Source organism: Mesoplodon mirus (assembly GCF_964341445.2).
Source record: "Mesoplodon mirus genome assembly, chromosome: 17".
In the NCBI taxonomy this organism is placed as follows: domain Eukaryota; kingdom Metazoa; phylum Chordata; class Mammalia; order Artiodactyla; family Ziphiidae; genus Mesoplodon; species Mesoplodon mirus.
In genome coordinates this window covers 1,688,159-1,760,247 of record NC_138993.1, presented here as the reverse complement: position 1 = coordinate 1,760,247, position 72,089 = coordinate 1,688,159, and the positions used below count along the sequence as shown (strand labels likewise).

Here is a 72,089-nt window from a genome sequence, read left to right as displayed (position 1 = left end):
GTTTGCTAAATAGAGAAAAAAGAACTAAGTGCCACCACCAGTCACATATCAACTCCAGCCTTTAAGGAAATCAGTAACTAGTTAGGAACATGAGACAAAGGTAAACATAGGTACAAAGAAACGTAACAATTATGACATAAGTATTGGCTTTTGATAGTGACTGTGAGTGAAAATGACTGGATTATTTGCCTAAAAATAGACAATAGTCCACGAAGTCCTTTGAATTGATAAGGTGATGTAATATTTCTACTATCAGTCATAAAAACTAAAGTCATTTTATTCATGGCAATGGTTAGGTTTAAAACTATCATAAAAGGGGAAATCATCATCTTGGAACTTCCAATTCTGGATTCCAAATCTGGGCCAGTATTTTTACTGCTGCATTTTTTTCACCAGATAAAGTTAAGAATGTGAGATTCCCTCTGTGTTTCTGGCCTGCGAGAAACAAATTCCAACTTATGCTATAGTGTCATTAAATGCTAAACGGTGATGAGGGTGTTATATAACAGTTTTCTCACCTTGAACCTTTAAATAAGTGTCAGGTTTGGAGATTCCTCAAGCTAAAAGTTATTAACATCTTTATTTTCTTAAGTTTTTAGTAAAAGTGAAAGTCTATTTTAAGGTATCCATTTTTCCCCAGAGCCCACTATGTCCCTGAAATAGGGCTATATTCCACAAAAAAGAAAGGACTCAATGAAAAAAAATCTGTTCTAGAGGACTTTGCAATCACCCTAGAAAAACAAAACACGCTGATATTCTTGAGACAACCAGAGAATAATATCAGGATTGTATGTAAGGAAGCACCTGGTGGGAGGGTCTTCACTATGGAGAAGAGCCTTACACCAGGTCTCCAGAAGGTCGAGTTTCAGGTAGAGACACACAAAACGTGTACATACAAAATGCCTTTGAAATTAACTTAATGGTTAAGTAAGGAATTGTAATAAATGCTGTAGTGCTGTAAACCAGGAGCAGACTTCACTGAGATGAGACCATCCATCAGAGGCAGGTTAGGGCATTCCCATTGTCTCACACTACAAGGATGACATTTCAGTAAAGGTAAGTCTAACTGTCACTTTTTGTGTGATTTACCTGATGAAAATACTGGTTAATATTCAGATTTTGGAGAGTTGATACATGTTTTTTGATAACGAAAATGAGGAAGTCATTTGTATTTGCTTTTGAGCAATAGCCTTGGACAATGGAATAAAATAAACAGGACGGAAAGCTAGGACCAGGAAATTCAGAGATGAGCCAAAAGCTGGCGGAAGCAGGCTCCCAGACTTTAGACAATACTACAAAACTACAGCCATCAGAACAGCATTGTACTGGCACAAAAACACACATAGATCAATGGACTAGAAGAGAGAACCCAGAAAAAGTCCCACACCCCTATGGTCGATTAATCTACAGCAAAGGAGGCAAGAATATACAGTGGAGAAAAGACAGTCTCTTAAACAAGTGGCGCTGGGAAAACTGGACAGCTACATGTAAAAGAATGAGATTAGAACATTTCCTCACACATGTACAAAAATAAACTCAACATGGTTTAAAGACCTAAATGTAAGATGTAATACCATAAAACTGCTGGAAGAGAACATACACAGAACACTCTTTGACATAAATCATAGCAATGTGTTTTTGGATCTGTTGCCTAAGGCAAAAGAAATAAAAGCAAAAATAAATAAATGGGACCTAATTAAACTTAAAAGCTTTTGCACAGCAAAGGAAACCATCGACAAAATGAAGCCAATCTAATGAATGGGAGAAAATATTTGCAAATGACATGACCAACAAGGGGTTAATATCCAAAATATATAAACAGTTCATACAACTCAACATCAAAAAACAAACAAACCAATTAAAAAATAGGCAAAAGACCTAAATAGACATTTTTCCAGGGAAGACATACAGATGGCCAACAGGTACGTTGAAAAGATATTCAACATTGCTAATTATTAGAGAAATGCAAATCAAAACTACAATGAGATGTCACCTCACATCTGTCAGAATGGCTATCATCAAAAAGAACACAAATTGGGGCTTCCCTGGTGGCGCAGTGGTTGAGAGTCTGCCTGCCGATGCAGGGGACACTGGTTCATGCCCCAGTCCGGGAGGATCCCACATGCCGCGGAGCGGCTGGGCCCGCGAGCCATGGCCACTGAGCCTGCGCGTCCGGAGCCTGTGCTCCACAACGGGAGAGGCCACAACAGTGAGAGGCCCGTGTACCGCAAAAAAAAAAAAAAAAAAACCACAAATGACAAATGTTGGAGTGGATGCAGAGAAAAGGGGACCCTCATACAATGTTGGTGGGAATGTAAATTGATACAGTCACTGTGAAAAAGAGTATGGAGATTCCTCAAAACATGAAAAATAGAAATACCGTGTAATCCAGCAATTCCACTCCTGGGTACATATCCAGAATAAATGAAAAGACTAATTCGAAAAGATAGATGCACCCCAGTGTTCATAGCAGCATAATTTATAATAGACAAGATGTGGAAGTAACCCAAGTGTCCATCAACAGACAATTGGATAAAGAATATGTGGTATATATAGACAATGGAATATTAGCCATAAAAAAACAATGAAATCTGCCATTTGAAGCAGTGTGGGTGAACTAGAAAACACTATACTTAGTGAAATAAGTCAGACAAAGACAAATACTGTATGATATCACTTATATGTGTAATCTAAAAAAATAAAGGTATAGGGCCTCCCTGGTGGCGCAGTGGTTGAGAGTCCGCCTGCCGGTGCAGGGGATACGGGTTCGTGCCCCGGTCTGGGAGGATCCCATGTGCCGCGGAGCGGCTGGGCCCGTGAGCCGTGGCCGCTGGGCCTGCGCGTCCGGAGCCTGTGCTCCGCAACGGGAGAGGCCACAGCAGTGAGAGGCCCGCGTACCGCAAAAAAAAAAAAATAATAAAATAAAGGTATATATATATGTATACACAAACACACACACACACATATACACACACCAAACAGGAACAGGCTCACAGATATAGAAAACGAACTAGTGGTTACCAGTGTGGAGAGGGAAGAGGGGAGGGGCAAGATGGGATACGGTATCAAGAGGTATAAACTACTATGTATAAGATAACCAAAAAGGATATATTGTAGAGCTCAGGGAATTATAGCCATTATTTTGCAATAATTTTACATGGAGTATAATCTATAAAAATACTGAATCACTACGCTGTGCACCAGAAACTAATATTGTAAATCAACTCTACTTCAATTTAAAATAATTAATTAATTAGTTTTTTTAAAATGACCAGGCAGCAGGTCCAGAACCTGGAAAACCCCAGAAGCAAGGGCACAGCAGAGAAAACAGAGCAGCATAAGGACAGGACCAAGAGCCAGGCCTGGTCAGAAGCCACTGCAGCCTGAGGCCCGCATGTGGAAATAGGCAAGGGGCCCAGGAGACTGTGCTGGGGGCAGGACATTTCCCCTGGGGCTTCACACCAAGATTTCCATCAGATATTCTGATTTCAGATAAGGCTCAGAGTCACTTAATTTTTCTGATTTACTTTTTAAAAATGAAATACTTTCTATTATGAAATTGCATACTGATTTTTGATTTTTATCAAAATTAGACATGTGCTTTAGTTCAATGTCAAATTGTTCTACAAGTCTTGTGAAGAAAAAAACCATAAAAGCTCCTGCCCCATTTTTCGCTCCCCAAAGGCAACCACTTTCAAATCTTTTAACTAATTATTTTCACATTTGCATCCATGTCTCTAAATAACTTGCATATATTGCTACTTCAATTTTAGGGATTATCTGTTGACTCTCACCCCAGCCCTACGTACACATACATACATTATCTTTCCAAAAGTTTCCAATTTAGTTTGACCAATATTCAGGGATTACATTATTATATCTCTGTAAATCCTATTCACAGGTTATTCATGTAATACAGTCATTTCTTTTCCTAGCTGACACAATAATTTGCTTATCTGTTTTTCATTTTCTTTCATTTCTCTGTTATTAACTCAGTTCCAAATTCTCCTCTATTTCTGTAAACCTCCTCACAATACATTCAAATGCAAACATGTGCTACCTGCTCTCCTTTTCCTTTTGACCTGGTGGGTTTATGCCTTTTTAACATCGCCGTGTTATTGTCCGTTTAGCAGCGCCACCAGAGGGAGGAGGGGCCATGGCGGGTGTTCACTCTGCCCTGCTCGCCTGGTGCCCAGAATCACTTAGCGCTGCTTGAACCTAATACCTTCACCAGCTGATGGCTTAATTGGGGTTAGGGCCCTTGGGAAACTGAAACACAAGGAGCAGAAGAAGTCGCTGAAAATGGAGCTGAGGGATTCACTTTCAGCGCCCGGTGTTGGATTTCCTGAGCTGTGCTGCAGATTGACCTACAGGGCTGATGGGGGCAAGCCTCAGCCTGAGGGAGGAGATGTGGGCACCGCCGCCCACACAGCACAGCCTGGCCTCTCTGCCTTGGCCACCACCTGTCTCCTCAGGTGACCCTCAGGCAGACTTCCCTGTGCTGTCCTGCTCAGATTATCCCAGCACCTTCTTCTCAAGAGACAAGGGAGTCAGCAAACACAAAGCTAAGGAAGAACCATTTCTCTCTGCCTCTACCTCCCGATCATATTGTGTTTATCACTTGAGGACACATTTTTGGCACCCCAACCCTACAGCCCTGAAATGATTAGGGCTTCAGAACTGGTGCTAGGAAACACAGGAAGCAGGGACAGTGTGCGCTGGCAAGATCCAGCCTTCTTTGCGGCCACTTTCCTCCCACTCAAGGCTGGCTCCCCACCCCAGGCTCCCAGCCCGTATGTATTGGGAAGAACACTGGCTGGAGAAAGACAGGTCTGGACTGCTTTGTTTACCAGCCATGTGGTGATGGGCAAGTCATTAAACCTCTCTTAAGCACTTTATTATTTGCAAACTGGAGATAACCATGCTTGCCTTGCAGAACTGTTATTATGTTTATAGTTAATACATGGAGAACTTCCATTTCCAATAATATTAAAGATTTAATAACCTGGAAACTTTCCCACTATAACACAATTTAAGATACTACATAAACCATGAGATTCCTTTTAAATGCCTAGCTGGGTTCTCAAAAAAAGAAAACAAACAAAAAAAAATTGGAACTCCCCAAAGACCAGAAATGAAACTGAAAACCAGAGTGAGAACTGTGTGAGCCCACACTGACAACTCCAGAGAGAAGGGGGTAACAACCTTAGTTACCCAGAGGGACCAGGAGGTGGAATGGAATCTCCCACATAAAGACACAACTCTTGAAGAATCAAGGAAACAGTGAACTAGGGAAAATTCACCCCCAGCACAGGCAGAGAAAGAGAAAGCCTTTCTATCTCTGATAGTTTTCCCCTCTGAGAATTCAAAACCTCAGGCCAGATCTCAAACAAGTTCGGGAAGATTGTGCTACCCAAAATGAGATCCTGGATCACCTAGAAAACCATGCAGAACCTCTCTGGAGGGACATAATTCTCAAACTCGGGTTCATGTACAGCACAAGAAGCAAGAAACCACCAGCAATGAGAGTTGGCAGATGAAATAAACAGCAGGATTCAATTCTTAAGAACTTCTGATAATAGAACTACTGTTTAGCAACTAAAAAAAAATTGATTTAAGAAAAAATAATAAAAATGTAAGAAATAAGACACTCTTAAAAAAAGAGAGACAGACTTAAAAAGCAAATACAGCTTATGGTAATAAAAATTATAGTCAATGAAATTAAGATATCTCAGTGGATGAGTTTAACACACTATTAGACAAAGTTGAAGAAAGAATTAGTAAACCGAAGATAAACCTGAGGATATTATACAGAATGCAACAGGGAAAGAGAAAAGAGATTTAAATAAATGGAGGTAAAATGAAAATGTCCAATATCTAGCTGGAATTCCAGAAGAAATGGAGACTGGTATTAAAAGAGACATTGTCTAAAAATGAGGTACATAAGGTGCCTAACAATTAATATTAATGATTTTGTCTTTAGTCCTTATATTTATGTAACTCTGAAGCTCAAATACTATTAACCACAAGAGCACAGAGATTGCTGTAGATCTTCTACATCTGTATTCATAGAATATTATAAATGGAAAGAACCTTAGCGGTGACCTAATCATACAACTTAATGGATAAGGCTGAGTTTTGACCCAGCTCTGTCACTTACCAGCATATAACTTAATTCTCTGAGCTTCAACTTCTTCAGCCATAAAATAGGAATAAAAACAGCTAGTCTTCAAAAAGAGTTTCTGTGAAGATCAAAAGTAAAAATGCAGGGAAAACATGTAATACAGAGTCTGGTACAGTGAGCATTCAACAAATGAAAGCTCTCAAGACTTCTCATCATTCATTTTCACTTAAAATGAGAAAATAGAAGCCAAAGAAAGCTAAATAACTCTTGAGGGTCACACAGTGTATTCCCAGTAGCCCAAGAATTAGAATCCAGTTCTCGCAACCATATTCCTGTGCTCTTCCTGTCATGTTTCACCACCTCAGAAACACAGAGATGAGGGAGGTGTAGGCTGCCCTTAAAAGAGCCACATGAAACTTGGGAGACATGGCCCAAATGTTTTCCATCCTGGCGTGAGATGACTTAACATACTGTGTGAAGACACAAGAAGCTTTCAAGACACAAACAAATGAATACTCAATGGTGAAAGAATAGGCCTGTGGGGAAGACATTTCAAGCAGAGGAGTGAGGAGGCAGATCCAACACTTCAAGGCACATCAAGGCAAAATCAATGGCAGCTCTGCTTCTCAGAGTGACGAGGTGTATGCAGGCACCAGTCCCATGCTCTGACTGTCCCAGGGAACAGAAGCACACAGGCATATCAAGGAGATAGGTGCCTCATCATGATCCATTGCAAATAACTTCTGGAGCTCAACTGGAAAAATTAGTCAATATCAATGTGTGTACTTTAGTAGCATCAAAGCAAATTTGAAACTGTCCATTGTCAGAGGTATGGTTTCCTGCTGGCCCCAAGAGAGTCTGAATTGGGCTGTCAATTGTGCAGTCAGGAGACTCAACTATAGGCTGCCTACAAGAGACTCACTTCAGCTTTAGGGACACACACAGACTGAAAGTGAAGGGATGTAAAAACATATTCCATGCAAATGGGAAGCAAAAGAAAGCAGGGTTGGCTATATTTATATCAGATAAAATAGACTTTAAGACAAAGACTATAATAAGAGACAAGGAAGGGCACTATATAATGATAAAGGGGTCGATCCAACAAGAGGATATAACATTTATAAATATTTATGCACCCAACATAGGAGCACTCAGATATATAAAGCAAATAGTAACAGACCTAAAGGAGGAAATAGACAACAATACAATAATAGTAGGAGACTTTAATATCCCACTTTCATCAGTAGATAAATCATCAAGACAAAATCAATATGGAAATATTGGGCTTAAACAACCATGAGATTAGATGGACTTAACAGACATTTATAGAACATTCCTTTAAAAAATAGCAGAATACACATTCTTCTCAAGTGCGTGTTGAATATACTCCAAGGTAGATCATATGTTAGGCCACAAAAAAGTCATAATAAATTTAAGAAGATTGAAATCGTATCAAGCATCATTTCCAACCATAAGGATATGAAATTAGAAATCAATTATAAGAAAAAAACAAAAATTTTAAAATATGTGGAGATTAAAGAACATGCTATTGAACAACCAATGGTTAAGGAAGAAATCAAAATACAAATTTTATTATTTTTTAACAGAAAAAATATTTTAAAATATAAATTTCAAAATATTTTGAGACAAATGAAAACAGAAATACAACATACCAAAACTTATGGATGCAATAAGAAGTTCTAAGAGGGAAGGTTATAGGGATAAACACATACATTAGGAAATAAGAAAGATTGCAAATAAACCACCTAACTTCATACCTGTAGGCACTAGAAAAAGAAGAAAAAAATGAAGTCCAGAATTAGTAGAAGGCATGAAATAAGAAAGATCAGAGTGGAAATAAATGAAATAGAGACTAAAAAGACAGTAGAAAACATCAATGAAACTAAGAGCTGGTTTTATGAAAAGATAAATAAAATTGACAGACCTTTAGCTAGACTCACTAAGAAAAAAACAGAGAAAGCTCAAACAAATAAAATCAGAAATGTAAATATTACAGCTGATAACACAGAAACATTAGGGATAATAGGAAACTACTATAAACATTATATGCAAATAAATCAGATAAACTAGAAGAAATGAATAAAGTCCTAGAAACATACAATCTACCAAGGCTGAATTATGAAGAAATAGAAAATCTGAATAGACCAATTATTAGAAAGGAGCTTGAATCAGTAATCAAAAACCTCCCAAAATACGAAAGTCCAGGACCAGATGGCTTCACTGGTGAGTTCTACCAAACATTTAAAGAGTAATTAACACCAATCTTTGTCAAACTCTTCCAAAAGGTAGAATAGGAGGGACCACTTCCAAAATCATTTTATGAGGCCAGCATTACCCTGATACTGAAGCCAGAGAACATCACAAGAAAAGAAAATTATAGGCTAACATCCCTGACAAACTTAGATGCAAAACTACTCAACCAAATATTAGCAAACCAAACTCTAAAGTGTATTAAAAGAATCATACACCATGATCAAGTGGGATTTATTTCAGGGATGCAAGGATGGTTCAACATATGCAAATCAATGTGATACAACACATTAACAAAATAGAAGGATAAAAATCATATCATCATCTCAATAGATGCAGGAAAAGCATTTGACAAAATTCAACATCCATTTATGAAAAAAATTCATAGCAGCACTATTCACAGTAGCCAAGATGTGGAAGCAGCCCATCCCTTTGGATGTGGAAAGGAGGAGAAGGACAGCGAGGAGTTAGGACATCTGACGGAGGTCCCCTCGGGTGGCCAGGCCTCTCTCAGGTGCGTGATGAGAATGGAACGGGATAGAAGGTTGGCATTGCTGAGTGGGGAACAGCCTCAATGCCCACAATTTTTGAGTCAGAGCAGTGTGAGAAGCACCGAGGTTGGAGTGTGGGGCTGGTGCTGACTTGTCATCACGACCATGTGACTTTCTCAGCACTGCTCACAAACCCTAGTGCAGGAGAAGAGGAAAAGAAGATGCAGGCCTCTGCAGCTGACCATGGGCCAGGAGTGAAGGCTGAGTGGTAGCACTGAGAATGTTTGTTTTACATCCATAAACTCAAAAAACATCCACTGAGCACCTCTTGTGTGTCAGGCAATGTGTCAGGTACTGGGGTAAACACTTTCCCTGTCGTTAGAGAAACCATAGTGTCTTATCAGCTCAGCTGCTACAAATACCACAGATGGGGCAGATTAAGCAACAGACACTTCCCACAGTCCTGGAGTATGAGAAGCCCAGGTCCAGGGTGCTAGCCGGTCCAGTTCTGGTAAGAGGTCTCTTCTGGGCTTGCAGAATGAAGAGAAGCAGCTCTGGTCTGTTTCACTTCTTTAAGGGCACTGATCCCCTCATGGGGGCCCCATCCTCACGACCTTATCTCAACCTCATCACCTCCCTCAGGCCCCACCTCCTAGTACCATCACATCCAGGGATAGGCCTTGTCCCAGTCCATCCGTCTGCTCTAACAAAATACCACAGACTGGGTGGCTTACAAACAACAGGAATTTATTGCTCTAGAGGCTGGAAGTCTGAGATCAGGGTGCCGGCATGGTCAGGTAAGGGCCCTCTTCCAGGTCACAGACTTCTGGCCGTGTCCTCACATGGTGGAAAAGCGAGGGACGTCTATGGGGTCTCTTTCATAACGACACTAATCCGATTCACAAGGGCTCCACTCTCCCACGACCTCCTCACCTCCCAAAGGCCCCACCTCCTAACAGCATCATGGTGGGTGCTAGGATCTCAACATACGAACTTGGAGAGGAAGAGACAGGAGTAAGCCTACAGTGTCCATCCAGCATGACACGTGCTACAGGGACTCTATAGAAGCACATCGCAGGAGCCCTAACCCAGCCTTGGAGGGTTAAGAAGCTTTCCACAGGAAACGACTTCTAAACTGAGGACACCAGAGGAAGAGTAAGCCAGTAAGTTGGCCAGGGTAGAGGATGGGGGGAGAGGGGTATAGAAGATCAAGTGATGAAGTTGGGGACCCTGGCTGCAGAGAAAAATGGGCCCGAGTTGCAAACAGCTCCCCGCCAAGTTAAAAAGCTTGAACTTGGTCTTGAAGAGCGGGTGCTGAGGCAGGGGGCTAAGCAGAGCACGGCAGCATCAGGCTCGGGCTCAGGGAGCTCCCTCTGGCTCTGGTGGATTCCGGGGTCAGAAGGCCAGAAGGCAAGCTTAAAGTTATATAAAAATATTTCCAACGCCACTGGGTTCAAAACAACGTCCACCCACCACCCACCCCCGCCCCACCCCATATTGGGTCAACATTCAAATGTTAAAGATAAAGTAATAAAGATAAGACAGGTGTGAACCCGAACGCTGGCCTCAGAGCCCAGACAGGTGTGCAGATAGCAAGGCCTTATCCGGAACACGTCTCGAGACACTTTCCTTTTACACCCTCTCTTACAAAACCAGCGACAGGCTTTTTTCTTTTTCTTTTTCTTTATTATTTACAGTGACAAACAAGCATCTTTTTGTTCTATGAAATAAACTTACAAAACACTGTAGTTTTGACGGTGACGGTGATGGATGTAAGTCAGTCCAGTGCACCCTCTGGGCCGGGGTTACTCCCCGTGACCCTCCACATCAGCATCAACTGGCTCTTTATTAAAAATCCCCGTAAATGCCCTCAGGAACTGGGGGCAGGGGGGAAAGGAATATGTATTTTAACCAAGGTCCCCATATTACTGTAGTTTGCTCCAGCCACCATGACAAAGTGCCACAAACTGAGCACCTTAGCACAGCAAGGGTGCTTACCTCGTGGTTCCAGGGTCTGGAAACCAGAACACAATGTGTGGGCAGGGCCTGCTCCCCTGAAGGTGCTAGAGAAGGCCCCTCGCCGCCTCTCTCCTGGCTTCTGGTGAGAGGTTGTTCCTCAGCTTTTAGACACAGCACTCCAGTCTCCGTCTCTGTCTCCGTGGGGCTGTGTCCAAATTTCCCTCTTGTTAAAGGACACCAGTCATTGGATTAGGGCCCGCCTGATCCAGTATAACCTCGTTTTAGCTAGATTGCCTCTGCAGAGACACCATTTCCAAATAAGGTCACATCCGTAAGTGCCAGGGATTAGGATTTCAACTCATTTTGGGGGGACACCATTCAACCCATAATCGTTCCTCTGAGTTTCATGGCTCATGAATATCAGAGCATCCAGGACCTTGGATAACAGATTCATTACTGGCCCATTAAGGCACTAGGCCACCATGGACATGTGGCACCCTGACAGGCTGGGTTTCTGCACACCTGGTTTGATCCGAGGGTGCAGGAGGGGGAAGAAGTGGGTGTGGGCAGGCGGTAAGATGCACAGAACTCTCCCTGTGGGACGCACACAGGGCCACAGGCTCCACGCTGCAGGCCAGCCTGCCCAGCTTTCCAGCAGCACAGTGCACTTTCCAGGATGGACACAGGGTCACAAAGAACCCATGGAACAAATAAAGGCATCTCATTTTACCTGAAGATCGAACCCAGAACAGAGGCCTTTCCCCTTGAGGTGCAGTTTGTCTAGACTGTGGACCTGAGTCTGTAGCTCTGCCTGCGCTTGCGATGAGTGTTTTCTCAGGCTCTGGAGTGAAATGACTTGGTTCAAATCCTGGCTCTGTCACTCACCAAGTGATCTTACACAACGTACATAAGCCTCAGTTTCCTCATCTGTAAAATGGACGTGATAACCGGAAGGACCTGGTAGGATTAAATGAGATAATACATGGAAAGCTCTTGTCACATAATCCGAGTTTAAGACATACGAGTTATTCCTCTACAGCATCACCACCACGGTCACTGGTGACAAGCTGATATCTAGTAGAACTGACTTTTGTCATTCCAGTACTTAGTATCACTCCTCCATATGATCGTGTAACTCGAAACCTAATAAGTTTGTGAGCCAGTGATTTCCTCCGATATCAATGAATGAAGGCAAAAAGTCTTGAAACTATGAAGTGCGTTTTGGTCAAGACTTCTTGATAAACCAAAACACTAATACGTCTCCTTGGGGATTACAGAGGAAGGGCTAGGTCTTGGAATATATATTCATTATATTCTCAGTAGCCTACTTAAAATTGCTATTTATTGAAAAGTTTTATTAAATGCCCCATGAAATGTAATATGATTTACTCACACATATAAAACCAAAATAGCAGTGTTCTCCCCAGACTCGGTAGAATCCAAGGAGCACGTTGCCAGGAGAAAACGAAGCTGGCCCAAAACAGGAAGTCTCCAGTTGTGACCAAGAAACACCGAGTTGCAGAGGCCCTCGGTCTGTTTGTTTGCTCATCTAAATGCACAGGGGTCAGCGTTTGTGAAATTGGTGGAGAACGAGAGCAGACAGCCCCTCCGCCCGGCTTCCACGGAGGCTGCCGTGGGCATTATTGTTGTGGATTCATTGCATCTTCAATCACAGAAATCAACACTGACACGTCAGGCAAAGGGCCAAGTTCTCCCAGAAGGCTGCCGCTCATCCTTTTCACATTGCCACCCATGTCAGGGCACTGTGGCCTCTGGTGTCAGAGTGCCGCGGCAGGACTTAAATCATGTCCTTTCCAGGCACAGGCATCATGCAGGCTGTGCTCTGCCCACATGTCAATGACCCACCTTCTGTTGGGGGCAAGATGAAAGCCAGTTACACAACAGCACAGATGTTGGTTTCCCTGGTTGATGCTATGCGGAGTCCTGCCCCTCACGGTACGAGGCTGTCAGGAACTGCGCTCTACAACCAGACAGGCGTACTCGATGCCAGGATGCACCAGACACGCGTGGGCTCCTGGAGGTGTCGGGGGCTGGTCACAATCTTGCCTGTCCACGGCCCGGGCCAGGCTGCTGGCAAAGCCGACTGGGTACCTGTGTGGTCTGCCTTCCATTTAGAGCTGATAGCAGAATGCTGTGCATGCTCATGCATGCAGTCAATTATCAGTGCTTTGGTCCTGGCGGGTAGGAAGGTGGGGCAGAGGTGCCGTGAGCATTCTCCGTGACCCCGTCACACCCACTCCATGATCCTTAAGGAGCGATATTGAGACTGGGTTCTGATTTGCTGTGATTAAAGCAAACATGCAAAAGGTGAATAATCCATTTGAGTCAATTCCCTTAAAACACGTATTTTTGTGTCTGTTGCACGTTGGGCATTCTGTGGAGTCATGGATGTCAGAGTGGACAAGACACGGTCGCCACTGGGTGCTCAGAGGCAAGCGTGAGGGGCTTCAGAGCCCGGGGGAGCTGGGAAGGGGGGCAAGGGGAACGTGTCCAGGAGCAGAACTGAGGCGGGGCTGGTGGGAGCCAGGCTGCCTCCAGGGAAGCGAAGCAGGGTCGTAGGCAGGGCTGGAGCTCGGGGCGGGGTGGGGGGTGTGTGTGGCGGGGGAGGGCGGTGCACGGGGATGGAGACCAACCTAGAGACGACTCCAGCTTCAGGTCAGGGAACTCAGATGCCTCACAGAGTCCAGACTCCAACCTGAAGACAGGGGAGATGTGATTCAAGGCGATGATCAGATTTTCATCAGAGAAAACGTCATACAGGGTGAAGGGCAGATGGGAGGAGCTGAAACCAGGGGCAGGAAGATCCCATGGAGAGCTAATCCCCACAGAGCCCAGGACCGAGAGGCTCCGGCTGGAGGGATGGAGCTGAATTCTGGAGGTCCCCAGGCTCCTAGGGACCAGCCAGCGGGGGAGGGTGAGCACCACGCTGAGCACGGGAGGTTTAAACATCACTAGATCACAGTTAAACAAGAGACGCCACCTCTGCGTGACCAGTGTCCTATTCAAGCAAGCTTGTGGGCACGGCGTGCAGGAGGGAGAAGAGGCTAAATTCCAGCGCGCAGTTCTCGGTTCTTCCACACACTGTACAAACACTGTCCCTGCCGTGAGGCCGCAGCTGCTCCGTCCTGCACCTGGCTCTGCTTGTCACCCACCCCAGACCCACTCGGGCAGAGCCTGGGCCCCAAGAGGCCCATCTGTCTCCGCTCGCTCTGCTGGCCTTGGCTCCACCCCGCCCCCATCTTCACCCCCAGGACCCCCCAGAACTGTGGCTTCAGAGGTGACTCCCAGTGCTCTCAGGCTCACGGTGCCTGCGCTCTGTCCAAGTGTGTAGCTTTAGCTGTTGGCCCAGATGGAGCGGGGCCTGACTCTCAGGTCCATCCCCTCGGGCAGTAGCTACTGAAGACCTCCTGTGTGCAGGTCGTCACCTGGCACCATGTCTGCAAGACACACAGAGGTGCATCAGACCGTCGGCAGGAGTGGGACCAAGGCCACCACAAAGGGGTGTGAGAGACAACACAGGGTGAGACCCCCGGGCAGGGGGGCCAGCGTGGCATGGACACTGGCCCACAGACACCAGGGCTGGTATGCAATTTTCAGTGGTCAGATGTCCCGGAACTTTCAAAGGCAGTTGTTAAGCTGAGGGTAGTTTGAGATCAGCCATGATGAGAGTAGGTACACCATGGAAATCAGCAAACCCTATAAATCAGGCCTCCCCCATCCCATCACCCTGCCTGTCTCCTTGACAACTGCAGTGGTAGCTCTGTGGTGCTGCGCCCTTCTCCCCTCCAGCTCTGCGGTCCATCAGGGAGTGTAGGACACCAGCCCATGTCACCATGGAGTCTGGCAAACCTTGTGCTGAACCTCGGCTTGGAACTGGACTTTGATGCTGTGAACAGCAGAGGATGGGATGCGGAGGTCCCAGCCACAGAAGTGGGGCGGGGGGTGGAGAAGGGGATTCAGCTCTGTGACTACAGATGGTGAATAAGAGGTCAGGCTGCGCGATCAGCCAAAGAGGAAACCGAGGCGGGGGAAGGAGGGGCCAGCCGGGGTCCCTCCCTCCTTCCAGGGCACGGCTGTGTCAGGCCTGACAGCTCCATGCCTGGTTCCCCATTTATAAAGTGGAGGTGCTAACGTCTGCCCAAGGACTGTTAGGACCAAGGGGTGTGGTGCCTGGAGCATCCCAACAACAAGGCACAGAGCAAGTCCCACTCAGCCACTGCTGTCTTGTCCTTGGACGTCCCCGATATCTTCACAGGAGAAGCAGGAGAGAGGTGACATGGACTCATCAGAGGCTTGCCTCCTCTCCTCTGAAAATCCCAGGCATGTGTTCCCACGACTGGACTGGATTTCCAGACGTTCCTAACCAAGAGCTCCCTGACTATCTCGGTCATGGGAATCTTCTGGGAAACCCCTTCCGGCACAGAGTCAGACTCACGGAAGAAGAGCGCCCTGGCAAGCCCAGGTGGAGCCTGTATCAGATGCTCTGGAAGCCCTCCGCCACCCAGGCTGGGGAGCCCCGCCCACCTGTGGGCCCCCAGGTGCGTGCCCCTCCCACTCAGGTGTTTGGCGTCTGGAGATCCCGGATGGGGCTGATCCCATCATTGAGACGGTTTTTAAATCTTAGAATCGGGAGCGCTTCATTGCAATAAACAACGTGTGCCTCCTTACAAAGTAATGTAAACCAATAACAGGCTCCAATAATGCCATTTTTTAAAAGGCTTTAGATCACTTTCTCAATGCAAAACAACCCACTCAAGCAGACTTAAGTCATTTTATGGGCCAGCTGAACCATCGGCGCTCCAAGAGCCGCACTGAGCCCCGAATCAGAGCAGTTTCATCCGCCACCAGTCGGTGCCCAGCGCTGCGGGTTAGATGCATGGGCTCCACGTGGTACCCACCGAGGGATGCTGTCTGTCGGGTCCCTTACTCCCTCCCTTCGGCTGGCACTGTCCTCCTAGACTTCCCTTCACTCTTAACCGCGTCTCTATTATGAACCAAAAAAAAGTTCTTCTGAGCCTCCCCTTCCTGGTGAGCCAGGAGATGCATTCAGTGGCTGTGTTTTCCCTGATCAATTAACCTTCCTAAGGTCCTCACAATGGTGACCTCCAATCCACACTGCGATCAACAGCGGTTCAGCCAACGCCGCCAGCCTGATAGCCCACTCGATGCCTTTTAATTAAAATTCCAAGTTGGTGTTTTTGTTTTCAAAGGAAGGATGGCACGCACCAAGGTCACTCGGTGCCGGCTGCTGGGAAGAACGCCTGGCCGCACACTTACCCTCAGCGGCTCCGGGGAGGGCCGGCTCGCTGCAGCAGGAAGGGTTTCTGACAACTTTCAGCATGTTTTCAGATATAAATAGCCTCTACGACATGATCTATTCGAGCAAGGAAGACTGGAACAAAAGTAGGTTATTGACTGGCAGATGCCTGCCTTCCACTGGGCACCGGAGCATCAGAGATTGGGTGCTTTCCAGCTAAATTTAGCATCGCGTTAATGTGCTGGCGAACAATGCCCTTTAGAAAAGCCATATAAATCAGAGGAGGAAAGATTACTAAAATTTATGAAGCAATCACTGTGAGAAACCCCTGGGCACAATCGCTGTGATAAATACCTTGTTAAGCCCCCTGCCCATCCCCACCTTATGTTTCTTGTTAACACGAGGGGTCCATTACTGAGGTTGCCACTTCCCCAAGGAGAAGCCATCTGCATTTAGGATTGTGCAGCAATCTGGGCCCAGGCCAGCCTGACAAAACCCTTCCTAGAATTACAGAGATGGAAGAGCTCTCTGAGCAGGCAGGCTCCCCAGATTTTCCAGGATGATCTCAATTTTTGTTTTCATTTTGTTCTTTTTAATCGCCAAGTCATTAAACGTGGAAGCAAGTAGATTTTCATGTTCACTCTTGGCAAAATTTTCCATATAAGTAATGACACAAGTCAGAGAACAATCATTTGTCAGACCAGGCAGCCTGGTTCTGGGGTCAGAAATTAGGATCCATCGTTGGTTTGAAGTCCCCCATTTTGCAAGTGGAGGTGAAGGGACATCTTCCCGCGGAGAACAAGCCAGCGCAGGTGAGAAGTGGATCTCTCCAGGGTGCCATCCTGCCTTGGAGGGAAGACTGGTTGATAATCACACTAGTCGATTCTGCCCCATGGCCCCTCCTGGGCCAGCTGATCCTGTGTGGGCACACGGTGACACAGGGAAGAGCCCATCTAATTCCAGCTCAGCGGCTGATGGTGTGGCCTTGGGCAGAATCCTCCAGGCCTCTCAGCCTCTCTGTTTCTTCATCGGTAAAGTGTAAATAAGAAGCATGCCTACCAGGAGGAGGAGTTGTGAAAATAAAACAAGAAAATGTCAGTCAAGGCACTTACTGTGGTATCTGGCATGTAGTAGGTGCTCAAGAAATATTAGGTCTTATTACGCTAGATGTTGATGATTCCCCAGAGGGAAAAAAGGTAAGGGAAATGGGGGGTTTTCAGAATGTTGACTCTGAACTCTGTCTTCAACTCCCGGAAGCCAGAAGATGCAGGGTAGATGGACAAGTGCAGAGCTGCGATTTTTCACGAGAGCACCTTCATTCATTCTGATGTGCTTGGAGGGCCTCATGGCTTATGAGGAGGTATCGTGATTCTGTCCCCCTCTCGTGAAATGGGTTTTGGTCAGTGCTCTGACCTGTACTGGAAGATGATAATGAACTAAGTCCAGACCGCTGTTCGACTGATCACAGAACACAGATCATTTTCGTTTTTCATGGTGATAATGTGGATGGTATTCATGACACACAATTTTCAGAAATAAACTGAGCCCTAGGAGAGGTTAGTGTAATTGGGACAAAGCAAAGGCTTTTCATGTATTGAGCAATATGACAAGATTCAAAACAAGTTATTTTCTCTTTAAAACTTAATGTCCTTTAGCCATTTCAGAGCAAGACGTGACTGCTGGCCAGAACAGTGCTGAGAAGCAGTGAGAAAGGTCTCCCACCCACTGGAGGGGTGACCCAGGTGGGGATTAAGTGCCCAAGAACCACCCCAGGCGGGGTAAGTGGCTGGTGTATGAGAAGAACGGGGATGAGAGAGACCACGTTCAAATCCTCACTCTAAGCTCTGTCACTCTTTCAGTCACTTGAGCACATCTCAAACCTCTGTAAGCTTTAGTTTCTTCATCTGTAGAAATGCAAATAACAAGGCCCACCGCCAAGGTTGTCGTGAGGATTAAATGGGCACCTGGCCCTGAGTAGGTGTGGAACTCAAGACCTCGCCTCCTGCCTAGCCCTGACCTGGGCTCTCACCAGGTGAGGGAGAAATTTAGAGCAAGGCCACTCCCAGGCGTGCCCACCGTCCTCTGCACCCCAATGTCTTTGTGCAGATGAACTCAAATTATTACAAACATCAAGCAGCACTTGCACGTGACTTGGGCCCTCCCGCTGCACTGAAACTCTGCAGACCTTCGAATCCCCAGCCTCCGTCACAGGCCCCTTGTCCTCCTGATTCACACACGTGGGCTCCCCCCACCCCCCGCTGCTTCACCTTCGACTCTCTCCCCCTAGTAAGTCTCACTCATGTCCACGCCTCGACTCATCTCTCTCAAATCACAGCTCCCAAATCTGCATCTGTGGCCCTGACATCTTCTCCAAACCCCAGATTAGAGGCTGAACACCCCAGTACCTACAGGGGCCAGGTGGGTGGTATAAATAACTCTGAAAGGCTGGACAGGGGGGCGGTAGGGAGCTGTGGGGACTGCAGCAAAGTGGGAGCACACACTCACTCCCAACTGCAGCTGACTGTTGTTTTGGGAGAATGAGTGCTTGGTGCTCCAAATCTTAAGATTTTTCAAAAGAAGTCAGAAGTGCAGATTTTTATAAGCAACTAATGAACAACTAACTCATTTTTTAATGGTGTGGGTGAAACCCATACAGGGCAAACAAGCCACACCTGGAAGCCAGACGTGACCTGTGAGCAACTATTTACGCAAAATTCCAGATCCACAAGTCCACCTGCTCGTTTTAAGCCTCATTTGAAAGCCTCTCTGGACCCTCAAAAGTAACATATTCGGACCCACTGTAACCTCCCCCAAACCAGCTCCTCTCAGTGGTCTGTAATTCAGACATCACCAACCCCACTCTCCCAAGCACCCAGGTGTAAAGCCTCCACATGCACGTCAACGTTTTCGTCCCTTTTCTCTCAGCTGGCCAGCTCTGCTCTGTTACCTTTGCAGCGGGTCTTGAATCTAAATCCTCCTTTTATCCCCTTGTCACCATGAATTCCCTGCTGCGACACTGCTGTAGACTCACTGGCCTCCCAGCTTCACTTCATCTCCATCTTAATCCATCTACGTGCTACGGGCTGGTTAATCTTCCTAAAAACGCTCCTTTTCAGGTAACTCCCCTCCTCCAAGCTTCACAGCCTCTGATAGTCTCTGAAGTTCCATATGCGCTTCTCAGCACGGCATTTGAGGTCCCCAGTGACCTGGGGCAGGTACAACCAGTTGTCCTTTAACAGCTGTTCTCTCCTCCTCCTGTGGCAGCAGGACCCCCGGAACATGGGCCCCTAAACCAGAGTCTGTTTCCCAGCATCCCTTGCAGCTAGGTGCGGGCACATGACAAGTTCTCAACAACGGAATGAGTGTGAAGTCCTGGTAGTCGTCTCTGGGAACCTCCTCTCAGAGATGAACACATGCCCCTCACCCCTTCCTCTTTGTCCCTTTCTGCATCCTGACTCTAGAACATGATGCCGCAATCTGGGACCATCAGCTAAGGGCCTACGCTGTGGACTAACATGAGGAATATGGGTCTGGGACACAATGTGGCACTGTGCCAGCCCTGGGGACCACGGGGCCCCACGCGTGTTTATCTTGTTTAAGCCATCACTCCCCTTGGCTTTCTGTCACTCTCAGCCAAGCCTCATCTGTGCTAACACCAGTCCCACATAACATACCTCTTCCCAGCCCCCAAACCATATCCCAGCCATCATCCAAACTAAGCGATGTGCTGCTCCCCGAAATGCATCTGCTTTCCTACCTCTGCCCTTTCTCATGCTTCATCTGGATGGTTTTTCTCTTGATGAAATTCTATCCCTCTCCCAAGACCCTCTCAAATCTCATATTTCACTTCCATCAAATCATTCTTCATCCCCCAAAGAGCACATGCTTTCTCTCTCTAAATCCCATCAGCTTCTTTCTTATTCTTCTCTCACTTCCTCTTGCATCACACTTATCCTTATACAGTACACACATGCGCACACACACACAGCCAGCTGTGTGCCCAGACGTCGCTGCCCGATACCTGTGGAACAGTGGGTCTGTGACACAGTGCGTTTCATTGATCTGAGGAGGAAAGTCGCCAGCAAGAGAACAACAAATGGGCTAAAGGTGTGGGCAGAGGGAGTCCCCTCACAGGCCTCGGGATGCTGGGGACAACGGCGGGGTCGTGGGGAGGCTCTGTCTGCGTGTGAGCCCGACGTGCTGCTTGAGTCACCAGCAGACAGGGCCATCTCCACGTCACCCCCCAGAGCCACGTCACCCCCAAGTCTAGGGACCGAGGACTTGCATCGAGTCACCGCACTTTGCAGCTGGCTCTCCCTCTGCCTGGCTCCTCCCCAAGGATGGTCCTGAAGTCACCACGGATCAACGGGCCGTTGTCTTTCTATTGGACCAGGAGCGCGTTTGCACCTTCTGACTTGGGCATAGCCCCCGCTGCACCTAAGGTCCACAGCCCTGGATTTTTCTTCTGGAACCCGCCTCTGAATGACAGCAGGGATCGCTTGGCTTGGCAGAGGTCCAGGTTAGGGTTAGGTGACATACGGCCCTGTTGGATGCAAGCCACACACCAGCTTATCCAGGGGCCGGGCTGTATGCCTGTGAGCTGCTCACCTGAGACCCCCCTTGACCCCTTGTCCCCAGAGACCTTTGACAAAGGAGGACGTTTTACCACAAACAGGAAAGAAGGGAGCCGGGAAAGGAGACAGAAATGCCCTCTCTCCCCGACCCCCGGCTTCTGAGACTGCCCACCAGGGACCAGAGGCTCCCTTCCAATGAGCCCATGTTCGCCTCTCTCCTGGGCGCCATACGTTCCGTGAGGAAGTGCGCGGCCCTTCGGCTGACCTGCACCACCTCTGAAAAGAGAGGCTTCTTGGCCTGGCCTCTGCCCTCCCCACTGTACATCCTGGATTTCCTAAGCACACAGGTTAGCACCCAGGGCACCACAGACAGGAAGGCAGGAGAGTGTCCATGTCACAGGCCAGGTGCCAGAGATTCCTGCCTGCTGAGGACAGGGCTGAGCAGGGAGGAAGGGCAAGGGACTGGGGGGATGGAGAGGGCTCGGTCTCCCTAAGTTACAAAACAAGTTCCCCGCACGGCCCGAAGGCCAGCCTGCCCGTGGCACTCTCACCCCTCAAGGCCTCTGGTCCCGGTGACTGCGCTCTCACTACAGACACAGCATTTTCCAGGCACTTTCAGAGGGACTCATTCAGACAGAGACCTTGGCTTGGACCTTGGGTCTGTTGTTTTTTAACCAGTCCTTTGTTTTTACTGCTTTTTTTTTCTTTCTTTTTATGTGTTACTTTTAACTTCGTCTTTATTTTTATTAACATTTGTTTCATCTTTTACTTCCTTTTTTTTTTTTTAGTGGGAACAAGAAGTGACTGCTTAAAGAGCCTGCACCACAGGACTGTGCCTCCGAGATGTCTCAGGCCTGGGGTCAGCAGACTTTCTCTGCCCAGGGCCAGAGAGTAAATGTGCTCGGTCTTTGCAGGCCACGTGGTCTCTGTCACAGCGACTTGCTGCTGTTGGAATGTGAAAGCGGCAGTGGACAACACACAAACAAATGAGCATGTCTGTCCCCCAACAAAACTTCATTTACAAAAACAGTCAGCAAGCAGATTTGACCTGTGGCCTCAGATCCAGAGCTGATCCAGACAGAGAACACAAGAAAAGAGCCCAGGGAGGAAACCAATCTTATCAGCCCTTCAGCCAGGCACACGTTCCTTGTCCCAGCCTCCCAACACCCGTGGGACCTCCTGGCTCTCACCTGAATCTCTCAGGAACCATAGCTCTTGGTCTTCAATAATCTCCCAGAGCCCTACTGGGATACCACAGATGGGACATTCCCTTCTTGCCTGTTACCAGCACTGACCCTCACATGCCCTAGTTTTATCTCCTCCCAATGCCAGACCACAGTCTTATTCCTGGACAAAGTGCTAACAGGAGTCTACGAGGACACAGCAACAAAAATTATTGGTGGTGTCACAAAAGAAGTCACAAAGATGACATATGAACTAGGTCTTTGCCAGGCAAAGAAGGAAAAAAAGCACGTTCCAGGTAGAGGAGAGAAACTGATAAACAGAAAACTGGCATGAGATTTTCATCTTAGAAAGACAAACAGCTTCAACAGGGAAGGACGGAAGAGGGTGGGACAAGAGGCAGAGACACAAGGCTGGCCTAAGAGGCCAGGCAGACCGGGATGAGGTCCCTGAGAAGCCAGGGAAGCAGCTGGCATCATGGACTGTGTTTTTGTGTCCTTCCCAAACTCGTGCTGAAATCTCAACCCCCAGTGTGATGGGGTCAGGAGGTGGGTCCAAGGAGGTGATGAGGTCATGAGAGGGGGGCCCTCGTGAGGGGATTGGTGCCCTGAGAAGGAGAGACGGCAGAGACCTTGCTTCCCCTCTGCTGTCTCTGCCCCGTGAGGACACGGTGAGAATCAGAGGTCGGCCATCTGCTCCCCAGACGCCAATCTGCCGGCACCTTGATCTTGGACTCTCAGCCTTCAAAACTGTGAGAAATAAATGCTTGTTGTTTAGACCATCCAGTCTGTGGTATTGTGTGAATGGCAGCCCAAAATAAGGCAACTAGGAAGTCATCTCAAACATGAATCGTTTCTACTATGATGTTAAAAGACTTGAGTAATCAGCTGAGTGGACAAGAGGAAGAGGATACGCTTGGGTTAAGATTAGGTTAGCTGTGGGGTTAGGTAGCATTCAGGTTAGGATTAAGGTTAGGGTTTGGCCTAGAATTAAGGCTCCCACTGGTTTGCTTCCCATTTGAACACGACTCGAGGCTCTCGTGACCCATCATAACTCACCGAGTCTCAGACGCATGCTCTTCACATTTTACACACCTATTTTTTACACATTTTTCATCTCTCTAAATCTAGGAAGTATCTTACGAAGGTTCTCGCATTTTTTTGTAATATGCTGAATGTGTTCAAAACACAATGGAAAATCAAATGGTTCATGTTACTTCAGAGGAAGCACAAGCATCGTGGTGTGTCGTCTGTTAGTCTCGTTTCTAAATCTTGTCTACTAAGGAAGCTTTTAGACTCAGAAGGATTTTCTTGAATAAAAGCTAACCAAGCTCTCTTCTGCATTGGGTGCAGTGCGTTTCCTGGAGGGACCACCGGGGAGCAGGTCGAGAGCTGGGTGTGTTCTGGCAGCAGCTCATAAGAAGGCATAAAAATTAAAGAATAAAAATTGAGGTGGCCTCTGTAGAAACTGAGAGGGGAGTTCTTAAAAAGTCTGAAAACAGAAAATATAGGAGATAAAATATGAGAGCAAGAAGTATGGAGGTTTGGCTCAGGAATCTAGCAAGCAGGTGGATTCAGTAAACAAAACAGCTATTTTTAAAACAACTTGTGACTCATTACCAACCTATTCTATGATTTGAGTTCATTTAGGTCTTTTGCTGTTGTTCAAACCGGACTGTGTGAGTTATCTTACAAACAGAGTGTCATGTGAACATGTTAATTGCCTGAGTCTGCGAAAGGGCTAGAAATCCCAAAAGGTGCCTAAGCATAAAAGAATAGAATCTCCCCGGAGAGGAGTTTTGGTTTTCCTGTGTCTGGCCACACTTCCGGAAGAGGGTTGGCATCTCCTGACGGGGATCCCCTGGTCCTCTTCAACACCGTTCCCCACACCCCAGATGGCGCCCTAGGGCCTCCAAACTTGTCCAAATGTTTCTGCTCCACTCACAAGGCCCCTGAGCGGGCGGACGTGGCTGGTCCTCTCCTGTGTCCTCTGCTGTCAGAAGTTCACTTCAGTCCACCCTCCGTGCCTCTCCTAAAGGTCCAGCCCACCAGGTCCCACCCCTCCATGGAGGCTTCCTCGGCTGCAGTCAACAGGCCAGGGAAGGGGATGGCCACGCCAGAGCTCCTGTGACAGACACCTGTGTGACCCAGTCCTAGTGACACAGCCCTCCCGGGGGGCTCCTGCTGCCCCTTAGGTGACCAGCTTCTGTATGACTAAGACTCTCTGGCCAAAGCTGATTGGATGAGAATGGGCTCCTAACCTAGGCCGACAGTCGTAGGCTGGCCGGCGGCTGCTGAGTGTGACGGGGCAGGTGCAGAAGCTCTGCTTAGAGAAGGATGAGGGCCGGGCAGAACCATGAGAGGCCTGCGCTCCGAAATTCGGACGGGAGAGAGAGCACCCATAGGAGGGGGGCTGCGCACATCAGCAAGCGGGCAAGTTTCCTTAACAGCAGAGCCTTACAGAAGGAGCCCGAAGTCCTGCAGCTGCCAGGCCATGAGGAAGCCCTGTCACCGGAGCAGACTTGGGTCCAGGGTAGCTTCCCGAGCCCAGTTGCTACGGCGCCAGGTCTAATTCAAGTTCTGCTTTCCCTAAGAACCCAGCGTGCTGAGCGTTTCCTGGATTCTTATGAAGTCTGAATGACAGAGATTCCTGTTTCCCACGTGTATCCCTACAGGACTTAAGGGAATCTGAATAGGTGTTAATCCCATAAAACAAAAGAACCATGCACACACAGTGAGCTCCACCAGCCGCTGTTCCCTGAACATCTGCAGCGTTTCCAGCCTGAACCATGCAATTTGGCACTTATTGCAAAATGTCTCTGAAGGCCACTAGTTTTGCATATGCTTTAATTTTGCTTCCCACTGATCCTACACTTCCTCGGGGCATGGCTCATGCCTCACGTGTCTCTTTTATCTCTCATGTCCTGTACGACCTTGAATAAGTTATTTAACCTCTCTAAGCATCAGTATTCTTGTTTTTAAATCTGGAATAACCATAGTACCTGCTTTAAGAGTAGTTTTGAAGAATAAATGAGAACACGTCTGCCAAGGGCTTAGCATAGTTCCTGGCACACCGTGAGCGCTCAGTAAGCACTGCTGGAGGTGGTGACGGTGGTGATGGTGGCGGAGATGATTCTGGTGGTGACGGTGATAATAGTGATGGGGCAGCCCAGCGACACTCTTCCACCGCAGCCATGGTTTCAGAGCACGGACTCTTGTCTTTTCTCAAAAAAACACCATACTTCTGCACACTAAATATGCCGTTTGCACCCGCATTTCCCCCGTCAAACTCCATGTTTCATTGACCCCTGATCAAGGTTTACATAAGCATCAGGAGAAATAAAGTCGAATTACTCCATTTCAACTTTGACCTAGAAAGGAGGAGGAAACAAAAGTGAGGTGTCAAGAAGCAGTACCGCCGCTGAGGTCGGTGATGGGCCATTAAGACGCTGCAGGTCAAGTTCCTTTTGGAAACGTCCTCAGCAGTTGGCTGGTTCTCGCCTTCAGATGACGGTTCTGAAAGGTCTGCTCTGCGGGGTCCACCTGGCTGCGCTTTGTGTCCTGACTCTGGTCCAGAAACTGCTTTCCAGGTGATGGAGTGGAAGTGGGGGGGGGTGATGCTTTTTGAGTGTCCACTACAGCCAGGAACTTAACCTCCACTCACTTGCTGGAAGATCTGTGGTCCTCTCTCCTCCACGCTTGAGGAGGATGTGGAAGAGGCCCGGGCAGGGACTCCTCGGTGAGTAATGCAGAGACGGGACTTGGGTCCAGCACCCGGCCCTGGTGCCTCGGGCTCCAGGCGGCACCGTCACCCCACCTGCCCCGCGTCCCCTCGTGAGAGGCGCCGATTCCACAGAGCAAAGGCTTTGCGGTCCAGCTGCCCCGACTCAAACCCAGCTGTGCTGGGTGACTTCCCGCTACTTACCCAGCATTTCTGGGCCTGTTCCTCAGGCTCCTTGCCAGAATGACGTGAGCAAGGATGTGTGACGTGAGCAGGATGTGTCTCGAATGCGAGACACACAAGTCCTGCCGTCCCAGCACGCACACTATCCCCCTCCCCGTGGCCGGTACTGTCACTGTCGTTCATCACAGCACGACACCTGCTCTCTGGGGCTCTGTTCCCTCTCTTTGTTCCTCCGATTTTTGGCGCTGATGCCTGACTAAAACCTAGAAGTTAGTGAGAACATCGTAAGAACACCAAAGCCCATTCTGTCCAGTCAGCAGCTGCCGAGGCAGGGGGATGGTGAAAAGAAAAAGATATGAGTTAGTAAAGCTGATACAGCAGCTAAACGGCTAATGCAGTTTTGGGCTTCGTTCCCAATGGTTTCATCAGCAGAGAACAGAGGTGAGAGTCCCTCTTTAATAGCCTTTCCCAAACCCCACCTGGAAAATTACATTAAATTCCGGGCACTTCAATACCATAAAGATGCAGAAAAGCTGAAGGGAGTTCAGAGCCGAGTAATAAAAATGATGGGGAGGTAGGGAGAATTGATTTACTGGGAAAGATTAAAATAACTAAATATGTACAGCACGTCTGGGTGGTGACTGGTGAGCCCAGGGAAAACATAGCAGCCTATAAATAATGGAGGCGTGCAAGCAGCCGCAGTAACCCTCTTTAGCTGGTACCAGGGGGCACAGCCAGAAAGGAGGGCAGCATGGAGGAAAGGACAGTTTATGAAGAACGTACAGAAAGCTGTGGGGGCGTTTTTTTAAAAGGCAGAGAGACGGAGACAGAGAAATTAAAGATATCATGAAGTAATGTTCCAATCCGGCAGGAGGAAGTCCTACTTCTCTAAGTCCTACTGGTTTCCAGTTCACCCTGCGTGACTCCTACCCCAACTGCTGTAGCCCTAGGCTATCACCCTCTGTCCCAACAGACGGCAAGCTTAGCAGAGTGGAAACGCACCGGGTTCGCTCACTGGTGACTGCGGCACCTGAGGCAATGCCCACCTCATAGACATCATCCCATAAGTATCAGCCGAATGAAAGCGGGGTGAATGACCAGTGTGCAAAGAAATAAATGAAAGAGGGCTTCCCTGGTGGCGCAGTGGTTGAGAGTCCGCCTGCCGATGCAGGGGACATGGGTTCGTGCCCCGGTCCGGGAAGATCCCACATGCCGCGGAGCGGCTGGGCCCGTGAGCCATGGCCGCTGAGCCTGTGCATCCGGAGCCTGTGCTCCGCAATGGGAGAGGCCACAATAGTGAGAGGCCCGCGTACCGCAAAAAAAAAAAAAAAAAAAAAAGAAAGAAAGAAATGAAAGAAAGCATTTATTACCAAAAATGACACGTAGTAACAATAATGTCAAGGCACCAAAGGCCTAGCAGGATCACTGCTCTGGATTGTAAGATATAGAATTTTAAGGTTAAAAGGGCCATTAAAAATCTTATATTTCCTATACAATGGATAAACAACAAGGTCCTACTGTATAGCACAGGGAACGATATTCATATCTTGTGATAAACCATAACAGAAAAGAATATGAAAAAGAATATATATATGAATAACTGAGTCACTTTGCTGTACAGCGGAAATTGACACAACATTGTAAACCAATTATACGTCAACAGTGAGAGGCCCACGTACGGCAAAAAAAAAAAAAAAAAAATCTTACATTTCAATGATTCTCAATTTTTTCCCCAAACCAGCTCCCGTGTGCGCCTGTGTTTTTGCACAATTTCCAGCACGCTAGTGTATGTCCATCCCTGTCTCTCCACTGTGAAAATGCCTATCAGAAAGCAGCTGCACGAGAAGGACATTCTCACACGGAAAACCTCGAAGCCACTCTGATCTACTCTAACAAAAAAGTGCATAATCCTCGACCGTCCTGAGAGGCCCTTCCTGAGACCCACGCGGGGCCCAGCACAGTCCCACATGCACACGAACACTTTCTGGGTTTTTAAATTTTGAATTAAAAAGTATCTGCTCCACTGCTCACACCTGATTGTAACCTGTGTGTAACTCAGCACCTCGTTTGCTGATTAGGTAGAGTGACCTGCCCTGGGTCACCCAGTTCATGGTTCAGCCAAAACTGCTCAGGGTCTTACTGAGCTTCCCAGGGGCCGTTTTGTTATTTACAAAGGCAGAGACTGAGGCTTTAACTTCAATAACTCAAGACTGAAACCACACAGACCGCCTGCCGAGCATCCCGCCCCTCTGGGCCGCCTCCTGGGGGTACCCAGCCACTCCCCAGATTTCTCTGCAGCAGCTCATCCGACAAAGCTACAGGCACCGGTCTGCCAAGATTTGTGGTGAGGGCAGGATTTTCTCTGTCAGTTTAGCCAGTGTTGATGAGCTGTAGTTATGAAATTTGGAGGCAAAGTCCAGACAGCCCTTGATGCATAAATTTGTTTCTGGAAAAGTCAACTTCAAAGCCCAAAGTCCATCTGTGGAATCCCAATTCCCCCATTAACACTCAAAATAAAACAGTAAATACACTTCAGGGAGAAAGCAAGCAGAGGGAACCCATTTCTCGACTGACTCCACAAAGGTGCTGATGCCCCCGGGCTCCAGGCACATGGGGGGGCGCGAGGGGGGGCACTGTGGATAGAGCCCAGAACCACTCAGGAGCCCGGGGCTCACACAACCGACCAGTGCCTGGGGGGATACCCTGCAGGAGGAGGTCTGAAGTGGGTCTGAGCAGGTGCACAGCTTGGGGGGACCCCAGGCAGGAGGAACGGGAAACAGCTGGGTGCATGGGGGCGTTGGCGGGGGGAGGAGGGCAGGTGCTCCCTACAGAACTGGGAAGTTCTATTTGAATCTGTCCCAAGGGCCACAGGGGCCCTAACAGTTCCCAAAGTGGAGACAGCAAGACAGGGAAGCATAGCGGAGAGCTCATACCTGGAACCCAAGACGTTCGGCGTGCAAGTTTAACACTTCGGGTGACAAAGTCTGAACTTAAGGCCACAAAGCCTGACCTCCACGGGTCTGAAGCTATGTACAGACTTTAACCACTTAATGTGATCAATTTTTCTGAGCAGAAATACTAATGTTTTGGAACTTCAGGTGCTATGTCAGACCCTGCTTGGGTGTCACCTAATACAGGGTACGTGTACCGTATCCCCTTCCCAAACTCCAGAACATTCCAGAACACAGCAGGCCCAGGGTCATGGAGCTGCAGGGCTTACCATTCCAGCAGCTCCGGGAGGATGGACGGGAGGGGCCGTGACGGAGGCGAGGAAGCAGATCAGCTATCCAGGCGGTGGGGAGGGTCTGCACGGTGGCGTGCTGGAAGGAATAGAGGGAAGGGAGTGGTTTGGGGATAAATGAGCAGGATTTGCTGACGGTGAGAGGTGGGTTGGGGCAGGGCGGGAACAAGGACTCCCAAGTCTCCTGGACGCCAGCGTAGGCGGTGGTGTCACCTCTGAGGCGGTGCTGACACGGAGCACAGCAGGATTCGGGCTGAAATGACAGGTTCCCCGGGAACCCATGTGCTGAGTCTGAAGCTGCAATGAGCCGTCAGACAGAGGCATCCAACAGGGAGCGGGAAACACGAGGGGCCAGCCCCTGGGAGACGCTCGGTATCGCATGGTGGTAAATTAAAATCTCAGAGAGTGAGCCGGAGCAGCAAGGAGGGAAAGGCAGGGAACGTCTGGCCATGCTCTCCAGAAAGCCCCTGAATAAGGTTGGTCGCACAGTTGGGGGCAGGTGCAGGAAAGCAAAGGCTCCCGAGTCGCCCTGGTGGCCGTTCCTCCTGCTTCCCTGAGCTGACTCGGTCCCCGAAGCTGCGGCTCCCCTTGGGCCCGGTCTTACACAGCCTCCCCTACTGCCCAGTGGTTGTCTCCATCCATGTCCTCTTTCACTAACTCCAGACAGACCAGTTATTAGGGGAACCTTGCGGTCGCAGTTCAAGCACCACCACAGAGCAATAAAACAAGCCCGCCGTTGAGTTATAGAGGTGGGAGGATGTGGTTTGTGCATCTTCTGAAATTGGTGTCATAAGGAGCTACAGAGCCCTCTGAGCTGAGTTGTTATTATGTTGGGCAGATGTAATACTAAGACAATCCCATATACCTCCACCACCACACTTTTCCTACTGCTAGATTCCTTATACGTATTTTTCGTCTTCTCTGGGTAGTCTCTGAAATGGTTTCAAAAGTCATTTCTAAAATGCAGGTGTGGTCTCTAGCAATAAACCACCAAACTCCCAACCAGGGAGAAAGCCTAGCAATGTACCTAGCCAACAGCCACTAACAAGGTGGCTTTGCTCAAACGGGTAGTTCGGGAGTGGAAAATACACGGTGGAATTACGAAAGATTGCAAAGCCATTTTCCACGAGGCAGATTCATCTCACTCCATGAATGTAGATGGTAGCACCACTTATGGGCTATTTTCTGGTTTTGTCTTTAGGATTTGTTACTCACTTAAAATGCCCAGCAGAAAGCTGCTGAAGGTGGACAACTAAGGCCCTGCCCTGATAGGGGATGCAGAGGTGAGGCAAAGAGGCCAAACGACAGAGGGTCACTGATGTGCTTGCTTCTTCTGAGCAGCCCAGAGGAGGAGGTTTAAGGAGCTGTCCCACCAGCCCCTCAGACACTGGGCTTGTCTACAGGGTCAAAGTTGAGTCTCAAGGTCATGTGGGAAGGAGAGAGATGGGGGGGTGATGTGTGATGTTTGAGGCCAGGTCTAAAAATGCCATAAATCTCTCTGCTCTTGTTCCATGGCTAGAAATCAATTGGGTGGTGCAGCCCAGCTACAAGGGATGTTGAGGTAGCTGGCAGGAGGGAAACCTGCTACTGAACGTCTTGACCAGGAATCACAGCCCATGGTCTTCCCCCATCGAGCCCAGTGAGAGGGGCAGCCCAGGCAGGTACGTCCCGGGGCTCCTGGACCACTACCTGCCAGGTCTCCTCTGCATGAAGACAAAATAAACCGAAACAGAAGCCATGTTTTGGGGTAAATAAAGTGAAAATTAGATCACTGGTCTTCTAAGGCAGACTGTCCCTCACTCCCAGGGGAAACTGAACCAGCTCAAGTCACTTCATTTCTCTAGCTCCCATTTGCTTCCAATTCCGAAGAAGAAGGAGGAGGAGAAGATGTTGAAGCAGAAGTAGCAGCAGCAGCAGCTAGTCCTGGGCCATGGCTTCACGTCCCTGGAATGTGGCAAAAGTAGGTGAGATCACACTCGCCCTCTGCTTTGCTGTCTGGGATGCCCTGCAGCTTGAAAGGACCATAGATTTCGTGTTCGGGCTGCCCAAGCAGAGTCAGGAGGTGCACACGGAAATCCACCGCGATTGAAGGAAACTGCTAGGTGGGCGTTTCCAAAAGGTAGAACTCCTGGGGAGCAGCACGGCTCCCGTGCTGTAATACAGTATGAGGGGGAAAGCTGAGGCCAAGGTCAGAGAGCCTAGGTTCACTCACGGGACTAGCGTGAACCAGCTAGCTTGTTTTCTGTGAAACAGAGATAATTAGCTCCTCCTCATGTCATTTTAAGGATTCAAATGTAAGGTGTGGAAGGACAGCCAAACCCCGCTGCGTGCTTACTATGTGCCAGGCACTATTCAAAACGCATTACAAACTTCACTTATTTCATCCTGACAACAACCCTTACAGAGGCAGGGCTAGAGGACCAAAGCAAAAGCACAACAAGGAACATGGTCGTGTCCCAGGATCCAAGTTCAGGCCACCAGCCTGCAAAGCCTATGCTTGTAAACCTGTGCTAAGCGGCTTGGTGGAGAATGGGTATTTAATAAACGCAGACACATGACACTCATGTAACTTCCACTCTTTTGAAAATGTCGATCAGCCTCATTGATCTTCCATCCCATGTGAAGATGCGAATAAATATTCTTTATAAGCTGACATCTCCCAAATGTGAATTAGCAGCAGTATAAACAATTACTATTTCCACGTGTTCAATCCCTCTTTAAACAGTTAAGCAGCGCAGTGGGAATGTGTCATTTTTAAGTCCAGTAGATTCCCCTTCAATGTAGGCACAAACTGGCCTAATTTCTGTTGAGACAAACCATAGCTGGCTTCCAAAAAGCAAAGTTCTCATTGTAGTTGTAGAAACAAAGCTTTGATTGGACCTCCTCTCCTTTATGTATAACTTGTTTTCAGACCATTAATCTGAAATCCTACGGTCTTGACCTTTGTATCTATCTTCGATATAAAGTCCTACGGTCCCAAGAATGGGATTCAGTCACTGGATTACACATTGTATTAATTCTTCCCTCTAATCTCTCGTGAACTTCACAGCATAGTAGGCAGTCTGGCATTTGCTTCAAAGGCTCAGCCCTTTCCAGAGAGCAGTAGCTAATCGAAGGGGTTTGTACATACATTTGTCACACGGCCCTTGAAAGAGTTCCCTGAGTGTGCTCAGACCCATCAGGTGTAGTTCCCAATTTAGCCTCGTGACAAGTTGTCACCAGATAAAAAGAGCTAACCAGGAATTTTGAAACTTGACCCCTTTAGTTCTGAACTAATCATTACAAGCCCAGAAAGGTCTTCTATCTGACACTACATATATGTCTCGATTGTCTTGCTGTTGTTTTTTCGTTTTGCCTGCACGCCTCCTTCCTTATATGTCGTAAGTCAAGCCACTCTCTCCTGCCGACCGTGTGCTGTCCCCACACGGAGGTGAGTTTGGAATTGGGGGGAGGGCTCTCTGCACCATCACCCCTCAAGAGCCGCTCTCCCCTGCCCCCAGATTCATCTGCCTCTCTCTGGAAGATCACCCCAGTCCAGAAACTGAGTTTTAGAAAAGGGTGATCAGGGACAAATATCCTCACACTGTTTCCCTTCCTCTGGGTGTTCCTTTCCCTGCTGTTTAGCAGATGTGAGGACCTCTTCCCTGACGGAGAGGCATCAGGCTATGGCTGTAAGTAAGAGGAGCAGACTGATGTGCCAGAATCACACTACCCCCGTCATCTCATTTCAGCTACAGGATAGCTCTTTATATAAATAGATTAAATATTTTATATAATGCTTCTAAATTTTTTCACTGCGGTATAATTGCCATGCCATAAACTGCACAGAAACGTAGAATGTGACAAGTTTGACACATCTGCACACTCAGTAAATCAAGATCATTAACAAATCCATCACCCAAAGGTCTCCTCATGGCCCTTGGTCGTCCCTCCTCCCACCCCTGCCTGTCCTGCTCATCTCTGGGAAACCTCTGATCTACTTTCTATAGCTGTGTGTTGGATCTAATTTTCTAGCATTTGATTCAGATGGAAATTTACAGTATGTACTCTTTTGTCTAGCTTCTTTCATTCAGCACAATTATTCTGAGATTCATCCATGCCGCAGAGTGTTTCAGTAATTCACTCACCTTTATAGTCGAGCAGTATTCCATTGTCCAGGCGTATCAGAGCTCATTCATTCACCTGGAGGGTACATTTGGGTTTTTCCCAGTGTTTGGCTATTATTTTAAAAGCTGCATATGCCTTTGTATCTCTATTGGGCACATACATAGGAGTGGAATGGCTGGATCCTAAAGTTGACACGTGTGTAACTTTTTAAGAAACTGACAAAATGTTTTCCAAAGAGGGTTTACAACTTTACACCCTACCACGTATGTGTGAGGATTCCAGTTCCTCCAAATCCTCACCAACATTTAGAAGGGTCAATTTTCTTAATTTTACCCATTTTAAGAGGTATGTAATGGTATCTCATTGTGGTTTTATTTCCCATCTCCCTGATGGGCAATGATGTTGAGTATCTTTTTAGTATCCTTTTACTTTTTAGTATCTTTTATTTGCCATTTGCATATTCCTTGGTGAATTGTCTGTTCAAATATTTTGCCTGTTTTCTTGAGTTTCAAGAGTTCTGTATACATTCTGGATCTAGGTCCTTGGACAGAAAAGTCTGGAAATAATTTGCAAATATGTCCTGTCAGTCTGTGGCTTTTCTTTTCATTCTCTTAATGCTGTCTTTGAAAGAGATTGTGTTCTTTCTGTGTTGTAACTGAGAAATCTTTACCCAAGTTCACAAATATTTTCTCCTCTGTTTGATTCTAGAAGTTTTATAGGTTTTTTTCAATTAATTTTTTTTTTTTTTTTGGCTGTGTTGGGTCTTCGTTGCTGCGCGCGGGCTTTCTCTAGTTGTGGTGAGCAGGGGCTACTCTTTATTGCTGTGCACGGGCTTCTCATTGCGGTGGCTTCTCTTGTTGCAGAGCATGGGCTCTAGGCATGCAGGCTTCAGTAGTTGTGGCTTGCTGGCTCAGTAGTTGTGGCTCATGGGCCCTAGAGCACAGACTCAGTAGTTGTGGCGCACGGGCTTAGTTGCTTCGCGGCATGTGGGATCCTCCTGGACCAGGACTCGAACCCATGTCCCCTGCATTGGCAGGTGATTCCTAACCACTGTGCCACCAAGGAAGTCCCAGTTTTGTAGTTTTTGGTTTGATTTTTAGGTCTATAATCCATTTTGAGTTAATTTCCATATATGGTAAAAGGTATGGATTTGAATTTTTTGCATATGGATATATCCAATTGTTCATACCATTTGTTGAAATGCTGTCCTTTCTCCACTGAATTCCCTTTGTATTTTTGTCAGAAATTAGTTGTCCATGTTGGTGAGGATATGGAGCAACTGTAACTCTCATTCATTGCTGGTGGGAATGTAAAATGGTGCAGTTTGACAGTTTGACAGTTTCTTACAAAACTAAACATACTCTTACCATGTGCTCTAGCAATCTTACTCCTCGATATTTACCCAAAAGAGATGAAAACTGATGTCCACCCAAAAACCTGCATGGGGATGTTTATAGCAGTTTTATTCATAATTGCCAAAACTTGGAAGCAACCAAGATGTCCTTCAGTGGGTCAATGGATAAATAAGCGGTCATCCATCCAGGCAATGGAATTTTAGCACTAAAAAGAAATGAGCTATCAAGCCATGAAAAGACTTGGAAGAATCTTGAATATATATTACTGAGTGAAAGAAGTCAATCTGAAAGGGATACATACTGTATGATTTCAACTTCTAGGAAAACGAAACTATGGAGACAGTAAAAAGATCAGTGGCTGCTAAAGGTTTGAGGGGTGGAGGACAGAAGACTTTTACGGCAATGAAAATACTCTATATTACACCGTAATGATGAATGCATGTCATTATACATTTGTCCAAACCCATAAAACGGACTACACCAAGAGTGAGCTGTAATGGAAATTACAGACTTTGGGTATTATGACGTTATATGGACGGGGTGTATATGGGAAAGTTCTGAACGTAAAACTGCTCTAAAAAAATAAAGTCAATTTTTTAGAAGTATAAAGATTAAAATAATGAATGCAGCATGTCAGATCTCTTTTTCAGTGATGCTGCTGCTATATTACATTTTCTTTATGAGTATTTGCGTTTTAAGATAAAATAGAGAGTAATAAATATCATTTTTAATTGGGTGCTACTGAGGTATGGGTCTATTTACGGACTCTGTGTTCTGTTCCAGTGATGGATTTGTCTATCTTTATGCCAACTGCACAGTCTTAATCACTGTAGCTTTATACACCTTGAATTCAAATGGCGTCAGTCCTCCAACCGTGTTGTCAGAGTGGTTCTGGATATTCTAGCTCCTCTCCATTTCCATGTGACTTTTAGAATCAGTTTGTTAATTTCTAAAACAAAAACTGAGAAATTTTGATTGGGATTAACTTTGATCAATAGATCAATACACAGGAAATTTACATCTTAACAATATATAAACATGGTGTATTTCTCCATTTATTTAGGACTTCCTTTATTTATCTCAGCCATGTTTTGTAGTTTGCAGTGAATTGACCTTGAATATACTTTGTCATATTTATCCCTAAACATTTGTATCCTATTAAATGTTATTTTTGTTTCAATATCTGATTGTTCATTAAGAATATGTAGAAATACAACAGACTTTTGTATATTGCTCTTCCATCCTGCAACTTAAACTCATTTTTTAATTCTAGTGGCTTTTCTGTATATATTATCAAATTTTCTGTATAAATGATCATGTCATCTGCAAAAAAAAAAAAAAAAAAAAAAAAAGACAGTTCTTTCTTTCCAATCTGGGTGCCTTTCACTTCTTTCTGCCTAGGATCTTCAGGACAACGTTGAACAAAAGTGGTAAGTGTGGACAGCCTTGCCTTGTTCCTGAGTTTGGACTAAAGCACTCAGTCTTTCATAAGTAAGATGTTCATGTAGTTATTTTGTCGACACCTTTTATCAGATTGAGGAAGTATCTTTCTATTACTAATTTGCTGAGGGTTTTGCCAAGAATTATTTTAATTTTATCGAATGCTTTTTCTGAGTTTATTGAGATGATAATTTGCTTTTCTTTTTTGCTTGGTAATAGATGAATTACATTAATTGATTTTTTTGTTTTAGAAAACATGCTTTTATTAATGCATTCTAACTATTTTGTTTACATCATACTGTTGATTAATACTGAATTTATTGTCCAGTAAATTACATAGATATGCTCCTAGTAAGCCATGTTCCTCTCATTCTAGTCTTTCACAGTTTTTTAGATCTAAGTTCATATTGTTATATTTGCCCTTTTAAATTTCATCTTGTTTTATTTGGCTCATTGCCCAAACTGTAAAGATGTTTTTTAAATTGAGATATAATTGACATATAACATTGTAAATTTAAGGTGTACAATGTGTTTATCCGATACATTTATATATTGCAGTATGATTACCTCCATAGTGTTAGCTGACACCTCCATCCATCACGTAATTATCATTTCTTTTTCTTCGTGGTGAGAGTATTTAAGATCAAGTCTCTTAGCAACTTCAAAATATGAAATACAGTAGTGTTAACTATAATCACAATGCCATGAATTAACTATCCAGAACTTATTCATCTTCTAACTTCCAGTTTGTACCCCTTGACCAACATTTCTGATAAGAGGTTAATTTCCAAAATATACAAAGAACTCATACCACTCAATAACAAAAAGACAAACAATCTGGTTAAAAAATGGGCAGAGGAATTGAATAGACATTTTTCCAAAGAAGACATACAAATGGCCAACAAACAGATGGCAAGATGCTCAACATCACTAATCATCAGGGAAATGCAAATCTAAGCCATAATGAGATATCACCTCACACCTGTTAGAATGGCTGTTATCAAAAAGATGAGAGATAACAAGTGTTGCCCAAAAATGTGGAGAAAAGGGAACACTTGTGCAGTATTAGTGGGAATGTAAATTGGTTCAGCCACTATGGAAAACAGTATGGAGGTTCCTGAAAAAAATTAAAAATATAACTACCATATGATCCAGCAATCCCACTTCTAGTATATGTCCAAAGGAAATGAAAACAGGATATCAAAAAGGTATTTGCAGGGCTTCCCTTGTGGCGCAGTGGTTGAGAGTCCGCCTGCCGATGCAGGGGACGCAGGTTCGTGCCCCAGTCCAGGAAGATCCCACATGCCACAGAGCGGCTGGGCCCATGAGCCATGGCCACTGAGCCTGCACGTCCTGAGCCTGTGCTCCACAACGGGAGAGGCCACAGCAGTGAGAGGCCCGCGTACCGAAAAAAAGAAAAAAAAAAGGTATTTGCACTCCCATGTTTATTGCAGCATTATTCACAAAAACCAGGATATAAAAGCAACCCAAGCATCCATCAATGGATGAACGGATAAAGAAGATGTGATACATACACACACACACACACACACACACACACACACACACACACACACACACTGGAATATTATTCAGCCATGATAAAGAAGGACATCTTGCCATTTTCTACAACACAGGTGAACCTTGAGGGCATTATGTTAAATGCGATAAGGCAGACAAAGAAAGACAAATACTGTATGATATCACTTATATGTAGAACCCACAAAAGCTGACTTCATAAAAACAGAGAGTAAAATCGTAGTTACCAGAAAACGGGGGTGGGGGGGAACTGGGGAAATGTTGGTCAAATGGTACATTAATTGATTTTCAATTGGCAAGTCAATCTTGCATTCTTGGAATAAATCTCTCTTGGACATGGCATATTATCCTTTTTTACATATAGTTGGATTCAGTTTGCTAAAATTATATTTAGAATTTTTAAATCCATGTTCATGATGGATATTGATTGGTCATTTTCTCTTCTTGTGAAGTCTTTGTCTGGCTTAATTTATGAGATGAATTTTAAAATATTTCCTTCTCTTCAATTTTCTGAGTTTACCTTAAAATGATATTTCTTTTGCCTTAAACATTTGGTAGAATTTACCAGTGATGCTTCTGAGTCTAGAGTTTTTATTTGTGGGAAGGTTGTGTTTTTTTTGGTTTTTTTTTTTGCAGTACGCGGGCCTCTCACTGTTGTGGCCTCTCCCGTTGCGGAGCACAGGCTCCGGACGCGCAGGCTCAGCGGCCATGGCTCACGGGCCCAGCTGCTCCGTGGCACGTGGGATCTTCCCGGACCAGGGAATTAACCCGTGTCCCCTGCATCAGCAGGCGGACTCTCAACCACTGCGCCACCAGGGAAGCCCTGAATGGTTTTTTATCCTCGTTTTGGGTTGTATTTTCCTGCCTCTTTGCATGTCTGGTGATTTTTGATTGGATGCCAAACATTGTGTATTTTATCTTGCTGGTTGTTTGGTATTCTTTATTTCCATAAATATTATGGAGTTTTGTTCTGAGATAAAGCTAAGTTCACTTGAAAATAGTTTGATCCTTTTGGGTGTTTCTTTTAAAATATGTTAGGTAGAATTGGAACAGTGTTTAGTCTAAGGAGAGTTATTCTCCACAATTGAGGTAAGACCCTTCTGTGTTCTCTACCTAATGCTCTATGAATCTTGAGGAAGAGGCGCTGTTCCTCACCCTTTGGGAGCACCCAGTACTGTTACCTCTCATCCTTTAGGGTGGTTCTTTCCTGTCCTCACGTAATCTTCTTATATTCATGTACTAATCACTACATAGCCCCTTTCTAGAGAGCAATTACTAATCAAATGTATTTATAAATTGTTCATACATTTGTCACATACTCCTTAATATAGTTCCTTGAGTGTGCTCAGAACCATCATGTGTGGTTCCCAAATAAGATAGCCTCATGACAAGCCATCACATGTTTCTGAGATAAAAACAGTCACACAGGAATTTGGAAACTTAACTACTGTTCTGAACCACAAATAGAGACTAATCATTATAAAACATGACCAAAAAGTATGCTAAATTACATCATATTGACTTTATGCATGTTTTATTTTTCAGAGACATTTTTCAGTTCAAAGTCAAACCAAGAGGGAATTCCTTTGAGAACAATTATAAGCATCCAGTTGAATGGGAACCAAAAGAAGATCTCCAAATGGCACAAGTCCATTATAGTATAAAGTACCTGCTTTAAAGAGATGACGCTCTGCTTTAAACCACATCCCAGTCGTCTCCTCCAGGGAGAAGTGATATTTTATATAAAGGAGACAAGAAGAAAATTATGACAATAAAATCATGACACTTTCACAAGAGGTAGGCACAAGCTAAGTGAGTCAATACATATTCATATTGCATATGAAAACAAATTTTAACAATTCTGTTTTACTTTATAATCTCCAGAATATGGTATATATCAACATTTGCTTGCTTAATAAATTAATGAGCTTCAGGGAAAAGTTCCCTTCACTTAAATTTTGGTCAGGTTCTAAATAATCCACTGGGTATTATGTAGACATGTTGAAAAATCATGGGTTTCTCTAAGAATAAAACTCAATAGTTGACCAATTTTAAACGGTTTAAAAAATTTAAAGAATCAAATGTGACCCATGACTACAAAAAAATAACTTTTACTTATCCCAACTACAATAATAATATTTATTCTTTCTATTTTATTTTTAATTTTCCTATAATTTGAGCTCCTACTATTTGAAAAAAAAACATGACCCAAGTGTCTATAGCAACCAGCTAATTAGGAAACAGAACAGCTCGTCTGAGAGAAGTCTGGCCATCTCAAGGAACTGATGCATTTGGGAACATGTTTAGGACCACGTGGAATGCAGAATGGGGCAATGGCTCATGGAAAAGGACTCGATGTGACTAGACTGTACTTTCAGGCAAGTTAATTCATGTACTTCAGCAGGAAGCATTGTTAATAATCTACATTTTAAAAGAAATAGCACTTTGCATCCAGAACTAAATGAAAGCTCTGAGATGAGAATAGTAGAATCCAGCCTTCTTGAATAGGAAATACGCCAGAGGAAGAAACAGGAAGCATGGGTATAGGCACATTAGAGTCACCACAAAATCTTAAATTGCTTCTTTGAAGCAGATCATCAGAAGAAATAGTCTGATTTCAAACTTTGCACCCGTCTACCAAAGTAGCATTCATAACTCAAATTGATCTCTTGATGGCACGACACGGGGTGAATGGCAGCGTCAGGGAAATGTTCTGCCCTTAGGTTTTCTCCATCCAGGGACAGTCACGGCATATCTCCTGAAGGACAGAGAGCTTCTTTTCTAGCCAATATGTCCTGCTTTGAATGCTGCTCTAATTCAATTAGCCCTCGTTCCCTAAACCAAACTCAACATCATAAAACTCTTCTGGAGAAATTCTAAAGACCACCCATCACATCCCACCTGTCCTACTTATTCTGTAACAGACACCGAACCATCTCTACTCTTCAAATGTAGGACAAAGAGGGGAAGACCCAAGAGAGTGGGAAGCCAGGGCACCCCTACAACTAGAAGAGGAAACCAAAGACACAGGGGAAGCCAGAAGCTGATTAACTACAGATTTTTAGTTCTGGTGAAGACAAAATGAAAAGTTTTATCCCTCTAACCGAGATGTATAATTTCATCTCTATGGTATAAAAGCTATTGTTACACACCCATTTATATTTCAGTGAGGTGGGTTGTAAGGGAGATGAGGAATTTTCCAAAGCTTCATTGGTTCTTGTAGCTTCAGAGTCCTGGTATCCTTAAAAGACAGCCAAATGTGTAATTGACAAACTTTTGGAATTCCGGTGCCTTTTCCTTTGGATTTTCCCAAGGAAGGAAAAATGGGACGGCCTCTATTTCAAAAGAAACTCATTTACTGCCAAGGAGGAGATCATCTACCGAAAGAATCTGTATCATCAAATTTGAGGACACATTTTTAAAACGCTGTCCCGGGGGTGGGGGAGGGATGGATTGTGAAGTTGGGATTAGCAGATGCAAACTATTGTATACAGGATGGATAAACAACAAGGTCCTACTGTAGAGCACAGGGAACTATATTCAGTATCCTGTGCTAAACCATAATGGAAGAGAATGTTTTAAAAAGTAAACAAAATAAAAAAAAGAAAACACTGTCCTACTTAAAACAATAGGACTCGAATGGGTCTGCATCTAACTGGGTCCTTATATATTCATGTAAATTGAATACATAGCTGAAGACAGGTGAAGTCCATGGAAAATTGTCAACATTATCCTAATTGCCTTATAACGTGGGCATCCCAGTCCTACAGTATCTTAAACTGCATGTTGATATAACAATTGACATAGAACCCAGCCTGGTATTAAGTAGCAAGATCAAAAGATTGTCTTTTTTTCTCTACAATATCCTTAGCACTGTTCCACGCCGTATAGCAGCTGCTCAATACATATTTATTCAAAGAATGAAGTGGATATTTTAAAGGTTATATTTTCACCTCTTTTGTTACCCTACATTTTCATTGCTAGTCTGTTGTGAATTTTGCCTGTGACATGAAGTAAATGTGGAAGGGGAAAATTAAAGTGAGTAATATTAACAAAAACTAATAGAGTCACCTTCCTCTGAATAGCAACCAAAAGTAGCCAAAGAGCATTCTGAGCGTGGCCCCAGTAGGCACAGGGCAGCAGAGGTGGTCTGACTAAAGACTGGTCCCCTTCATCTCCAGGAACCAAAGCCACGACCGATGCTGGCCAGTCAGCCAGCACTTTTCACATCCTCAGGGTCCATCACAGGCATCCAGGAAACATCAGTAAAAGATCCAATGAGCCCAGATTGTCCAAGAACAAAGCACTTAATCTTGACATGGTTAGAAAGCCAGTGACTATAAGCTCTCTCTCTTGTACCTCCCACTCTTTTGCATCTCAGCTCAGACATGACGACCTCAGACCCTCAAAAGTCCATATGGGATGCACGGATGTCCCACGGCCCCCGGTACCCTTCCATCCCAGGGTCCATCACACCACCTCAGGATGCCTGTGGTTTAAGTTCCGTGTACCATCAGGGACCATGCCTGTCCTTTTATTGCTGATGCCAGCTCCACATACGACAAAGGAAGGAGGGAAGGCGTGAGGAAAAGAAAAACAGGAAGGGAGGGAGGGGGCAGGATTTGGTCAGCCACGGAGTGAAGAGATGTTTGGAGTACCGCTTCCTTCTGAAAGGGCAGCTATCATTCTAACATCTTCATGGACTAGGAAAAGCCCTCTTTTTATGAATCAGAAACAGAAATCTCCCAAAGCTGTCATGGACCAACCCGGTACACCCACAGACGCTAGAAGCAAGAGCCAACAGCCAGGTGGAGTTTACAGAATGCTTTGCCACACCCCACAAAATGCTTAGGAAAAAGCCTGAGTGAGTGTGTTTCTGATAAGTTTGTCCAAGCCGGGCCATGACCGCTGTCAGTAACGCTTCCGCTTCCGCTGTGTGAGGAGGGCAGACTCAGATGCTCAGCTCTGAATGTCCCCTTTACACATTGTCTTTTAACTCTTTCTTTCCCAGGATCAAATGTCCCCAGCTAAGTCCACTAATAACAACAGGAATCATCACCAAAACCACAAACAGAAGGATCTTCAGAAGGGGATGGGAAAAAACAAGAGCCAGTTACCAGCACATCTGGCCAAGAGGTACTGAGGTATCAGGGATGCCTACAACTTGTTTTAATTAAAGTTGTTTTAAAAATGTTTTCCAAGATATATGCCGGAATACGGTTGGAGAGAAACGAGAAACCTAAGTATGAATTTTCTCTGTGACGACCAACCAAAGTAGCAAAGAGGCCTCTCCTTGGTGTTTTCCTTGCCTCACTGGTGGCCGTCACAACGCCGTCCGACCTCACAGCCGGCGGCCACCAACCTGCCGAGTACAAGCTGGTGCAGCGCCGAGACGTAGAACACATACACGCGTGAAGAACACTCGTCATCATTTCTTTCCAGAGAAAATTACAGAAGAGGCCGTTTCTCATTTCTGCATGCTCCCCCCGGTGAAGGAGACGTCATAAGAAAAGTTCTTCTGAAGACCTAAGGGAGGCGGCTGCCAAGGCGCGGGGCAGGTAGAGCGGGGAGCCCCGTGGGGCGCGGCTCTCGCCCGCCGTCAGGCCCGCCCTCCACCCCCCGAAGCCCGGAACGCGGGGCTACTTACTGACCGACACGTGATTCCTCCCACCCCACCTGCAACAATAAAGTATCACTTTTCATTGATAATAATAATTTTCATAATTAGGATCAATCAAATGTGAAATGTCTATGGATGCCCGTGGGTACTACGTCGCGTGTATCACACACACACACACACACGCACACGCAGACACAGGGGCTTGGCGACCGCATCTCTTGAATCCATCTGGCGTATTCCCCGACCCCCGCCACTTCATTGTTCTTTCATGCAAGTGACCACAAACAGTGGATCTAAATCCGGCACATTTCGAGGTCAAACGATGCAGCGACAGAATTTGACCTCGGACAGTATGCTTCTGTCCGCTCACCATCCACGTCAACGTGCTCACACACTGCGTTTTGCCTGATGCAAGTACATAAATCTTTATCCCAGAAGCTTCCGCGCTCCCTCATCTAACGCTTACGGAAAAGACGGGACCTCCGGATGCGGCTGTTCCCCCCATCATCGCCACACCCCCTCGTCCCTCAACACACACGCAACAGCTGTAAGAGCAAGGAGATCGTGTTTTTAAAATCCCATCGGTTCACGTAGGCACAGAATCGGAAGCAGCTCCAACATGGACATCAAGTAAAAAATACCAGTTTTCCAAAGTCTGTAATTATGTATTTACACAAATTACATAATCCTTTATGTATTTACATACAATTACAGATTATCAAGTAAATAACACAATGTTGTGTTAATGAGATGAAATCGAATGAAAACGATAAACGGAAGCCGTCCACTTATCCACAGAACAGGACCTGGCAGGGACAGGTGCCCTAAGGTGACCTGGCATGTCGGCACCGCCTGGGGACATTCGCATGACAGATGGGGGAGGGGGGTCAGTCCGTGCCTGTTAAGTCTGTGACCAAGGTGCAGTGCTGGCACAAACGACATAGCGGTTTGGCTGGCCGGGCTTGTGTTTGTGAAAACTGGACCCATCATTCCACACAGGCTTGAGCAGCCACCTACGGCCTTGGGTCCCTTATGACAAGAGCCAGTTGCAAAGCCAGGAGCTGGGGCGACTCGCTCTGCGGCCCAGCAGGACAGCGCCCGCAACAAAACCCTGAGCCATCCACTCTCCCAGAAAACTTATGTACAGAAATTGCATAAGTCAGTATTTATTTATTTACAGACCATTACAGTTTATCATATCAATTGCCAAAAGCATATAACATTTTGTTTTCCTTTTTAAAAAAAAAAAAAGTAACCAAAACAAAATAACTCCAAAAGTCGACATTAAAGTAGCATTTTCTAGGAATGCATGGAGAGTTTAGTCTTTTTCACAAATCATTTTCTTTCTTTTAGGCTGATTAATCTAGCATCTCATGCTACTTTAAGATTACTTTTGGCTATTTCCTAAAATCAACTTCTTCGGTGCTAAATATTGTACCTATGACATCCTAGAAACTTGATTCTTCCCTGTGATCAGATGTTTAATGTTTTTCAGACAACAATATTAAATGCCTTTTGGAAAAACCAAAGCCTGAATATGTGCACATTTTAGCAGCAGCAAAGGGTTAAATAATAAATAAGAATACTACCTCTTGGAATTAAATGCAGTTTCTGTTAAGAAAGTTTTAAAAAAAGAAACAAGAAGATAAATGAAGAGGACAGTCTGACTTTTACCACAAATCAGCTATTTTACATTGCTTCTGTCGCCCCCCCCCCAGCATATTTCTGAATTCCAAATGTTGGACTGTTTTTCTTTAATGCACATCAACAGGAGGCCCTGTCCAGTCTGCCCTTTGGACCAGAGATGGGCCCCCCACGCTCATGACAATCAGCCATGTGCTCCTACTTCGAAACAGCTTTGACTCACCAGTGGCATACTTTTACTTTATGTCATAGAGAATGTGCATCAGAGCAAAACAAAGTTGGAATATTAAATTTTTAAATTAGTTACATAAATCCCAACACATTTTTTAACTGTCACTTTCAATTTCCCACACGAATGGCTAGAAAGTGTTACATGTGGTATGAGAATTTGTTATAAATTTCTTTTTCTTAAATATTGCTTTAAGAATTTGGCTCTTTTCTCCTTAGTATATAGTAAGAAATAGTCTCCCTTGCCCAAGGGCAAGTTTCAAAATTATTGCTACTAAAGAAATATGTATTCTTATGCTTTTCAGCATAAAATGTTATAAAAGCCTTGTAAAAGATAATCTATAGAGTAACCTCCCCTCTAAAAAAATTGAGTGCTTGTGAAGACCATTTTAAAAAACAAAACATAGTCAACAAATATATACTTTCCCCTTCATTGTCATGATTGATGGAGATTTATTAGTTTCATTTTGCAAGTTTTACTTGAAGGGTGCTTTTACCAGGTATTATGACAGGTCACACCGAAAGCAATTTTCTATAAAAGATGTTACAATAACCCCTAAGGTACTTGTGTAATTTCATATTTGAGAACCAAGTGCACAAATAAAAAGTTTATAAGAACTGCCCTGTTGTTCTGACTCTGATTCTTGTCCCCTAAAAAAAAAAGAAAAATCTGTGCCCAGTAAGCTTTCTTTTTTTTTTTTCCTTTTTAAGAATTCTAAACCAGTACAATGTTTGATATGAGTCCTGTTGTTCTGGAGATCGACTAAAATAAAAGCACAGTTATTGTTTAGCTTTGGTATATTCTGCAATACATTTAGACAAGTAGAATATATACCAACCCCTATATTTTCCAACCGTGAAGTTACAATGAGGGAGGAAGTCACTTATGAGAGAGAAAATATTACAGACACAGAATAAAAGTTTGAGACCCAGTTTATCTTTAATCCTCTGGGATAAGCTATGGAACAAGCAGTCTGAAGAGTGGACACTCAGTGTCATAAACGGTATGCATCAGTTTACAATAACACGGGCACAAAAGCGATTGTCGCCTTTAGGACACTAGGGCCATCTGAGTGTCTCACATCCATGCACGCCACGTTCGCTGCATGAATATGCCACAGGTTTGTAGTGGACGTTGCCATTTAATGCCTACAGAGCCTAAAGCTTCCAAAGTGCCTATCTGGCCTGTACATATTTCATTAAAAATAAACTCTATAGAATAAATAAATATATAAAATAAATAAAATGTTGCCTTTGGAATTTCTATAAATAAATTTAACTTTTTTTCTTTTTTTTTTCTTTTTTTTTTTTAACTAAGAGGTCTTTGCTTTAAATTCACTGGGATGACACCCGTGACAATGAACCGAGAAAGACTTGTCGGTCAGACCGCACCCTCCTGCCTGTGAAAATGCAGCGGGGGCCCCCCTCGGGCCACCAGCCAGATCCCGATGCGTCCAGGTGTGGCAGCTCTGCTGATGAGGATGAAGGACAAGAGACCGGACGGGAAAGCGCGTCTATCCCCACATGCATCGGCTGGTCCTCTCTGCTCCCTCCTCTCTGCAGCCCCACTCACCCCCTCACCCTGCGGCCTCCTGCCCTCTGCTCACCACCCACCCGGCAGCAGTGGGCAGGGGGTCCCGAGGGAGGACGAGCCTGGAGAACAAAATCAGCATGTCCCCTCCACGCCTCTGTCAGACTATGCATGCGACAAAGTTTGGCAACAGTGGAGCTGATGTGATGACACAGCAAATCAATAAGAACCCACCGCATGAAACCTTTATAGTGGTTACTTTTTTAAGGGCTCAAGTGAAGAAACGGTCTTTGTCAACTTTGGCTTAGGATACCCTTATAGAGTTCGGGTACTTTGTCGGGGTCCACGGGTCTGGGTAAAAAATGTGTGAATTTCTGGTGCCGTTTAGTCCTCGTTCCTTCTCTGGGGGTCCCGTCCTTATTTAACGCGACATAGAACCGCCTTCCAGTGTCCACGTGTTTATACAGATTCGAGGAGTACGTGTTATACCAGTTTTCTTCAAACTGTTCTCTGAATACACACTCTTGGGTTAGTTTTTCCTGTTAAAAAACAAAAGCAAATATTTTGCAAAAATTAGCTACTTTCCGTATTGAAAACAATTGCGACATAACATAACTGGTGACAAAATACCAATTTTAACCCACTTTAAGTGCACTTTGCAAAAACTGCTTACCTCTATAAATTTAACTACCTCCTAATTTTTTTTCATAATGATTAAAGCACAAAAGAGTCTAATTTTTTCTAGTTAAACTTTTCCACATGCCAATTATCTGAATGAGTCAGTAGGCAAAGGCAGCTAACGCCATGAGCTGTTCCCATTTTCACCACAGCAGTTAGGATGGTGACCATCCTGGGGGGAGGGCCTTTTCGAAGAAAGAGTCTCAGAGTGCTGCTTCATCTTCAGCGTATTTTTCGTAAAGTCCTCGGTACACAGACCAACCTCACCAGTGACGTCAGAGATTTTCTGCCCTTTGAAGCAGTGGAGGTTATTCATTACACTAGAAGAGTGGTTTTCAAACTTCAGTGTGCAGAAGAATCACTTTGGGATGCTTTTTTTAAGTGTAAGTTTCCAATCCCCAACCTTTTAAAAATCTGATCCAGAGAGTCTGGAAATACGCATTCTGAACAGGCCTTGTGGAATTCTGATGCAGCCACTCTTTGGTCCACATTTTGAGATACGATGCTTTCTATCAGGTCTGGGTCTTCCTGGGTACAAAGAAGTAAAGACAAACATCCTAGCCCTCCTGTTTCCTTGAACTTAGAAGAACCACCACACACACTCCCCCCTGTTTAAAAGCAGAAAGGTTCCACATTTTCATAAATGTATTACACTTCACCCTCCACCAGAGCTTTATGAAAGCCTGGGTTCCCTGGAACCCCATAACCTAGGGCCCCTGCAGCCGCGTTGTCTCGAGGGCAGTAAGGACCAGAAGCGATGCACACATCACACCCCAAACCGTGAACTCATTCGAGGCACAAACAGGTGCTTCTAGCTGCGCCTGGAGAAGTGAGGCGGTGGGTGGACCAGCTTCTTGCTCTTCTCACCACGCGGAAACTTTAAGATCAGCACCTTCCCAGATGGCAGTGTTAAAAAAGAAACACTAAAATGACTTCTGAAAACATTCCCCTTGCTCTTGCCCACCTGGCCCCTTACGTAAATAAGAAAACCTACAAATACATGTCCACGCACAGTTACACACTTGAGGACACAACTTAGTGCACTGATTCACAGCCAGCCGAGCACAAGGCATCATCTCCAGCTGCCGTGGTCGCGTCGGGAGAGCGAGGGTGGGGCCGGGGAGGCGTGTCAAGCTGAGGATGCTGAAAACCAGCGGCCAGCGTGAGCTGGCTTCCCCACATCACTCCTCCGTTCACGGAAGGCTTCAACCACCCGGAAACACAGGGGACCCGCACCTCCTGGGAGCTGCTCTTCTAGGTCAGGGGTCCCCAACCCCCGGCCGCCGACCGATACCGGTACTGGTCCGCGGCCTGTTAGGAACCTGGCTGCACAGCAGGAGGCAAGCGGTGGGCGACCAGCGAAGCTTCATCTGCCGCTGCCCATCCCGCCCCCGTCGCTCGCATCACCTCCCGAACCACCGCCCCGCCCAATCCGTGGAAAAACTGTCTTCCACGAAACTGGTCCCTGGTGCCAAAAAGGTTGGGGACCGCTGCTCTAGGTGATCAAAATGTCCTGAGCAGGTTGGTAACAAAATCTTATCTCCTTGGACCAGTCTCTGCTAAGCGAGCTGAAACAAGGGAAAGCAACAACCGCAACCAAAAGCATCGAGCAGGACAGGATGATGGGGAAGCTCTGGACAGCTGGTGCTGGGTTTATAGGGACAATGTGCGTTGCAGGGGGCGAGTGGCACCTGCAGCCCCCCTCACCTGGGCGCTAGCAGAGAAGCCCCTCCCCCCCCTCCACAAGCAAACCTAGAGGAAACCCCCTGTGCTGGGGAGACCAGGCTGAACCTGATTTCTGTTTCATCTCCATTAAAGCGGACAAAATAAAAATAGTGTGTTAAAGACTTTAACGGCTATTTCAGACTTTACGTCCATCTGTACAATAAATATTCTCCCCACAGACAAGATTATTCCTGGCTTAAAATGTCTGGTTTGAGTTTGTAGTGATTAAGTAAATTTTCTAAACAAGTGATGTTCATTTATTTTCTACTTAATAAAGGTGGAGCGAAGTAGGGTATTGTAGAGCCTTCAGTTCTACCAAGGAGATGAAAAAAGAATTCAAATTAAGCTTTCTTTTTCTCAGCAGGAAATCACTTTACCTGACAGATACTTGGTTTAAAAAATAAGGCTCGGGCTTCCCTGGTGGCGCAGTGGTTGAGAGTCCGCCTGCCGATGCAGGGGACACGGGTTCGTGCCCCAGTCCGGGAAGATCCCACATGCCGCGGAGCAGCTGGGCCCGTGGGCCATGGCCGCTGAGCCTGCGCGTCCGGAGCCTGTGCTCCTCAATGGGAGAGGCCACAACAGGAGAGGCCCACGTACCGCAAAAACAAAATAAATAAATAAGGCTCTCCCCCTTCTGGACCCCAAGGTCTGCCCCAGCTTCTATCTGCTTTGTATACAAGTCGCACCTGCAGGGCCTGCACACCCTGAGGGGCCTGGCTTTGGAGCCACAGCCCCTGCTCCCGCAGCCTCACCTGGAGAAGGTCAGTGCCAGCACCTGAGGCGAGGCCATCACAGGTGCGTGGCCGGGGATCGGCACCCGGGGCCCAGGACACACCCCCCAGTCACCGTGGGGGCACGTCAGAACCATGAATTCAGAACCTCTCAGAACTGGAGCCAACCTCAGCCAACAGGTATTGCAACTTTCCCTGGAAAATGCCCGGGAAAGGGGGGCCTGCTAGGGAGGTCACCTGCCCCAGACCCCGCACCTTCCACTTCTCACTAATGGAGGGTTCCTCCCGACACCCCGTCCGTCCAGGGACTTCCGAGGCCCCTTCCGAAGGGCCGGGCGGGGGGCTCCACGGACCACGTTCCGGAACTCGGTGCAGCCCCTCTGATTCTGACAATCACATGTGCTGCCTTTCTTCTTTACCTCAAAATGCAATTTTTTAAAAAACACTATTCATTTTGCGGGAGGAACGGGTGGAGGTGGAGAGAAAACAGAGCGTATGCACAGAATTCTGCAGTGGGAAGGACGCTGCACGCTAAGACTGAAACACTAATGAGTCCAGTATTGAAGATGAGCCTCAATTCACATGTTTTGGGGGTATTGTCAGTTTGCGAAAAAAGAAAAACAACCTTTTTAAAAAAGTTGAACGAGGTAAGAAACTGAACTAACCTTTTCACTGCTCAGCAAACGCGGCTCTGTTCCCCTTACGAGGCTGTTGTAACATCGTCTACACACACAGTATAACGCTCTAGGCAACACGGAAAACGAAGTGAACTGTTCCACGTATAACAGTGTCGTCTACAGACAGCAGCTTTTGTGATGGTTACGAGCTCAGTCCTCTCCTTCACGGGAGGGTTGGATAACCTCAGTTAACTAGTTAAATGAGGCCGTGCAGACATTACCTTGCAAAACCCCTGATCCAGTTCAGCTCCTGTAATTACTACACAAGGGGTATAACGCCACTCAGATAAACCTGCAGACCTTAAAATTTTTTTTTAATTTAAATGATCATAAAAATTAAAGACCCTGATACCTTTCTATACCATGTATATGCTTTCAAATAATTTCTTCTTGCTATTTGGGTTTATGTTAATGTGTGATTTTTGTTTCAGACAAAGGTAGACAAAGCAGCAAGATTTACAGAATTAATCTCTTTATGATTAGACTTTAGTACTTAGCGATAAAATATTTAGTTGAGGTGAATATATTTATGTTACATATTTGTACTCCAAAGTGATTTCTCTAAATTAAAAATAAGAAAGTGAATGCAAATTGGGACAGCAAAAAAATATATTAAGCTGTATTCTTACATATACACAGAGGAGAAGAAACAGTTTCTGCCTTCAAATAAACTATACACTTTAGAATTATAGAACTCAGATGTTTTAAAACTCGCCACATGTTTCCAATGCAGACAGTTTATAGAGTATTCCACTATAAAGTGATCAATTCTTCTTTTATTGTATTTCCATGTTTTAATATTTTTGAGGGGATTATTTAACTATAGCTGTTTATGGCATACCTATCTTTGAACTGCTGGATTATGTCACTCAGCTTGGGTGGAGAATGTGGATTTAATTCAAAAGTCTCCTAAAGCCCATGCTTTGGAACAAAATCTGGTGAATGTCAGCAACTATGGAAACCCCTTTTCATTTTATATCATCAAATTCTGAGCAGTGGGAAAAACTGAAATTAAAACTTCAAAACTTTTACCAATCCTATTAAAACCAAAGTATGAGATAATAATGTGAAAATTATAGTATACCCCAGAGAATGTTTAGGAATGTTATACGACATAAACTCATATGGACACTAGTCTTAACTATTTGACAATTGGAAAATGTGTAATCCACATGGGCGTTACCATGCCTGATTCCTATCTGTACCCATTTAAAAACTGAAATCAGAAGTTTTCAAAATTTGAGATTCAAGAGTCCTCATTGAAAATGTATAGACTTATGCTGCTATTTTAAAACATGATTTCCATCTTTATACACATCAACATATGGTGTAGCTTTAACCATACCATCCAAATGGTTGCTTGTGTTCAACTCAATGGGCTGTTTGACCTCCCTGCATAAACTCACAACACATAAATCCCAAGGTCAGAAACCGCCTTGATAGAGTTCCCCAACCTTTTGTAAGCTACTGATTTGATGTAACCGCTTGTTCTCTGCCCACCGTCAACCCCAGTCATGGTATTTAAACGTCCCTTAACTACAATTACTCGTAGAGATGTACCTTCCTCATTCATAATCTAGCAGTAAAGTCTTAATGGGAATTGTTGCAAGCATCGGGGTGATTAAATATAATGATGAAAGGATCATTCATAAGAAGCTAGGTATTTTAACGCTTCTCTCCTGGGAGAAGTCCCCCAACAGAAAGCAACAAACACACAGAACAGGCAGGAAGGCACTATTTCTCATTTCATTAGAAGCTCCATTCAGATCCAGCCCCCTTAAGCCCCCAACACGCCTCACTCAAGGCCTATTTTTCAAAACCTCTTTAAAATCCCTACCATTCCCACGGGCCTGCTTTTACACCCATGATCTTGGCCATCAAAACTGTCACTGGAATTGTGGGAACAGTTGAATCAGTCGTGTCTGGTCAACGTACACAAACGAAGCAAGTGGGCGGGCAACGTCTGTCTCATCAAATACACAAAAAGGTAAGAATTCCTACATTCTCTCCACTCCTCCCCCACCAAACCAGACAAGACAAGACAGAATTCAGCTTCGCTCCAGAAGCTGCGTACTTAGGTGTACCTGTGGACTCGAAGGTAGGGCCCAGTCTGAATCTGATCCGGCCTTGGACATCTCCTATGGCGTGGGCTCACCAGCCACGCGGTACCCACCACACAGCCAAGGACAGAGCCCCCCGCGTGGACCACAGGGCAGAGCCACCCTAGAAATGGACATTTGTTTAGCAAATCAAGTGAGCTCATAAACTTGCAATATATGTTCAGAGGTGGAGCCCCACAGGGGAAAGAAAATCCTGCCCAAGGTTGAACAGAATTCAAGCGGAGAAGTTTAATATTCACTTTATGAAATAGTTTTGCTTCTGCCAATGGGTAGACTATGCACATTCGGTGCTTCTGCCGAGAGCCCTACAGGAAAAGTTTGTGAAGTTTCTCTTAGGGTCCTAGAGCACAGGTAACATTTCTTATCATAAATGATCATCTGATAAGAGAAGTAAGTCATTCAGTGACCACTTAAAATGCACATCAGATTTGCAAAAGCTGAAAAAACTTCAAGCTAAATATGACTCTTTGTAAAACCTGAAAGTAGAAGCACAGACCATGGAGGAGAAGTGGGCAGCTTCAAGGCTGGGAGGTGCAATGAAGGAAATAATTCCTATTATTAAGGACACGAGGCAGAGACATTGGAACCCAACCACCTTGTCTGCAGGATAATCAGCAGGCGCACCGCAGGAGGGAGAATCGAAACAGAAACACGTACCAGAGATCTTCTATGGTAGACAAAGCAGGCTGAATTCAGGCCTTGAGTGCAGAAATAAAATTAGACAAACTGAAAGATTAACAAAGATAATGGTAAAGTAAGCGCAAAGGCAATTTCTGAAGAACTAAAAGATTCACGGAATTTCTATGGTAAAGGAATGTCAACCTCCTACAGACACACACACAATGGGATTGATTAGCCACCCTGGGCCTCAGGCTCCTTCTCTGTGAAGCGAGGGGATTGGACTCAGGGATGTCCACTGTCTCTCTGAGTCTAAGGCCGAATGATCCGGCCTTGGAGCATCCAGTGTGGAGGCCTAGCCACCCACAATGACTCGGGAAGGACGCACTGACCAGGAAATGGAAAAGAAGCTGCAGCGTTGCTGGAAAATAGGGGAAGAAACACGCCCAAATGTTCAGCCTCCATTACCTCTGCAGAGACGGAGAGCTAAGTAATGCTTCCAGAAGCAGCCAAGCGGGGAGGCTGCTGTTTCGGGGAAGAAAGGACGGGGAAGAAGACACAGCTTCGGCACAAGGGGCCCCTCCTTCCCTCCCTGGGAGACCGACAGGATGTCCCCCGGTGTTGGCCTCAAAAAACATGGCTCACAAATGAACGTCTGCCTGACCAACAAACCCTACGTCATCAGCTGCCCAAAGAGGACTTACTGGGAAGAAAAACCAAATCCTGGAGGAAAACAAGAAGTTATCAAAGTCATAGAGCGCCCAGAGCTGGAGGCAAAGTTGGACGTGTGCACAAGGGAGATAAAAGGCAAGGTTAAAGAGAAGCAACACCAGGGCTCCAGAATTTCTCAGACACCCAGTCACACCCCCCTCCGAGGTGCACAGAGAAACCCCGAGTGGGCTCACGAGCACATGCGTGTCTCTGGCACCTCTCGACTCCCCGGGGCCCCCCCTACTGCCCGCCACCAGCTCCAGCTAGACTCACATCAGCCCAGATCTCTCTGGAACCAAACTCTTGCTCCCAGCCCCCGCCTTGCGCTAGAGAAATGGCCCCACGCTCGTGGAAAGTGACGGGTGCTGCGGTCCCTTCCTCACACGTGGGTGGCTGTCCCATTCTCTCGGGGCCCCTCTGCTAATGTCCCCCTTCCAGGACGAATCCGAGCTCATACCATCCATCGGCCAGTCAGCCTGCTCCCCCAAGGCACTGGAGCCATACACCAACATGGGCCGCTTCCAAAGCAGTACCTTCACCCTGAAACGCCGAGTCCGGGGGTGGCCACTGCAGTGCTGCCACAGCCTGGTGACTTCACCAACATGTGGGCATGAGAAATCATGCCCACCATCACCACGATGGGAACTAAGCCCTTAATAGGCAGTCCAACTTTTTCATTTCATTAAGTGGGTAAAATAGTAATGTGCTGCATTTGAGAAGAAGGTGTATAAAATTAACCTTAACAAATGAAGCTTTATGGTTAACATTTTCAAGTATAATGCAAGGGGCGCCATAGTTTGATCTGAAGGGAAATGTTTATTTACTTTCACAGACTGTATCCTAAATCTTAACTTCTGAATTCAGACTTGCAAGAAGCACAATTTCCGTGCGCCTCCATGCAGGCGTCTCCTTCTGGGGCCACACTTATCCCTGAAGGAGGCGAACGAGCAGCTGCACAGCCCCGGGGGCCAGGACAGCGCTGGCCGCATCCTGGGCCCCGTCTCCACTGTCCCCATTACCCTGGTTCCTAGTCCCAGCCCAGCCAGTCTGAGGAAGATGCCCAAGGCTGCACAGCCCACGAGCCACGGAGCTAGCGTCCCAGACCCCACGCTGCACCTACTCCTCACTGCAGCTCCAAGTTCAAACTCTTCAGGATGCAAGTACAGGCTTGAACCTTCCATCAAAACACCGCAAACTGAAGATCTACTCAAAAGACAGGGAGAGAAAGAAACGGAATACAAGCCACCCCAGAGGGTCCAGAGAAAACGACCTGCCACACAGCGATTCACAAGGAAAATGGAAGAGAGGGAGGGCGGGCGGGAGGGTAGAGAGGAGCCTCGGTCTGGGAGTGGACAGCAAGCGTGTGCACACGTGCAGGGCAGTGTGGCAGCCACACGGACAAAGCCACTCCCGGCCACAGCACAGCCAGCCCAGCACACACCGGGGAGGGTGCCCTTGGCGTGACCTTGGCAGGTCCGAGCTCAGAACACTGCACTGAGCCGTGGGCGGTTCCCCACAAAGGAAAAGCAGGCTGCAGCAGAGAGCTCTCTGAAAATCACAACAACAAAAGATTGAGGAAGGAGGGGATGCATTTATGTCAGGACTGTGAGCATTCACGGAGCCCTTTGTGGGGCTCCACTCCAAGCCAGAACCTCTCCGTCCTTGGGGAGCCTCGGCGGCGGGGTGCTGGGAAGGCAGACACTCTTCTCAGCCGCCTGCAAGGATGCTGCGGGGCGCCCAGGTCGACGGACACGCAGCGGACAAGCCAGTCCTGGCAGGGGGCAGGGGGCAGGAGGCGAGCGGGTGGGGCTTTCCCTGGGAGGGGGTGTCTCCCGGGCCGGGACACGGAGCAGCAAGGCTGCAGCACCCGCGGATGGCAATGACGATGACAGTGGAGGACGCTCCAAATGTCAGCGTCGTGGCCTCTGGCGGCAGCTGAGAGAAACAGAAGCAGAGCCAGGACCACTGGGGCTGGAGGGGCAGTAAACATGGCAGGATCAGGCTCCTCCCGGCAGCCACGGCTCCAAAGCCTGCAGCCCCGAAGCTGCTTGCACGCCAGCCTTTCCCTCCCCGAGCCCACCTGCCTACTTTTCTCCATCTCCTCTGTGAGTAATCCTGACGTCTCCTCCGAGGCCAGGGATGAAGCTCCCTCCCCCATGCTCCCCAAGGCCTTTCTGTATACAACTCTGTCACAACAGCCATCACACCAAATTATAAGCCTTGGTGTGCACGTCTGACTGCCCCCCAAAGCTGCAAGGTCACCCCAGGAGAAGGCAGCACTTACCTGCGCGGGGTACTGTGTGTGGATCGGGGCCCTGAACCACGGCTCCCGGGGAAACACAGGGTTAGGGTCCTGTGAGCCTCTGCTCGTGACATTTTTGTCAACAAATCAATACATGTTGTTTTACGCCTGATTGTGTTTCAAGTTAATAGTGTTGCTTCATTGGTCGTGGACGCAGGCAGTGACTCAGGCCAACGGAGGCTCCTCTGAGGTGCGAGCGTCCCCCGTGAGGCTCGCCCAGCCTCCTGCACTTGGGACACCGGACAGCATCTGGGCACTCGGCCCCGGGGGCATTCTAACCAGCAAAACCACCACCAAAAGCACAAAAACGTGAGACCCGTGGCAGAAGGGGCGCTTGCTCAGTGGGAGCTGCCCTCACGGGGCCTCAGCCAGGAGCTGCCCCCTCGAGACGCAGCTTCTGCTTCCCTGTGCAGGCCCGCGAGCGACACAACTGCAGGGTCACGTGGCAACTGCGGCCAGCAGACAAACGTGCGCGCACGCAGCCTGCAGTCACGAGGGCCAACTGTACTCCTGACGCCTACGGAAGGGCCGGCCCGTGTGAGCAGGGACACAGTCACGTCCCCTGGCTTTGCGAAAGCAAACGAGTGTGCAAGCGAGGGGAGCCGCGTGTGGCGGGGAGCGTGCCGGGAGGCGGGAAGGAGAAGCGGAAGCCCCGCGTCCCCAGCATCCAAGCAGCGGCCTGGCTCTGCACGCCCGACAGACGACCCTCTGCAAAGAGGCGCGATGTGCGCGGGGTGCAGGGAGGGGCGGACCGGAGACCCCGGACCCTAAATAAAGACCCTCCCTGCGTACTGAGCACAGCCCCCTCAGGTCCTGGAACCATCCCCCGCCTGCCTCTCAGGCCACACGGGTCTACTGGGCCCCACCCGTGAGCTTCGACTATTAAACCGGGCCCTCCCCAAAGCCCACAAAGACCTGTGCTGGGTGACTCCAGCCACCGCTAACTTGCGAGGTTTTCCACGCACCTCAGACCGTCAGGGGAGGCAGCTCCCATGCTTAACAACGTAAAGGTAAGTAAACTCAAATAAATAAGTAGATACTTTTTTAAAAGATGATTTTCCACTAATTAACAGCCAGGAGTATAGATGCTAAGGAAACAAATGAACCACTAAATAGAAACTAGGCTACTAGAAAGAAACAATTGTTTCAAAGTCCTGTCTGTGAAGGGGAGACTACAATCCTGCTCTAATATGGGGTTATTTCTGGCAAAAAAAAAAAAAAAAAATATATATATATATATATATATATATATATATCTTTTACTCACAAAAACGGATGGCCACTCATGCATATGTATCAGGCAAGGTTTACTAATTCACCTATGTTCAAATAGTAAGCCCTTACGTACTCTCTGTGTTACCTTGACTCGGTCGCTAAGCCACTAAACTCTCATTCCCATCGCCTCTAGAACAAGGACAGTCTATGAACGAAATCAGCTCACACAGCAGAAGATGCTCTTCTGAGGCACTGCCCTCCTGTATTCAAAGTCACCACCTGATCCTCTGAACGCTGGCAACGTACACTAGCAACTGAAGGCCTTGCTCTATCACCCGAAGTATCTATTTAAAACCGCCCACTTCCAGAGCACACCTGCCATCGAGGAGATTACTGCACAAATGACCCGTTTCGTTTCCTTTACAGTAATGACATTCCTTGGAGACTCGACGTACAGGACACGCCTGACCGTCCACCATCAAAGTCATCTGAACTGACACAGCACAACGACAAACTGCTAAGTCCAGTGTGGACAGGCCAGCGGGTACGGTTTCCTGTTCCGTAACACATACATTCACTCTGCTTGTTCCAAAGCCCCTCACAAGGGCACCGCAGCACCTAATGCAAACAACAGGGACCCTCCCTGCCAGGGCCTCCCAGCCCCAGGCGTTTTCACAACTGGCACCTACGGATCCCAGGAGGATAAAGGACCAAATCTGGGGGCAACCAGCTTCCTGGAAGAGCATTTTCTCTGACCCTGCATTTCATGAAAAAGTAAAGGGATCAATTTAAGGCCACTCTAGACCCTCCAGATGACCGCACATAACCACGTACTGCAGCCCAAGAATGTGCGTGTGTCTAAAGTTACCTTCAGCGCTAAGCAGTACCACTCTCACCATCAGGGCTACTGGGAAGAGAAACGACATCCTTGGAACGTCTGTGAAGGCCAGGTGACACCTGGCTTCCCAGTAATTCGCACCAGAAGACATGGGGGGAGGACCTCCTCCCCCAGGAGCCCTGGGGCACAGGTGTGCTGAGCTCAAAGCCCAGACACCGAAGCGGCATCTCAGCCATCACATCAGACCCACCCTGCTGCTTCAGAGTCTATTGGTCTTATAGTCCAGTGTGAATTTTAATATAAATACGTTTTGAATTGCAGTTGCCAAAGAGGCATAAGGGATTCGTGTTTGTACATATTCAAATAAGATAATAAAAATAATCTAAGGCAAATGGGGTTCTGAGGATCTGAGATACTTCACCGTTTTCCTCCTACAGAGGTAGACATACTCCTTCATCCTGGGACGGGTGGTCCTTCAGGACCCCTGCTGCTGCGCCCACTGTGGAAACACCACACACGTGGAAACACCACACACGTGGAAACACCACACACGTGGAAACACCACACACGTGGAAACACCACACACGTGGAAACACCGCACAAGGGACTGCTCTGGCTCACACACGTCCACCCGGTAGAGACAACTGCCCCAATGTTTGGGGCTTTTTAAAGTTCCTGTGCACTGGAAACACAGTCCAAATCCATCACACCTTGGTTACCGATTACATGGACTCACATAAACCAAATCGGGCCCAGCTGTGTCTCTGGAAACGGAACAACAGTAGGCACATCTGTCAGCGCGGTGGCCAGGCCCCATAGAGCTGGTCTGAGTCCTCGCTCTGGCCCACCGGCCCCCGAGCTCCAGCCCCGGGGCAAGTCACCCCACCCGCTACCCTCTAGCCATGACAGTTAAGCAGCGTCCTGCCTGTGGAGGTCCAGGATGGTCAGGTGGACAGTTACCTGGGTAGCGCTGTCCACGAGGGGATGACCGGCTGAATAGCTGGGGTGACAAACCCTACGTGCCAACTGCTCACGCAGAGCGGGCCTTCAGGAAACATACAGACTGTAAAGACAGAGTCTGGCCCCTAAGAACTTAATCCAGTGGGAAAGACCAACAGGGAATGGAAACTCTGGACAGAATACAGTAAGTGCTAAAAGGGATACAAACCAGAAATCCATGTCATCCTTTTCACCACGTTTACAGATCCCATGCTCTGCTTTCCTGTATCATTACAATTTTAGTGATTGTGCTACCTTTTTCTAATGAAAAGGTCAATATCTCTCATTAAATGCAGGCTCCTTGAAACGGATTAATTTTTTTCAAGGCATTCTTTTTTAAAGATATATTTATTACAGTCAATTATTCTTGACACACTGAAGTATCTTGATGATACTCAGATAATTAAGAGTAAGACCCTAAAAGTAACTGAGCCTTACTTCTAGTCTCTTTGATAAGAATGAAAGTGACAAATGTAAACTAATACTCTAATACTTTAATCCTCTGCCCAAGTGTGCACCCAAATGAGTGTGTATGTGAGAGACCTAATACCCTCCCTAAATTTCACCCACGCAGGATGTTCTAATCTTTACATTTGAAACATTATGTGCCCTTCCTTGTCTGCCTTCCCTTTTCTGAGACTCCTATTCATCCCTCAAGACCCAATTAAGCGCTACCATCCAATTTCCCCAAACAGTTATTTAAACACTCTCTGGACTCCCAAGATACTTGTGATTCCTCTAATACAGTGCATTTCACATTGCACTGAATTATTTGTATTTCTCCTACCAGATTTTGAGATATTTGTTACACTGTCATGCACTTAGCACAATGCTGGGCACATAGTAGGTATAAATGTTTGTGAACAAATGAGCAAGTGAATGGAGGCATGGATGAATGAACACATGAATACAATAATCAAACTCCATCCCAGACGGAGAACAACTCAGGTTTTCCTTAAATCGTGTAATGATACACATCAGCAATAGAGTTTTTCCTATTTCTACAATCTAATAGGATGTCACAATCCCACATATTTTTCTGAAGAAATATTACCCCATTCACCTCTGGCCTTTTAGATCTAATCCTAATGTAAACTTGGAAACAAAAGATCTACATAGATGAAAAGAGAAAATAATCCCAAAATACATTTTACATTAATTTTTGCTACATTTACACATTCACTTACTTTATAAAAGTGATGGCTATTTCCCCAAATCTATTTACCTTCTTTCCCAATGAGATCAGTCTTTTCCAGTTTTCCCCAATGTTTAGAAACACACCTTTTCCACTTTACGGAGCTTCACACAACTTCATACAAGCAAACTCCTCGGGCCAGTTTCCAGCGTATTTAATAACAGTATCGTTGCCAGTTTCTCTCTTTCCTTCTCTCCATCTCATCAGGATGAAAAGGGGATGTGTGGGTGTCCCCCCCATTCTCACTGCCACGCCATGATGACAACCACAAACACGGTGGAAAGTGACTCCTGGCCACGGAGGAGATGGTCTCCCCCATGCCTCCGCACACCCGCATGAGGTACGGACCATGGACAAACCAGGCCGGCTGCTGGGGACAGACGGAACTGCTGCATGACATCATGCGCGTAGAGCATCCTGTGGGCCAGGCAGGCAAGGCTCGGGAGCGAAGCCTGCAGAGTCCTGAGATCCAGAGCAGGAACCGTTCAGGCCACCTAAGTCCAGCCCTTGGTTTCACGGATGGGAGGAACAGGCAGGGCACCCACTGATGTCCTGACGCCCGTCCCCACACTCCCCCAGACACCACCTTCTCCAGACTCGGCCACTCCCCCTGGGGCTGGACATTCAGATGACGCGTTACAGCCCAGCTCAGCACGGGGGTGGCAGGGAGGGACCCCTCCCTCCAGCAGGGCCCTAGGGACAGGCTGGCCTCAAGGGCTGCACCTCCAGGGCCAGTGAAGCCACGAATGAACCACGACTTCAATCGGCTTCAACCCAGCACGTGCGGGGCTCGGGCTGTGGCGGGGGGCGGGGGCGCGATATTCAAAAGAAAGCTGCAGCCCAGGCCCTCGATACGCTGGGGACACGGCCACACGGCCACACCGGCAGTGTACATTCCTCGTGTGATGACGGAAACACACATAAAGCATCCCCGGGGCCCAGAGGACAACACAAGAAATGCTGACCAGAAACTAGGGTCCGAGTTAGGGGTGTAGGGAAGGTTTTGCAGAAAAGGCAGCATCTTCACGCATCTGAAAGAAAGAAGGCTGCCTCCGCGGGCACAGTGCGGGGGGGGGGGGGGGACAGCAGGGTGGGGGGGAGGGGGGACCCGACCGCGCGGCCCAGCAGTCCGCAAGTGTCCGCAGAAGAGCAACGGCTGTCCGCGTGGCCCGAGGGCTGAGGACAAGCAGCATGGCCTCGGTCTGCTCACTCATCGCTGCCTTCAAAACACTTTGCCTGAAGGCGTGTTTTATAAAATAACGTAACATATATGAACTACGCGTTCCATATGCAATTTTCAAATAGTTTAAGATGCAGTGTTGAAATCCACACTCAAAAAATCTGGACATCATGGTGATAAACTACAGTCCCTTCCACCCCACCCACAAAAGGTCAGACTGCGACCCAACACAGAAAGCATTCTACTGAGCCCAACTGTGACTGACTTAATTAAATCCACGTTATGGACCTAAAAGTGAAGGAGAAAGTGAGGGGTGACCAAAGGAGAACATCACTTCATGTTTTAAAAATCTAAAAGCTTCCTTACATCTTGAATCTTTGCACTTAAAAGCGTTGACGAAGATAATTTAGGAAGTAAATAACTTCATCTAGACCAAGAACTGTGTTTCCTATGCTTAAAAACCTATTTTAAAATAATCCATTCTCTCGAGGAAGCACTTTTTTAAAAGACAAACGTCTAACAAAATCAATCAATCTTACATTCAAATTTTACCAAAGCAGAAAAACCATCCTTGTGTCATGAAAAATGGTGGGTGTTATATTCAAACTATACCGTTTATTGTCTCCTGGAGTTTCTGAGTAAAAGTTGGAGACTATTCCCAACCCTTGTGTGTGTGTGTGTGTGTGTGTGTGTGTGCGTGCACGCGTGTATGTGTGTGTGTGTATTTACTAGTATATGGATAAAACAGAGGATATCTAGAAAAACTTTCTCCTGATTCTACATAAAAATGCCCTTCGTTTCTGCCAACAGAGGACTCCAGAACCTCTCCCATCCTGAGCGTCTTTTAATTTTCAGCTTTTTGTAGATTCTAGCCAAAGTTCTCATATTGCAGATAATATGGATTAAATCCCCATTTGACCACCAATAATGGCAACAAGAAACTAAAGGCTGACTTCACTACAAAGCTTTTGTTGAAAACTCAAGTTATACACAGTAACTGATAACCCAGTATTCACACTCATACCTTTAGCAAAAATGTATCAAGTTCCTACTGTGCAGTAAAGAGATACAAAGTCTGCCCCTCCTCTCAAAGCAGAAGCGGGGGGCTCTTGTTCATTTCTGCCCCCCCAACCCTGGCACCTAGAACCGTGCCTGATGGGCTACAGTGAGCGCTCTTCTTTGCCTCACCCAAGGAGCTTACGACCCAGTGGAGATGGGAAGTAAGACAGGGGAAGGAAGAAACTCATAACACTCGCAAATAATTATTATATTTTTATATTCTTATTCACCTACAAGAATATCTGACAAAAATTTCCATCTCCCTTCTCTCTCTACATAATGAAAATTTTATGTAGCTCAGAGAAAGGGTTTATACTCACTGCATGGTCTATTTCTAGTTTTAATTACAATGCTTGGCAAAGCTTGGAAGAAGATCATTTCAATTTGTTTCAAAAATAACTCCCATTCAATACAAGAAGATGGGATTTTTCACAGTTGTGAATTTTTTATTTCCTTGACAATGAAAATGGCTTGGCATATAAATAAAGCATTTGCTTAGAAACTTTGGTCTCGTGAAGATCCAGGGCTGATATCTATTAATAAAAATGAAGTGGTCTTCTTCAAAAAGTGGAAACCTACACTCCCCCTCCCACCACTGTTTCATTTCTATTTATAAGCTCGAGAAAGAGCAGTTCCCAGCAAACGTGAGCCAGGAAGGCGGGCAAGGTCTCTCAGGTACTTACTGATCCGTACAGCTCCCCCTTCTCATTCATGCCGAGGTAGAGTCCACTGTCCACGCCTCGAATGCTGACCAGGCCCACCGCTATACTGATAAACTCCAGGATGCCTGTGAGACCAACAGCAGAGGGAGACAGGTCAGAGCACAGAGTATCTCCCCTGGAGCGTCCACATCCCTGGGAGCATCTAAGAGGAGGGCCGCACCTTCACTCGAGAAGTGTCTTCTCTTAAAACCACTGCCCCAAAGAATTGATTTTTCAACTAAATTTTATCTTACAGTAACGAGACAAAAATACTTATCGACGTGACACATAACAAAATATTTTTAAGTAAAAAAGCTAGCATTTACATAGATATGGTGAGAAGTGACATGTCAGTAAACCAATGCACATGTTCTAATTAACTTAAAAGAGTATAATGTATGAGAAAACTTACTTCCACTTCAAAAATGTGAAATTAAGTATATGTGTATGGCCATGGATTGGAAAAAAAAACGTTCTATTCAGAGAAGGGTCTATGCCCCTCATAATAAGAATAGGAGATGCCAACCAAAGACTTGTTTGGTTTACACCGAAAGTTATCCAGTTCTCTATTGTATAACTGTATTGAGCTCTATCTGGAAAACTAAAAAGCCCACACATATCCCAAATATTTCTGCTTAAACAAAGTATTGATTTTCACTGTGCTTATCTAAGCCCCAAAGAGATAGATAAGCAATTAAGATAACACAATATTCTGGGGGAAAAAATGCTGATTCCAAAAATGCTCTTGATTTAAAATAGGCATGGAATACTACATCCCAAAATCAAATCAACATAACGATCTTCTTTTATTTCCTTCTTTCACCTTGCTTACCTAAGAATAACAATACCTAAGCTGGGCATAAACCCAGAATTGTGTGGTCATACAACAGCAGTTCCAGGTTCTATAACCATATTGTTGTTCTAACATGATTACCCAATGGTATACGGGGACGACGCTAATATCACTCGTGCTCAGCCATTTTTTCCATTTTGTCTTAAAGTGCTACACTTCGTGTAAACCTCGTATTAACACACACAAAATATTGAGTTGTTTTAAAAATATCTCCAAATATTAAAAAATTTACTTACATTTAAGAGTTTAGAAAGAAACTAAGGGTAACCCTGGGCTAGAGTCAGTCTCATGTGACTCATAGAAAAGCACTTACATGTATTTTTAAACAATTAATTTTGCAACTCTCACAAAATAGACTGTGTTGCAATCACAAGAAGATGTGAACTACATAAATCTAATAAAGCAAAGGTTCCAAGGTGATGGACAAAGGGAAAGAGATTTCTTATAAAGAGGTATTCTTAATTCTGTTATAAGCACAAAATGCAACAAATATTTTGAGCTTACAGTTTACAGAATGTCTATCTGGACCTGCACAACTATGTATTTTAACAGAATGTGAAGTAGTGTGTGAATAAATATAAAGAGAAGTTACTAATTGCCTTCTGGATCTGATAACCTGTGACTCTCTAGTGAAAAATACATGTGAAATAAGTTCATTACCAGCCATCCCTACCTCACAAACCAAATGGAAAGACAAATAAGGCAGTAGTTCCATGAGAGTCATTTCTTGTGAGATGCACGCCCTTATTGATGAATCATTTTATTTCATTATACTACGTCTAACTCTTATGATTAAAAATAACTTACATTGTAGCCTTTTATTACTATAGGAGTCACACACATGTGAATCTCTTCTTAGCTACCTGAAAACACACAATATGTCATAGTTATCCTGAAATAGTATAAGGAATTCATTAATGTCCAATTTTCATTGTAAAATGAAAACATTTGGCCCCTTTGCATCTGACCAATTTAATACACCATGTCAATAAAACTGAAAGTCATAAAACTGAAATAAACAATACTTGCACCTTCTAAGAGGGTATCTGATGATCCTTCTCTTTTCCCTAAGCAGGAGGCAGCTCTGAGACTATTAACTGACATTGCCCATCAGACCTAAGAAAAAATAAGTGCACGTGATCTCGCAAAACCATGTAACTGGCTGGTCAGCGGAGCATCAGAAGTAATAATATCAACAGCGACTATCGTAACAACCGGACTCCTCGAGCATCTAGTCTGTGCCCAGTGAGAGGCCTGATGTCATTCGGCCCTCAGAACAGCCCTAGGCATTACCATATGCTAATCTCCAGATGACACGTGGGGACACTAGGTTCAAGGATAACTTGCCCCCAAGCAATCAGACTCCAGAGCCTAGGTCCTTACTGATTGGTACACCTTCCCATCACTTTTACCTTTTCTCACAGACCCGTGATTTCTGTACCACTTTTATATAGTTATTCCCTCACTAGTGACTGGAAGATGTTACCCAGGTGAGACTCTGCAGGCCCAGCACGCAGGACTAGAAGCAGAGGAAGTGAGGGGCATGTGAGCTCCGGGGACCGTGCCCTCGTCACACAGAACTTGGGAAGGTGGGCACCTGTGTGTGCAGACTATTCACACGTTTTTCTCCGTGCACATAGGTTTTTTTTTAAAAGGACTTAAGGTCCGAAATGATTATCATACATTTTGGAAATGAAGGTCGTAAGATATCTATCTTGTTATCTCTTTCTGGCATCAGCAAGATACGCACTCACTCATTCAATCAGCAAACTAAGGAGTGACTGTACTGTAAGCCAAGCACCATGCCCTTTTCTGAGGGTATGAAGATGAACGAGGTCTAGCCTACACCCTCAAAGAGCTTCCTGTCTAGTGGGAGGAAGGACAAATAACCAGATAAATGTAATGACAATGTGGGAAATGCGGTGAGAGGCAGGTGTTCAGGGTACGCTCAGTGTCCAAGGGTGGGCGGCTCACTAAGGCTGGACAAGGAGAGTCAGAGGGGCTTCCTAAAAGGAGTCGGGCCGAGACAAGCCTCCAAGGGGTGTTCCACATGAGAAGGAACTACATCTAGGGACCCCAGGTGGAAAAGGTTTCATCATCTCAAACCAGCACCCCTATCTCTGCAGCTCCTTGAGAAGCAGAGACCTCGAAAGAGCAGCCCAGCTTTTTAGGAGGCCACCTCACGATCCGAGGACAAGCAGAACTCACAACGTCTGAGTCACAGCCGTTCCCTCACGTGCAGAGAGGGCCGAAGCTGCGAGGCCACAAAGACCTGGCCCCCTGGTAATCAGCTCCCGCCCCCCGCAGACTGCAGTCCTTATCATTCCTGCTACCATCGTGTCCACCATGAACTCTAGAGCCTCAACCAGGTCAGCTAACCTCTCCCCGGGCCTGAGCCACTGCCGAGCAAGTGATCACAACCGCACTGATCTGAGCGGGGCCGCTCCCCCGGTGTCTGTTCACGTGCACGTGAGGCTCAGGAAAAGCCCAGGAGAAGGCTTCTGTATAGAAACAGTGACATGCTTCACCATCGTCAGGAGAGGAACGGAATGAAGGAAAGGGCTAGGAAGAGAAGGAGGAGGAAAGGGAGGGAGGGAAGGGCGGGGCTGTGCCTGAAATTAAAGTGTGGCCCTCACACGTGTCCCAGGGTGGCCCAACTCTCTTAGGCAGTTCAGAAAGGCCACAGCAATGGGCAGTGATGGAGTGGCCTGGGAAGCGTGAGGTCAGTGACGAGTGGCACCTGGCGATTCCCTTTCACGGCAGGCAACAGTTCCAGTGAGGATGCACTCACTGGGCCCAGGAAGCCTGACGGGGTCTGGTGGGGCCCACGGTCATCTGTGGTCCGCAAGAGGCCAGGTCAGTTCCTGGGACCACTTCAGGAAAATGACCTCAGCAGAGCATCATCCTCGCTCCAGACTCACTAGGTAGTAGTGCTCAGCCCCCAAGCTCTGTTCACGTGGACCATGACCCCAAAGCTGGCCCAGCTCCCAAGAGCCCCGCTGCATGGGCCTCACCTCCACGCTGGCCATGGGAAGTGGGAGGGCCAGCCCAAGCAGCTCCACTCTGGCCCGTGTTAAACAACCCTCCAGCCTAAAAGCCCCCAACACCACTTAACAGAGCTGCATTCTTCAGAGGACAAGAATGTGTGCAGACTGTGGAGAGAGGCCTGACACGAGGCTTTCGAAAATAGATTAGCCGGCCCGCCCCCCGCCCCCCCACAGAGCTCCCTGCTGGCCAGGAGAATCCCGAACCAGGGCTGCCAAATCAATCAGCTCAGAGCCCCAATCCCAGCAAGCCCGAGTCTGCAGCAACTTGAGCAAATCCCAGAGTTCATGTGGAAAATGACTAGCTGAATGGGAGCCATAACCCCACCGATTTTTCGAGAATCTGAAGCCATCCTGAAAACTGCTCCTTAAATAGGCAGCCTTTCCCTTACTGAGATATTGAAGAGCCAGATACCCAGAACGGCATTGTTTCAAGTGCGAAACCCTGGAAGTAAGATTTTTTTGAACCTCTTTCTTTTTAAAGCATACTGTTATCATGTTTCTCCGCTCTGGTACAACTTCACCTGACCCCTGGACCCGGCCGCCCCAGCCGGGAGCCCTGGTACTGATGCGGGTGGCCTGGCAGAGCTGCACTTGGGCCGGAAGACGCCCGGCAGGGACGCAGGCATCTCCGCACCAGGCCGGGGTCACCCCGCTCAGGCTCCTCGTGCCAAGTCAAATAACGGATCAGGCCCGACGCTCACTTCTTTATTATTCCACATTACCATTTCCTCAATTGATTTTCTGCTCACTTTTTCCGTCTAGCAAGTGCTCTAAAGAGGAAAAAAAAAAAAAGGAAACGAACCGTCTGGCTCCCGTGGCCTATCACCCAGAGATACGAGTCCCGGTTCCCTTTCTCCAGGCTGGGCCTCAGCTCCACGCCAGCACCCCCGAAAGGAAAACAAAGAGCTCCCTCTAGGTCCCACCTAAGTTGTCAACCGCGCGGCTCCTGCTGGGACAGCAGTAAGGTCCCCCCCCACGACCCGCACCGCCGCCGCAGTGCCACCGCCACGCTTGCCAGCAGCTGCGGTCACCTGCGGCTGCGGGGGGTAGCACGTCATTTTCCCCGCACGCTTCCTCCTGCCTTTCCGTTTCAGGTAGAAAAGGCACCTTCTGTTTTAATCAGGGTGCAAACCCCCCTCGCCCCTACCCACAACTACTCTTTCCTATGGACTCGGAAGAGAAACCGGGGGTGCATTCGAAGTCCCCAGAGCGCAGCGGGCGAGGAGGGGGGCGCACGCGGGGGAGGGGGAGGGCCCAAGGTGAGGCGGGGGGACGGGGGCGGGAGCGCCAGGTGCGACGGCCGCAGCCCCGCCCCGGGTCCTAGCGCCCACCAGCCGCCTCCGGCGCCCCGGGCGGGGCCGGGAGGCAGGGTGGGAAGCTCGGCCGCGGGGCGCTGCAGAGGTTGCTAATATTGGGACCTGCCGCAGCGGGAGACCGCGGCACTGCTGTCACCCCGGGGGCGCTCCTCCCTGCCACCGGATGGAAGCTGAAATAAGCCTCCCGTCTCGCCCTCCTTCCCCGCCCCCACTGCGCACACCACCCACTCAGCCGCATCCAAACCCGGGTGAGGGCGCGGCGAGCGCCGGGCGCGCCCCTCCCCCGGCAGCCAGCTCCCGGCCGACCCCCGAGCTCGGGCCGGGCCCCCACCCCGGGCCGGGCTTTCGCTGCCCGGCCTCCCACCCAGCACTGCGCCTACCAGCCCGCCGGCAGCGCCGGGCGGACAAGGAGTGGACGTGTCACCTCCGCAGTTGGAGGTGGGATGCCAAGGCCGGGTTTTTGTTTTACGGTCTCTGTTCAGCCACCGTGCCAGCGTCCTTGCTGGCTGACCCCAGAGCGCGCCTCTCGGCTCCGCGCTTTCCGTTCCCCGGTCCCCTCCATCCACCCTGGTCCCTCTCTGTCCCCGTGGCGGAGTCACCGGATTCCTAATGACTCGGCTGCGTGTAGCGAACGTCCTACACGAAAGGTGACTGCGTTTAAAAAAAAAAAAAAACCACGGTGGGGGCGGGGTGGAGGAGCCCCAACCGGAGCCTCCCCGCCTCTCTGCGCGGGTCCCGGGCGCTCCCGACCCGGGCTCGACTGCACACCAGGCCGCTGGCCGCACTCGGGCGCCCGCCGCGGGCTCCCCGGGCCGGGGCCCGGCCACGCAGGGCGCGGAGACGGGCGCCGGGCCCCGCTCGGGAGCGGTAACAATGGCACGCGGCCCCCGCCGCCTGCGCCGCCCTTTGTCCCCCTCCCTTCCCCGCGGCTCCCGCCCTGCCGGCCGGCCCGACCCACCTCCGGCGCCGCGAGCCCACCGCTCCCGAGACCCGGCTGTGAGCGTCGAAGGAGGGAGAAGGGTCCGAGACGGGACGGGGCTCAGGGGCCTCGGCCCCGCCACCGAGTCCCCCGCCGCGCGCGCCTCCGGCAGCTCCCACCCCGCGCGCGGCCCCGCTGCCTGGGCGGCGACTGGATCCGCTGGACCAGCGCTCACACGCGGCGAGCGCGAAGGGACGCGACTTGGGCAAAGGGAGCCCGACCCCTAAGCGCGGCCGGAGCGCGCCAGCCGGCCGGACGCCCGGGACACAGCGGTCCCCGCAGCCGAGGGCGCGCGGGGCGGGGGCAAGACGCCGAACCCGAGCGCGTCTAGGACCGCGCGGAGTTGGCCGGCGGCCGCCGAGTGGCACCTGCCGGCCGGCGCGCCGGGGACCCGTCTGGGCTCGGCGCCCCCGCCCACGGCCGCCCCGGGTCCTGCAGCAGCCCCGGGAGCGGCCGCAGAGAGCACTTTAGGAAAGTTTCGTCCCCGCTCCGCAGCGGCCAGAGCTGCCTCCGCTTCTCGGGGCTACGTTTCCGTAACTGAAAGCTGCAAAGCAGAGAAGGGAGGCAGCCCGCCGTTCACGCCGGTAGGTTCAGTGCGGGGTGAGCCGAGGCAGAAAATCCCGGGGCTCGTGCATCCGGGACCAGCCCCGTCTCAGGCCCGAACCGTCCTCACCTCCGGCATCGTCTGCGGCCCACGAACCTACACAGATAGTTTAGATCATGTTCAACATCTGGCGTTAAAGCTTGAGGAAGAGAAATCACCACAGGACTTTGTTTTTACGACCTAGTTTAAGTGTTGTCAGGCGGGTTTACTCAATAAGTTAACTCTTTCCAACAGTCTGGTTGCCCAGATGCCCCCCCTCCTTTTTTTTCTTGCTTTTTTTTTTTTTTTTTTTTTGGCAAGTAAGGAAAAAACCCGAGTCGCCCCTCCACCATCAGTTCCCCCCACCCCGGGACTGTGCTCGCCGAGTCGCTGCTGTCGGGCTCAGGGTGGCCCAGCAGGCACGTGTGTGCACTCACTAAAGGGGGCAGTCACCAGCCCTCGGGTCTGCAGCCATCCATGCTGAGTCACAAATACCCTCCTCGGGAAATGAAATCCTCGGAATGCCCTTTAAAATTAGCTCGCAGCTTTTGCACGGGCGCACACACTCACACCAGAGCCACACAGGGCTGCACGCCATGGAAATTACAGAGAGCACAGGGAATAACTCGTGGCTGGAAGGACAAACGCCCCTGGTGAGCGCCCTGGCCCTTCCCAAGTCATTTTCCCCCAGTGCCTCTGCCCCTGCAGCCCAGAGTCTAAAATACGACTTTAGTCCTCTTCCCAACAGAACAATCAGCAACCTTCGCCTAAAGGGTTCCAGACCCTCACGGTGGGAATAAGCAACACGCTTAATTTAAAATTCAAGCAGGATACTTATTGAAGGAAAAAAGGGAAAGGGCAAAAACTTCATTTGACACAAGATGCTAACCACTGCCTTCATGAAAATGCATTTTAAGTTCTCAGTAGTTAATCATTAAAGCTTTAAACTCGTGGAATCAGTCCATTCAAAAGAAACTTCCTAAACCCGATCTTCCCGTGTATCTGATGCAAAAGAACTAGGGGCTTGTGTTATATTTATAAATCATGCCCTCCTTTACAAAGAAAAAAAAAAAAAGCCTTTCAATGTAGACCCGCATCAGTGCCAGCGGCAGATCTGCAATTCCGGAGGCTTCCCTCCCCCCACCCCCACCCCCCTTGAGCTAGCAAGACAGAGACAGACCGAGACAGAGAGAGGGAGAGACCCCTTCCCGCATCCCCCGCCCAGCCACCTTCTCGGTAGTTACAATCCGAACATGCCAGCACGGACAGTAAAGGGTTAATGGTGTACCTACCAAATCGGCTGTGGTCTTTCCTGGTTCCCTGGATAGTACCATTGGGGAAGATTTCTAAGTGAAATCCAGTCCTGCAGTAGAGCTGCCTCCGCCTGAGAATCCCCTTTAAATGATCCAAGTCTGTGACTGCAGGTCCCCTGGGAAGCCCCCCTGCTTCGGACTGACCCAGGTGGTCACTTAACAAAACCGGGCTGTCCGCCGGCAACACGGGCACATTCCCAAACGGTGCCGCATCCTGCACACCGAAATAGTTCCCAACTTCACCTAGGGGAGCCATCAGAAGACTCGGCTTTCGGAGCACAGCAATAAACAATAATGATGGTGCCAACCCAGGAGCTATTAGGCGAGGTATATCCAACTCCCCTCCCTTACTGCAGTTGCAGAGAGAGAAAAAAGGTCCTTTTCTTCAATCCATTAAATGGATAAATAAAAGTCATCTGCTGTTTCACTGGCACAGGTTCAAGGTCAAACCACGGATAGTCTAAGAAGCCACCACTTTATACTCACACACTGACATATTGATAAAGGTATCTATGTATCTCTACAGATAGATTCCCCGGCTCTCAGCAGGCAGGAAGGTCTTCATCCCATCCGACCGTAATAAGGAAAAAAAATCCGTAGTTTCTCCATTTGGTTTGAGATCAGAATGACCATAGCAACTTAAATGCCTAGGCGTTATTATAGGGGTTTTTAAGATGCACGGGCTACGTCAGAATTTACGGATCCAGGAAGGCATGCGCCGTTTTCACTCTAACCGACTCTGCAGATATCAGCAGGAATCCT

The 72,089-nt window shown here is 47.2% G+C and overlaps 1 protein-coding gene across 1 annotated transcript; it reads right to left on the bottom strand.

The window, feature by feature from the left end:
* Window positions 1–45,873: 45,873 nt before the first annotated feature.
* Window positions 45,874–71,641, bottom strand: FGF9 (fibroblast growth factor 9). The gene is made up of 3 exons (XM_082602251.1): window positions 71,307–71,641; window positions 63,219–63,322; window positions 45,874–47,026 (listed from the first exon to the last, which is right to left on the bottom strand). Exons 1-3 carry the CDS (start codon window positions 71,581–71,583, stop codon window positions 46,781–46,783), a joined length of 627 nt encoding a protein of 208 aa, XP_082458377.1. The 5' UTR covers window positions 71,584–71,641; the 3' UTR covers window positions 45,874–46,780.
* Between the last annotated feature and the right edge of the window lie 448 nt (window positions 71,642–72,089).

Bases quoted from the DNA above. Each gene is read 5' to 3' on its own strand.
- FGF9 (XM_082602251.1), bottom strand. From the start codon at position 71,583: ATGGCTCCCCTAGGTGAAGTTGGGAACTATTTCGGTGTGCAGGATGCG. The intron at 63,323-71,306 runs GTAGGTACACCA...TTGGTCTCACAG, and splicing joins GAAAGACCACAGCCGATTTG to GCATCCTGGAGTTTATCAGT. The intron at 47,027-63,218 runs GTAAGTACCTGA...GTTTTTTAACAG, and splicing joins AGGGGGAGCTGTACGGATCA to GAAAAACTAACCCAAGAGTG.